This window comes from Triticum aestivum, chromosome 2D (assembly GCF_018294505.1).
Source record: "Triticum aestivum cultivar Chinese Spring chromosome 2D, IWGSC CS RefSeq v2.1, whole genome shotgun sequence".
Taxonomy (NCBI): domain Eukaryota; kingdom Viridiplantae; phylum Streptophyta; class Magnoliopsida; order Poales; family Poaceae; genus Triticum; species Triticum aestivum.
The window spans coordinates 461,211,349-461,283,437 of record NC_057799.1 but is presented as its reverse complement, the minus strand read 5'-3'; the positions used below and the strand labels follow the sequence as shown (position 1 = coordinate 461,283,437).

Here is a 72,089-nt window from a genome sequence, read left to right as displayed (position 1 = left end):
GGATCATATTCAGTCCCATCATTATCAAGATTCATATTGCAAAACAAAGATTTAATAGGGGACACATCAATAACTTTTAGATCTTCATCTTTATTTTCATAAAAATTTGAAGAACACGCTTTTATAAAGCAATCTTTCTTAGCACGCATCCTAGCGGTTCTTTCTTTGCACTCATCAATGGAAATTCTCATGGCTTTGAGAGACTCATTGATATCATGCTTAGGTGGAATAGATCTAAGTTTCAAAGAATCAACATCAAGAGAAATTCTATCAACGTTCCTGGCCAATTCATCAACTTTAAGCAATTTTTCTTCAAGCAAAGCATTGAAATTCTTTTGCGAATTCATAAATTCCTTAACACTAGTCTCAAATTCAGAGGGCATCTTATTTAAGTTTCCATAAGAATTGTTGTAGGAATTACCATAATTATTAGAGGAATTACTAGGATAAGGCCTAGGATTAAAGTTTCCTCTATACGCGTTGTTACCAAAATTATTCCTACCAACAAAATTCACATCCATAGATTCATTATTATTCTCAATCAAAGTAGACAAAGGCATATCATTAGGATCAGAAGAAAAACTCTTAGTAGCAAATAATTTCATAAGTTCATCCATCTTTCCACTCAAAACATTAATTTCTTCTATCGCATGCACTTTTTTATTAGTAGATCTTTCAGTGTGCCATTGAGAATAATTAACCATAATATTATCTAGGAGTTTAGTAGCTTCTCCTAAAGTGATTTCCATAAAATTGCCTCCCGCGGCCGAATCTAAAAGATTTCTAGAAGCAAAATGCAATCCGGCATAAAAAAATTGTATAATCATCCACAAATTCAAACCATGTGTAGGGCAATTACGTATGATTAATTTCATCCTCTCCCAAGCTTGTGTAACATGTTCATGGTCAAGTTGCTTAAAATTCATAATATCATTTCTAAGAGAGATAATCTTAGCAGGAGGAAAATACTTAAAGATAAAAGCATCTTTGCACTTATTCCAATAATCAATACTATTTTTAGTTAAAGACGAAAACCAAGCTTTAGCACGATCTCTAAGAGAAAAAGGAAATAGCTTCAATTTAACAATATCATTGTCAACATCTTTCTTCTTTTGCATATCACACAAATCAACGAAGCTATTTAGATGAGTAGCGGCATCTTCACTAGGAAGGCCGGCGAATTGATCTTTCATGACAAGATTCAACAAAGCAGCATTGATTTCACAAGATTCTGTATCGGTAAGAGGAGCAATCGGAGTGCTAAGGAAATCATTATTGTTGGTATTGGTAAAGTCACATAATTTGGTATTATCTTGAGCCATCGTGACAAACAAGCAATCCAACACACGAGCAAACAAGAGACGGGCAAAAAGAGGCAAACGGAAAAGAGAGGGCGAATAAAACGGCAAGGGTGAAGTGGGGGAGAGGAAAACGAGAGGCAAATGGCAAATAATGCAATGCGGGAGATAAGGGTTTGTGATGGGTACTTGGTATGTTGACTTTTGCGTAGACCTCCTCGGCAACGGTGCCAGAAATGGCTCGTTGTCAGGAGTCCAAATCTTGACTTGACCTTGCATAAGCCTCCCAAGCAATGGCGCCAGAAATCCTTCTTGCTACCTCTTGAGCACTGCATTGGTTTTCCCTTGAAGAGGAAAGGGTGATGTAGCAAAGTAGCGTAAGTATTTCCCTCAGTTTTTGAGAACCAAGGTATCAATCCAGTAGGAGGCTACACGCAAGTCCCTCGCACCTACACAAACAAATAAATCCTCGCAACCAACATGATAAGGGGTTGTCAATCCCTTCACGGTCACTTACGAGAGTGAGATCTGATAGATATGATAGGATAATATTTTTGGTATTTTTGTGATAAAGATGCAAAGTAAAAAAAGTAAATAAAAACGGCAAAAGAAATAGCTAAGTGTTGGAAGATTAATATGATGGAAAATAGACCCGGGGGCCATAGGTTTCACTAGTGGCTTCTCTCAAGAGCATAAGTATTTTACGGTGGGTGAACAAATTACTGTTGAGCAATTGACAGAATTGAGCATAGTTATGAGAATATCTAGGTATGATCATGTATATAGGCATCACGTCCGAGACAAGTAGACCGACTCCTGCCTGCATCTACTACTATTACTCCACACATCGACCGCTATCCAGCATGCATCTAGAGTATTAAGTTCATAAGAACAGAGTAACGCTTTAAGCAAGATGACATGATGTAGAGGGATAAATTCATGCAATATGATAAAAAACCCATCTTGTTATCCTCGATGGCAACAATACAATACGTGCCTTGCTGCCCCTACTGTCACTGGGAAAGGACACCGCAAGATTGAACCCAAAGCTAAGCACTTCTCCCATTGCAAGAAAGATCAATCTAGTAGGCCAAACCAAACTGATAATTCGAAGAGACTTGCAAAGATAACCAATCATACATAAAAGAATTCAGAAGATTCAAATATTGTTCATAGATAAACTTGATCATAAACCCACAATTCATCGGTCTCAACAAACACACCGCAAAAGAAGATTACATCGAATAGATCTCCACAAGAGAGGGGGAGAACATTGTATTGAGATCCAAAAAGAAAGAAGAAGCCATCTAGCTAATAACTATGGACCCGAAGGTCTGAGGTAAACTACTCACACTTCATCGGAGAGGCTATGGTGTTGATGTAGAAGCCCTCCGTGATGGATGCCCCCTCCGGCGGAGCTCCGGAACAGGCCCCAAGATGGGATCTCGTGGGTACAGAAGGTTGCGGCGGTGGAATTAGGTTTTTGGCTCCGTATCTGATGGTTTGGGGGTACGTAGGTATATATAGGAGGAAGGAGTACGTCGGTGGAGCAACATGGGGCCCACGAGGGTGGAGGGCGTGCCCAGGGGGTAGGCGCGCCCCCCTACCTCGTGGCTTCCTGGTGGCTTTCTTGACGTAGGGTCCAAGTCCTCTGGATCATGTTCGTTCCGAAAATCACGTTCCCGAAGGTTTCATTCCGTTTGGACTCCGTTTGATATTCTTTTTCTACGAAACTCTGAAATAGGCAAAAAAAAACAGCAATTATGGGCTGGGCCTCCGGTTAATAGGTTAGTCCCAAAAATAATATAAAAGTGAATAATAAAACCCAATAATGTCCAAAACAGAAGATAATATAGCATGGAGCAATCAAAAATTATAGATACGTTGGAGACGTATCAAATATCTTCAGGAAGTTTGGCTCAAAGAAGAACTCCATGGGTGTTATTGGGGAGTCTTCTAACAGTGATATCCGCCCTCGGAGGTTGGCGGAGGTACGGCCGTGCGAATGGTCGCACACCCCGTTCCTGCAAGAGGCTGGAATTCATGAGGAGTTCATGCAATTTATTGCCAATGCCGGTCTCACCGACTTCATCGCAGATGAGTGTGACCAACACCAAATCCTCACAAACATGTTTGTTCAAAGTTTTACTTTCCTGCCTAGGAATAATCCTCCTGAAGTGAGTTTTGATTTATATGCTGAAAACCATCAGATACCACTTACTGAGTTTTGCAACATATGCATGATCCCGTCTGATGGGAGCTTGGCTGAGCCTAGGCCGCCTGAGTTTGAGGGTTTTTTGTCGCACTTTGACAGTGGGTGATGAGAGAAGAGTGTCAGCCATCACTGCCGGTGGCTTACATTTTCCTGTTGTTCGTTACTTTGCATATTTCATTACCAAATGCTTGCTTGCTAGGGAGAAGGTGGGTGCACTTAGTTCGCCAGACCTTGCTGTTTTACGTGGTGCACTTGAGGGCGAGAAGACTTATAGCTTGGGAGCTATTGTGGCTCGTCGCCTGCACCTTAATAAATCCCGGGGCAAAATAAATGGTGGGATTTTTGCTACTCGTTTGGCGGCTCACTTCGAGGTCGAGATATGCCCTCATGATTACCCTCTGACTAAGGTTTACCTAGACCATGCAGCCATGTTACATCATCACTTTCTTGCACATGATCGTCCTAACATTTCCACTCCTTATAACCTGGTCTATAGCATTGAAACTCGTGATGTTATTCCATTGCCTACGCCTGCTTTGTTCGATTCTGCTGCCAGGCGCGGATACCGGATTATGCCTGCAGACATCATCGCCTACTAGAACGCTCACACTGCTGCAGAGGCTGCGGAGGAGCCTCAGCAGTGGGATGTGTGGATGCCAGCTCCTCAGGATCCCTACTACCCTCCAGGCTACTGATTGATTACCAACTTAGGCCAAAAGCCTAAGCTTGGGGGAGTACGTGTTTCTCAGCGACATCATATTCATGTTCACATACCATTCTATTTGTCGGTGTTCACACTTTTTCATTGTATCATCCATGCTTAGATTTATTTTCTTGCTTCCTTCTTGTGTGTTTGAAAAACTTTAGAAAAACCAAAAAAATTAGTTGTAGTAATTTACTTTCCATGCATGCTTAGTAGTAGTATTAAAAAAGAAAACCCAAAAAGATTTCCTTGTTCTTCTTTTGCTTGTTGGGATCTTTCCCATGTAAATAGTTTTTCTCGTTTTTGGCTTTTTATTTGCTTGTTGAAGAAAACCAAAAACTCCAAAAAATATTTCAGTGCGTTTCTCTGAATCTCTTTTCTTTTTTATTCGAGTCTTACCGAGGAGAAGACCACAATGAAAATGTTGAGTGGCTCTCATATGAATAATTGTTGAACTAATAAGAGCACATTTTACCTTGTCTTCTCCTGTTGAATAAAATGTTTTGCAGATTCCAGCTTAGTCCATGGCACTCTTGCACTATTATTATTTTCTTATCATTCGGTCGTGCAAGTGAAAGGCAATAATGACGATATTCGATGAGCTGGCCGTGGCAAAGAGAAACTGGTATGAAGTCGACTTGTTCTCATTGTGTAAATATGTTTAACCTAGTACCCATGATTCCCCATTATGATTAAACATGTTTGCAATGACAATTAAAGATTATAGTTTCTCATGCCATACATAAGTAGCTGGGAGTTGATAATGATTTATCTTGGATGTCAACATAGCGTTAAAATAATTGTGATGTAGTATGATGATATGGTATCCTCGTTTGAATGTTCAAGTGGCTTGACTTGGCACATGTTCATGCATGTAGTTCAATCAAAACCAACATAGCCTCTATAATATTTATGTTCATGGTGTTCATATCCTACTCATGCTAGTGTCCAATGTTACTTATGCATTATGCCTGGTTATGATCATTGTTGTTATCTAGCTGGCCGTTTCTCAATCTAATTGCTAGCCTTCGCCTATACTAAGTGGGAATTCTGCTTGTACATCAAAAACCTTGAACCCAAAGTTATTCCAGATGAGTCCACAATACCTACCTATATACGGTATTACCCTGCTGTCCTAAGTAAATTTGCATGTGCCACCTCTAAAAGCTTCTAAAAATTATCCTTTTGTGTGCCTGGATCGTTCATGGAACGACATGAGGTGGTCGATATCTTCCGTGCTAAGCATGTTATCCTCAGGTCGAGTGTTTATTCACTCGCCATCGCACGAGGAAATGGGCGATAATAGGGATGCCCAGTCCCAAACTGCAACCATGAAAGGAGTTCTTCTCTTGAATAATGAAACAAAAACTCCCAATGGAGTCAAAACCTTTACTTTCCGCTTGGGAACCGTCACTAGCGTGCTTAGCATGGAAGATGTTGATAACTGATGGTCGTAAAGTCAATAAGAAGGGTGCATGTCTCAAATATCATTTATCTCTATTTTAAAAATTGAGCTCTAGCACCTCTGCAAATCCCTGCTTCCCTCTGCGAAGGGACTTTCTATTTACTTTTATGTTGTGTCATCACCTTCTAAAAACAAGCGCCAGAAACTGAGTAGAGCACAGCTGTCATGATTTATGCATTGTGTATAGCTAATATTGGTGCATCATGACTGGATCTTTTCTACCATGAATTACAATTTTTAGTCGTTGCTTGAACTTTGGAGGTGCTTTGCATTTATGTTTTGCAGTCTCAGAAAGGGCTAGCGAGATACCATTATGTCATATTAAATCATGGTTGTTTTGACAACGTGTTGCTGTTTGAGATATCTTATTATTTCTCGCTAGCTGATTATATCATTGATATGAGTCATTATAATATTTAAATGTTATCATTGACATGGTTAGTTATAATGCTGGCTAAAAACCTATGTGTTGTTTAAGATTATTTATGCAAACAAGAGCAAAAGAGTTCGTAAAAGTTTTTCTTTCTCACTTTTAGTTTATCAACTAAATTGCTTGAGGACAAGCAAAGGCTCAAACTTGGGGGAGTTGATATGTCTCCAACGTATCTACTTTTTCTCATGCTTTTCCTCTTGTTTTGGACTCTAATCTGCATGATTTGAATGAAACTGACCCCGGACTGACGATGTTTTCAGCAGAACTACCATGGTGTTGTTTTGTGCGGAAATAAAAGTTCTCGAAATGGATCGAAACTTCGCGAGGATTTTTTATATCAATAATAAGAATTTCTGGAGCCAAGACCTGCCGGAGAGGGGCACCTGGGTGGGCACAACCCACCAGGGCGCGCCCCCTCTCCTGGCGTGCCCAGGTGGGTTGTACCCACCTGGTGGCCCCACTGACGACCCCCTGATACTATAAATTCACATTATTTCAGAAAAAATCAGGGAGAAAGAATTAGCGCGTTTCACGAGATGGAGCCGCCGCCAAGCCCTGTTCTTCCTCGGGAGGGCAGATCTGGAGTCCGTTTGGGGCTCCGGAGAGGGGCATCTTCGTTCTTCGTCATCACCAACCCATCTCCATCGCCAATTCCATTATGCTCCCCACTGGGAGTGAGTAATTCCTTTGTAGGCTCGCTGGTTAGTGAGGAGTTGGATGAGATTCATCATGTAATCGAGTTAGTTTTGTTAGGGCTTGATCCCTAGTATCCACTATGTTCTTAGATTGATGTTGCTATGACTTTGCTATGCTTAATGCTTGTCACTTTGGGCCCGGGTGCCATGAACTCAGATCTGAACCGTTTATGAATTCATCATTATATCCATGTGTTAGATCCGATCTTGCAAGTTATAGTCACCTACTACGTGTTATGATCCGGCAACCCCGGAGTGACAACAACCGGGCCCACTCCTGGTGATGACCGTAGTTTGAGGAGTTCATGTATTCACTATGTGTTAATGCTTTGTTCCGGTTCTCTATTAAAAGGAGGCCCTAATATCCCTTAGTTTCCAATATGGACCCCGCTGCGACAGGGGGTGGGACAAAAGATGTCATGCAAGTTCTTTTAATAAAGCACTTATGACTATTTACAGAATACATGCCTACATTATATCGATGAATTGGAGCTAGTGCCGTATCGCCCTAGGTTATAACTGTTACATGATGAATATCATCCAACAAGTCACCGATCCAATGCCTACGAATTTATCTTATATTGTTTCTGCTAAGTTACTACTGTTATCATCACTGTTACACTTGCTACAAATTACTGCTATCACTATTACTGTTAGCGTTGCTGCTGTCACTACTATCAAAACTATCAAACTACTTTGATACTGATCACTTTGCTGTAGATAATTAATCTCTATGTGTGGTTGAATTGACAACTCAGCTGCTAATACCTTCAAATATTCTTTGGCTCCCCTTGTGTCGAATCTATAAATTTGGGTTGAATACTCTACCCTCGAAAACTGTTGCGATCCCCTATACTTGTGGGTTATCAATATGCCACATCGAAGTCGTGAATTGATTATTTAAAGCATTACACAGCCCTTTCATACATAATGTTCAGGCCACATGCATGCATTGGTGGTCCTCTCGGACACTCTCCCTCGTGCGGTTATCAGCGACGTGCCGATTCGTTAGCCCGCAAAGGTTTTCAGTTTCCACCGATAACGAGAGGCATTTGACCAAAAGGTGGATTCATCTTGGCATGTGTGTGGTGTGGATCATGGTGGGATTCCATATCAAAGTTCGAGCACGTGCCTACACACTCCCATTGGCTTGAAGTGAGGGGGCTACACGCATCGTGGTGCAGTGTGTTCCCGGTTTGCAAAGCATGTGCCACATCAAAGTTGTGCATTGGGTATTCAAACTTCACATAACACATGGGCGCATGCACGCGGTGGTTTTGTCCTATGACATCACTCGCGCGTGCCTCTCTCTGTGGGCCCACAAGGTCGTCATCGACCAGTTGAACGTACAATGAGAGAGAGGTTAATTTGACCAACAAGGATGGTTCTTTTTTGGTTTGTGTTACGTATATGCATGGTATAGGAGTATGTACATGTCAAAGAGGGGGCAACATGAATACTCTATATATATGCGTACCATAACCTTGCTCCATGTGGGTACTTTTCGATTCCCGAGGAAGGTTCCACATCAAAGTTGTACATTATATTGGTATTCAAACATCACGTAATACCATGCAGGCGGTGGTTGCCCTATATATAGGAACTCACTCGCGTGTGGCGCTTCCATCCGTGGGCATGTGAGGTTGTCCTCCATCACTTTGACCCAATGAGAGAGAGGTTAATTTGATCATCAAGGAATGATTCTTTTTTGGTTTGCGCTGTACAATAGAAGTACATATATACCACGCGTCAAATGGGGGCGTACATATAGCACATACTGATACGTCTCCAACGTATCTATAATTTTTTATTGTCCCATGTTGTTATATTATCATTCTTGGATGCTTTACAATCATTTTATAGCAACTTCATACCATTTTTCGGTACTAACCTATTGACATAGTGCCAAGTGCCAGTTGCTATTTTTTTGCATGTTTTTTACATCACAGGAAATCAATATCAAACGGAGTCCAAACACCGCGAAACTTTTTGTGGATTCTTTATGGACCAGAAGACCACCAATAGGCTAGAGGAGCACCTGGGGGTGCCCCGAGGGGGAACAACCCACCAGGGCGCGCCTGGGGGCCCAGGCGTGCTCAGGTGGGTTGTGCCCACCTTGGTGGCCTCCCGCACCCCCTCTTTACCCAATAAATTCTCAAATATTCCAAAAACCCTCGGGGTTAACCTAGATCAGAAGTTCCGCCGCTGCAGGCCTCTGTAGCCACCGAAAACCAATCTAGACCCGTTCTGGCACCCTGCCGGAGGGGGAGATCATCACCGGTGGCCATGTTCATCATCCCGACGGCCACCATGATGAGGAGGGAGTAGTCCACCCTCGGGGCTGAGGGTTTGTACTAGTAGCTATGTGTTTAATATCTCTCTCTCTCTCTCGTGTTCTTGAGATGTCATGATCTTGATGTATCATGGGCTTTGTTAATATAGTCGGATCATATGGTCTTTTCCCCTCTCTATCTTGTGATGAATTGAGTTTCCCCTTTGAGATTTCGTTTTATCGCATTGAATACTTTTATGGATTTGAGAACACTTGATGTATGTCTTGCTATGAATACCCGTGGTGACAATGGGGTATCGTATTGATTCACTTGATATATTTTTTGGCACTCAACTAGCGGATTCCCGAGGTGACATTGGGTAATCTATGCATAGGGGTTGATGCATGTTTTCGTCCTTGTTTCTCCGGTAGAAATCTTGGGGCACTCTTTGAGGTTCTTTGTGTTGGATCGAGTATTATGAATCTGAAATTGTTTGATGTGTATTGTATAATTAACTCATGGATACTTGTTGTGACATTGGAGTATCTAGGTGACAGTAGAGTTGGTTGATGCGTATCATATGGTGTTATTTTAGTATGAACTCTTGGATAGATCGAACGGAAAGAATAACTTTGCGTTATTTTAGTACGAACTCTTCAATAGATCGAACGGAAATAATAACTTTAAGGTGGTTTCCCTACAAACAATTTCTTCTTATGTTCTCCGCTAGATAAGAACTTTGGAGTGATTCTTCATTGCACGTGAGGGATAGTTATATGATCCAATTATATTAGCACAGTTGAGAGATTGCACTAGTGAAACTACGAACCCTAGGCCTCATTTTCAAGCATTGCAATACCATTTTTGCTCTGTTTTATCAATTGCTACCTTACTGTTTTTATTTATTCAGATTATAAAAATATATTTCTACCATCCATATTACACTTTTATCACCATCTCTTCGCCGAACTAGTGCACCTATACAATTTGCCATTGTATTGGGTGTGTTGGGGACACAAGAGATTTCTTGTATTTGGTTGCAGGGTTACTTGAGAGAGACCATCTTCATCCTATACCTCCCACGTATTGATAAACCTTAGGTCATCCACTTGAGGGAAAATTGCTACTGTCCTACAAAACTCTGCGCTTGGAGGCCCAACACGAGTCTACAAGAATAAAGTTGCGTAGTAGACATCAAGCTCTTTCCTGGCGCCGTTGCCAGGGAGGTGAGTGCTTGAAGGTATATCTTTAGATGTTGCAATTGAATCTTTTAGTTTCTTGTTTTATCACTAGTTTGGTTCGTAAAAGAAAACTACAAAAAAAATGGAATTGAGGTTGCATCAAATTATTCATCTTTATAATGTCTTTCGTGAAAATGATGGAAAGGAAAATTGTGCTCAATTGTTAGATGAAGAATTCTATAAAATGTTTGACAAAAAATATTTGAATGATGAGCATGATTGCAATGTTGTTGGTGTGAACTCTTTGAATATCCATGATGCTAATGATATGCAAAGCCATAAGCTTGGGGATGCTATGTTTGATGAAGATGATATTTTCAGTCCCCCAAGATTTGATGTGCAATTTTTTTATAATGATTGCATTCCTCCTATTTATGATGATTATAATGACGAAAGTGGATTTGGAGAGGTCATGACTTTATTTAGTGATGAATCCACCATTTTGGATGAGGCTTCAATTGACTATGATAACAAAGTTGCTATTTATGATGATTATGGTGATGACATGTATGCTATAAAGAATAATGATAACAATGAAACTTGTCATCATGATTTCAATTTTCAGTCCCATGATAGTTATTTTGCCGAGTTTACTCCTACTACTATTGATGAGAAGAAATTTGCTTATGTGGGGAGTAATAAAATTTCTATGCTTGTGGATCATGAAAAGAATGCTTTATGTGATAGTTATATTGTTGAATTCATTCATGATGCCACTGAAAATTATTATGAGGGAGGAACATATGCTTGTAGGAATTGCAATAATATCAAGTTTCCTCTCTATGTGTTGAAAATCTTGAAGTTATGTTTGTTTTGCCTTCCTATGCTAGTTGATTCTTGCTCCCAAAAGTTGTTTGCTCACAAAATATCTATGCATAGGAAGTGGGTTAGACTTAAATGTGCTAGTCATATGCTTCATGATGCTCTCTTCATGTTTCACTTCCTATCTTTTATGCGAGCATCAATGAACTCATCATGCCTAGCTAAAAGGCATTAAAGAAAAGCGCTTATTGGGAGACAACCCAACACCTTTACCTATTGTTTTTGTGTGTTCACATGATTATGCTACTTTACTAATCATGTTTTATTGCTTATGTTTCAATAAAGTGCCAAGTAAAGCCTTTGGGATAGCGTGGATGATAGTTGACTTAATTCTGTCCAAAAACAGAAACTTTTGTGCTCAGTCCAGGAATTTTAAAAATTCACTAGAAAGTTATTTTGATCTGAATTTTTTACAAGTGATAGATATACAAATTATCTACTCTTTCCTAATTTTTCAGAATTTTTGGAGTAGCAGAAGTATGGTTGGAGTACAGATTACTACAGACTGTTCTGTTTTTGACATATTCTGTTTTCAATGCATAGTTTGCTTGTTTTCTAGTTTCCATGGCTTATATTGCTCAATATAGATTGTGGAAATGATATGCTATAGTAGGAATTGTGTGAGAACAATTATGAATCTTTTCTTAGACAGTACCAAAAGTGAAATGGTTTGCTCTTTATCATACTAACCTATCTCACAAAGTTCCGATAAGTTTTGTGTGATTGAAGTTTTCAAGATTTGGGTGTGATGTCGATATGAGGAGAATTAGGAGCGACAAGACCCTAAGCTTGGGGATTCCCAAGGCACCCCAAGGTAATATTCAAGAAAGATCCAAGCAACTAAGCTTGGGGATGCCCCGGAAGGCATCCCCTCTTTCGTCTCCAACATTATCGGTAACCTCACTTCGAGCTATGTTTTCATTCGTCACATGATTTGTGTTTTGCTTGGAGCATCATTTTATTTTGTTAGGATTTGTTGCGGTTATTTAGAAAAATATTTTACATCCTTCTTTTTAATAAAAATGTCAAGTATAGCCTTTGCCATGCTTATTTTAAAAGCATATATGTTGTTGTTTCAAAACAGAAAGTTTATCGCTGTTGAAAAAATTTCCTAGAAAAGTCAGAATGTGATAAAATGTTGAAACTTTTTGCATAATAAGCTCTGATAAATTTTCTGCAGTTTGGTAAATTTTCATAATCTTTCGAGTTTAAGAAGTATTGATACTCTTGCATTCTTTACAAACTGTACTATTTTGGCAGATTGCTGTTATGTTGCATTGTTTGCATATGTTTGCTTGTCTAATGATTTTATTTGAGGATAAGAGTATTAAATATGCAGAGGCATTTAGTATGCAATGTTTAATAATAATTTTAGTGATTTGCTGCAGTAGAGAATGATAAGGTTTTTGCATTGGTTTATACTAACTTATCTCACGAGTTCTTGTTGAGTTTTGTGTGGATGAAGCTTTTGAGATTTAGGAAAACCGTGATATGAGAAGAATTAAGGAGACACAAAAGCTCAAGCTTGGGGATGTCCAAGGCATTCCAGGATAATACTTCAAGAAGTCTCGAGCATCTATGCTTCGGGATGCCCCGGTAGGCATCCCACCTTTCTTCTTCAACAATTGTCGGTTAGTATCGGTTGAACCTAAGTTTTTGCTTCTTCACATGATGTGTGCTATTCTTGGAATGCCATTTTATTTATTTTTTGCTTGTTGTTTTAATAAAATTCTTAGATCTGAAAGTTTTTTAATAAGAGAGAGTCCTCAAATAGTTACCTATTTACTTAACCACTCGCTTGATCTTCACTTATATATTTTTTAGCACGGTGTGCTTTAGTATTTTTAAAAAAATTCTCTCTTGCTTCACTTAAATTAATTTGAGAGAAAGAAATATTATGCTCATGATCTTCACTTATATTTGTTTGAGCTTATCAAAGCAATACATGAAAATTAGTTCCAAAGTGATAGATATCCAAGAAGGATATAATAAAAACTTTCATGAAGATCATTGGACAAAATAAACTTGATTCGATGCAATAGTTTTGGGATATGATGATGTGATATGTGAGTCATGTTGATGATTAATTATGATTTAGTAAAAATATTGGTGTTAAGGTTTGTGATTCCCTATGCAAGCACGAAAGTCGATAATCATGCAATGAAATTACATCCTACTTGTGGTGCATTAGTTGGTGTTAATTATGCTTAATGCTCACTTATGAAATTATTCTTTTCTTGGTTGGTCGCTTATCAATCTTTTGCTAGCCTTCATTTTGCACTAAGTATGATCACTACTTGTGCATCCAAAATCATTTAAACTAGTTGTGCATTGCGTATTCAAACATCACACAAACAACTCTTTGGGCCACATGCAGATGGGGGTACGTAGTCCTATATAGGATGATCACTCACGTGCGACGTACGTTTCGCTTCTGTGTTGGGCCTGGGAGTTCGTTGTCCATCACTTTGACCCAGCCAGAGAGAGGTATGCGTTTGACGAACAAGGAGGATTAATTCTTTTAGGGCTATGTTACTAGGTGTATATATAGTATGTGTCGAGGGGGTGACCAGCTTGGTCCATCACTTTCACCGACAGCGCGAGAGAGGTTAACTAATTTGACTTAGGAGGGGATTAGTTTTTTGTTTTGTCTTGATATAGATCATGATGTGAGATTACATATATATAATAGTGCATCCGTACACATGAATCCATCCCGCTGGATCGAAGGGGGGGCGAGCACACGATACATCATGAACGACCTCTTGCTCTGTGTGGGGACCTCTGCGATTTTCAACGCATGCACCACATCGATGTTGTGCATTGGGTCGTGTATTCAACACATATGGTTGCATCACACACCTCCATAAATATGTTCGGGACACACGCATGCAATAATGGTTGTCTTTGGACACACTCTCACTCGCTTGGTAATGGGCGGCAAACCTATATATATTCGTGGGCCCACGTGGACGTCCATCATTCAACCAACGATGAGAAAGGTTACCAGGGTGGATATGTTCTTCTTCTTTGCTTCGAGTTACCATATAGTAGGTCGACCCATTCCAAGCCTAATTAAGTTTGAGCGCATGCTATGCGTCGTGAACCCTCGCTCGGTGTGGGGATTTTACGATTGTAAAGCATGGTGCCACATCAAATTTGCGCATTGGGTATTCAAACACCACACACACCACTTCCATATACATACTTGGGCCAGATGCACAGAGTGGGTTTGTCTTCATACAATACTCCCTCGCGAGGTTATCGGCGACAAGCTAGCCCATTTTGTGGGGCGTGGACGTCCATCACTTTGACCAACAACGAGGGGGGAGAGGTTGTATGACCAAGTTGGATTCTGCTTGGTCCATGTTACAGTACGTCTTGGTGAGATGCCCTCCCCCCGACGTGTGTGTGTGGGGGGGCTACTTCGCGCTACCTGCAACCTCCGTGGGGTCGGGGAAGTCCGCTTAATTTGCGAGGCACACGTGCCACATCAAAAGTTGTGAATGGTAGTTAAATATCACACAACACACCCTTTTCATGCATATAGTAGGGCCACCCGCATGTGGTTCATATGTGGTCTCACCCATCTTGTGCCACAAGCACACATTTGTGGGTCGGCACACAGTCCACCTTTGTCGGGAAGCAAAAGGGGAAGTCTGACCATACACACACACACACACACACAAATATATATATATATATATGATGGACTCCTATAGGTTTTGTGTTACGGTAGGGTGAGATTTCAGACCTAGCTATTTGGGGGCATGCATTTGTAGCTAGGATTCCCTTACCGCCGACACGAAGTTGGGTTCGTAGGGGGTGGCTGACTAGCAATATTGTGCTTTTGTGCGATAGGTGCCACATCAAAGTTGTGCATTGGGTATTCGAACATCAAACCACCCTTTTCATATAGATATTTGGTCCACATCCAAGTGTGTTCGTGTTCTGACCCTCTCCCGCATTATTATCTTTGCCAAATTTATAAACAACACACGAGTTGGATGTAGAAACCGTCTGCGGTTGGGTACGCAACAGACACGGTTCGGTCAGACTACCCATGTGCCACGCCCGTGCCCTGCAGTCCCTCACATCAGCACAGTAGATTGGGCTCCACGAGGCTTGCCTCCCGGTCTCGAAAATATCTACTGCCTCGTAATCTCGGAAATATCTACCGCCTAGAAGGTTGTTTGATAGCACACGATTAGTACGTGCGGACCGTGTGTGCTGTCTGTTACTCCCGCTCTGCTTCAGCCCCTTGATTCAAATTTTCAATAGCCCCAGCATTTTACTTCCGCCTCTGCATCCCTCGCAATCTCAAAAATATCTGCTCGCCCTTGATCCAAATTTTCAGTAGCCCCGCCTTGTTACTCCCGCCTAGTAAAATTTTCAGTTGCCGCGGTATTTCCTCAAACACCACCTTCCCCCCCTACACACACACCGCACACTCCCCAAAACCTCCACTCACACAGACACATGCCACCCCCGAAACCATTGGTAAGTCGCCGCCACCTCCGTCCTCAACCTCTGCCTGTGTGCCGGGGAGCCCGAGGAGCCAATGGCCAAAAAGAGGTTTATCGCGGCCTCTTCGCCCGACGCCGGCGAGGTGGCCACCGAGGTGTCCCCATCGTCCTCCGCGGGCTCTTTATCGATTCGCCGTTGTCGGTGCCCCGATCCGCCCACCATCGTGCCCCTACGCCGATTTGAGGACTTCCCCATCCTCCCTCGGACCCGGCAGCCGACGAGGTCCTACCTCCGGGTCCGGCAGCGGCGGTGGTGGCGTGGGTCACCGAGATTACAGATCGGGAGACCCACACCCGTCGGTGGCTCGGTAGCTTCCACACGGCCGAGCTCGCGGCCATGGAGTACGACCGCTGGCAGGTCCGCTACCACGCCGCGGCGGCTAGGCTCAATTTCGCCTTTGGCCCACGTCCGGTCGACCTCATTCCGCCGGAGCCAGGGGTGGTGAGCTCGGCTATGGCGCGGGAGGACCGCGAGGCGTGGGAGCGCCTCGAGGCCGAGGTCGAGGCCGCCGACGAGGCCTACATGCAAGACCTCCACCACCAGCACCTGGAGCTCGTGGAGACGGAGCGGGCGATCTTTGCCGGCGTGGAGGGCAGCAAGGTTATTGCGCTCTCCTCCGATGACGAGGTCAAAGGCGGTGAGGACGGCGGCGCGGAGGGTGTCGAGGTGGGTGGCGAGGACGAGGAGATCGACGTTCACGAGTGGAGGAGTGTCTTCCCCAACGACCCCGACGATGGCACCGGCCCGGACCCGTCTCGCGGCACACCGTACCTGACAAGGAAGGATTGGCTCGACCTCCACTTCGACTAAAAGTAGTTTAGCTTAGTTTAAATTTATGTTTTATGTTCGGTTATGCAAAACTATCTATGTTTATGTTTGAATGCATGCTACTTTCGGTTGAACCTGCTTTGAACTTGATCAAATTGAAGTTTACAATGTTAAGTTTAGGGGATCGACTAGAAACGACCAAAAAAATTTGGAGTATATATATATCCACTAAGGGTTTTAGTCCTTTAACTTTTAAAGGATCGGCTAGAGATGGCCTTATGCCTTGTTTATTTCAGTTCTTCACAATGTGATGCTCTATATGTGCAACTATTTGCCGTACAATTCAATTACATCAATAACAGTTTCAACAATACCACTATGAATTACGATATTTGGTTGCTGTTAAGGATATTGAAGTTAACATGCCTTTTCGTTTTTTTAACAATAACTAGTGTACTTTATACCTGCACAATACCAATTTGAATGACCATTTGCTTGTTTTTAAATGTTATGCTTGATGTAGATAACACACATTTCCACTTCTTGTTTTGCTTAACTAGCATGCTTAAGCCTGCACACTAAAGCTATGATTTGTAGATTATGTTGTCTACCATGGATATATTTGGTTGATGTTTAGCGTGTTGTGCTTAACATGCCTTTATATGTACTCATACAGGACAATATTGAGAACAGTGATGTTTTCCATCGAGGTTAGTTTCATCGCATTGCTTATATGTACTCACTGTTCAGGATATCAGTAGCTGGTACCATATAGTGTCACACCCTGTTTTTCATGCCACTACACTTAAGCTATTATTCATGCTAAAATATGGTTTGACAAAAACTTTTGAGTGATTTGGACTATGCTTGATCTAGTTTCTGTTTAATGTTTGCAAGTGCTCAATAAATCCTCCAACTCTTATACTTCATCCCCTTGCTCCAAACTTGTGCCCAATGACCATACCATGTGTATTGAACAGTATAGTATTTTCTTACAAAAATAATTTGGCCAAATAGTATTTTCAAAAATTAGTTTTCCAAAACCCCTGAATTGAGATTTGCACTGAAAGTACTTGATTTGGGGTGTGAAAAATATTCCAAAAGGTATATTTGAAACCTATTAGGTATAGGACTCCCATAAACCACAAAAATATAATTTTAAAAGTTATTTTCCTATTTTATTTAAAGGCTTTTTCTTAAGGCCAGAAATGGTCTTTAATATGTTAAAATTATTTTAAAGCTTCAAAAATATTTAAGAAAAATGAGGGAAACTCAGTGGGCATATAGTTTCCATATATAAGAGTTTCAACACATGGTCAAGTTCAAAATATTGGGCAAAACCCTCCAAAACCATTTCAAGTATTTGAAATATTTCTACAAGAAATATTTTCAAATAAATCCAGGAAAATTCTAGCAAGTCACATATGCATAATATGATGACCTTGCAAAGTTTCAGCTCAATCCAAACTATTTTGGTTCACCAAAGTGCCCCAAAACCATCTCTGTCCAAATTCAAGTTTGAACAACTTTACATTGCCAACTTATTCCAAATGCCCCCAAACTTTGTGGTCATGCTCAACAGCCCAAATGATGACCCTACACCAAGTGGTGCATTAAGGGGAATGGTTTTGCATGACTACATCTTGGTAAATGCATTTCTGTTGATTTCTAGGGTTTACAAAAGTTGCATTGGCAACTTTGCCCAAATGATCTCAAAATAGGTGGAAGGACCTAATTATATGTGCCATTTCACCATGTGGAGTCTCATGCCAAATGGAGTTCATTTTCTTACCCAAACAAGCATCAAACACCTTCTGCCACCTTACCGAAATTCCATTTTTGACCACTTCCACTAATCTCCATGACCCTATCTTTTTACCACAGCTGCCCCAGGTCACCTCCCACCTCCAGTAACTCTCCTCCTTCGTCAGCTCAATTATTTGGGGGTAAAACCCACCTCTTTCTCTCTGTGTTCACCCATGGCAACACCTCTTCTCTTTCCCATTTCTATATGCAGCACCCCACCTAGTTCCTATCCACTCTAGAGCATCCAAGGAAGCTCCAAGACACAAGAGGACATGCCCCTGGCCTTTTAAAATCGCCATGCCGGCCATATGCACGCTCTAGAGCGCGCTACAGTGCACCCTCGCACTGTAGCCGCTCTCTGCCCAAGCCAACCGACGACCTAGGGCCTCCCCCTCGTATCCCCTGAGGCAGCCTCGGCGTCCGGGACACGGCAAGCTGTCGGCCCCCTCCTGATCCTCTCTCCCCTCACTCCTCCTAGAGCTCACCCAAGCGCGGCCTGGACTGCGCCCATGGTGCACCGGTGCCCCCCCCTATATAGAGGCTTCCCCCGAGCTCTTCCTCGCCTCTGCTGGACCCCCATCACTCACGTGAACCTCTCGGACATGCCCAATCTCCCCCTTGTGCCCTCTTCCCACCTCCATGACCGGAGTGCCGCCCTCGTGCCCTCGGGCGTAGCCGAGCCATCGTTGCTTTCCCGCTCCCACTGACCCATCCCGAGGACTCCCACGACTCCAAGAAGCCTCTCCCGCACACTAGGACCTCCCCCCCATGCCTGCCTTGCCGTGCCCATCCTCGCCGTCGCCGGTCTCCGCCAAGGCCGACGCTCCGCTCAAGTCTGGCGCTCCCCGCGTCTAGCGCGACCACCTCTGGGCGCGGCGTGGAACGTGGCATCCGCCCAGACCACCGGCCTGGCCCCGGGCGCAGCGGAGCAGCCGGAATCGTCGCTGGCGCGCTCGCCGTCTGTCCCCTGCCTCTACCCGTCGGGAGGAAGAAGGAGGAGGCGGGAGGAGAGAGAGAGTTGGCGTGGGACCCGCGGGTCAGCGATGTCGGCAGCAGCCCCCGCCCGTTTAAGTGGAGACGGCATCCGCGGTTCCGGCCTCCCTCGCGCAAAGGCGTATTCACGTGAACCCGCCTTCGACGCGGCCCCCTGCGCGCATGCGGCCGAGCCGCCGGGCCGGCCCAGTGGCGCGCTGCCACTAAATCTCGCCCGATGCGCCCAACCGCCGCCCAGATCCGGCCCATTTTAGTAAATTCTTTTTCTTTTTCTTTTTCTGTAGACTTGTAAAATCCATAGAATAATCAAATTGACTCCAAACTTGATGATTCAAAATTCTAGTAATTCCTAAATTCTTGCTCTATCACATGGTGCTATTTGCAAATTTTCCAAAAACATTTCCTACACAAATGTTTATGAAATCCCACTTTTTCATTTCTGTGATAAACTTTAGAAAATCACAGAGAGCCTATTTTTTATGCAAACGAAATTATTCAAATTCCTAGATACTTCTAAGTTCATAACTTAGGTTTGGAACATTTTCCCAATACCTTCTGTGTCATATAAAATATTGGTCCATTTCTCCATGTATAGCCAAGTTTACAAATTCATAGAAAAATCATTTGAACTCCAAATCCAGTGAAACCAACTCCTATGTGCTTCTAAAATTATTCCTTGTTAAATGGGTGTCTTTTCTCATTTTTCAAAATAATATTTCTGTACACTTCTTGCAAATCCACAAATCCCTTGATCCCATCATATTGAAATGTTCAGAGATATCCATTCATCAAATCCCAATGAAAGCACTTTGGTCACTCCTCATATGACCAAGGGTATCCTAGAAAATTCCAACTCTCATTTTTAGAGCACTTTTATTTTTGCATTGTTGTGTTGCTTATTGTGCTTGTTTCCGGCGTTAGTTGACAAAGTAGACGGAGTACTTGGAGAAGAATCAGAAGACTTTGAAGACCCAGAAGACTTTGCTGAACCAGGCAAGCTGCCCTTTGACCATATCTAAGAAACCCTTTTTGTGCATGTCATATGGCACTTTTATTGCTTGCATCGAAGTCATGATAATGTGGTGACCACTTGAGGTGGTTTGCCTCCGTTACTTTTCTCGTTGATACTTGCATGATGCATGACCCTACCTTTCTATGAGGGTTATGCAAGTGGGTGTAGTTAGGATGCTAAGTAGCTGCTACGCAAATGGGATGGGTATATGCATGGTGAAGGAAACCAAGTTGTTTTCAAAGACTTTTCAAAAACCCCGTCGGGTGCCACTAATGCCCGAGGGAGATGGTGAGCTAGGTTACCACTTGATAAAGAAGTGGTGTACCGGAGCAAGTTGTGTGGGAGTGTTTTCGAAAACGGATTAGATTTAAGATTTGTCGACTGTCCCAACCTTACATGCGCAACCACTCTACCCTTATATGGGAAAGGGCATTATTGATTACCTAGGTCGATACTAGCATGGTGCCCACATTACTAGTGACGGGGGTGACATGAGGTCACTCTCGGGACGGGGTCGTGCCAGGTAGGGCGGCCATGACTGTTTTCACAGGGCACCGGACACACCGTTGGTACCCCGTGCCAGTGGTATGTGATGAATATGGGAGCAAGGCTCCGCAATTTTAAGATGTGAAATGTTGGGCACGGGGGTTACTACCAATCGAGTGGACTCTATGTTAGTGTCGTCTAGGGAAATTGGGTGCTTACCCCGGGTACTTGAGGTACCGCGGGTCGTGGATGACACGAAAGTTCCCCGGATCTTGTGGGTAAAGTGTGCAACCTCTGCAGAGTGTAAAACTATTCGAATAGTCGTGTCCACGGTCAAGGACAGTTGGGCGGTGCTGCTTAAACCACGTCCAGAGTTTTACAAACCGCGTGTATGTGTTGATGAAACTATTTGGGTTAATTCAGATGACTTGACACGATGATCAAGTTGGATTGGTGTCCAACTCTGCTTATGTTGATATCTGTAACTTGTCCATACGGATATCTGTACTCCCATGATGCATACTTTATAGGTTGATAGATCATGTCATTGCACTCAAAGCTGGCTTTCTGCAAACTACCTACTTAGTGCTATATCATTGCATTATTGTGCCTTGTTCCAATCACGGGTTGCTTGTGAGTACATTCAAAGTACTCATTGGCTTGCCACTGGTTATTTTATTGGCCATGCATGAAAGAACAGGGTATAATGAAGAATACTTCGGTGACGAACATGCGACCTAGGACGCTTCCCAGTCAGAATGCGTGTAGGGTTAAGGCAGATGGCATGGGTCCAAGATGTCAACGAGGATTTCTGCTGCGATGATATACTCAAGACTTGACCATAGTGGTCCTACTTGTGTAATACGGTATGTATGGATGTAAGACTCTTGCTATTCAGCTTCTGTGTGTTCGGTGAGCATTGATCTCTGGGATCACTGTACACGTGCATTCGGTGATCACGACTTATGAGTCGGGGTCCCCACATATAGCCTGGGGGCTGATAAGGGATTAATCGTCGAATCGGACATTTCACTGAATATATGTGTAAACCATTAATTAGTAGGTTAACTAGGGCCATATTTAATATATCTGAGGCTACATAGCAACATGCATTGTACTGAATGACTAAATATGCAATCCCAGGCTACATAGCAACAAGGAAGAGTGTTACCTTAATGTTCTGATGACGTCTAGATATACATGTAATAAAATCTTATATAATGGGATGGAGGGAGTGTTGTACTACATCATTTTGCAATTGTTTTTTAGCTTCTAATATTAACTTGGTGCTTTTAGGTACATATGTCATTGCCAAAGATCCACACTTCGACCCTGTCTACGTATGGGGCAATGAGATATTCATGAACCAGCATCAAGTGAGGAAACTGATAAAGATTGTTCTTAAAATGGGTCAAAAGATGTCAATCGAACTATTTGTTTACACTTTATGCAAGACAACACTGAACTGCAGGATGGTAAGTAAGAACCTTGTAGCCTTCTTTTTACTGCCCATAATGAGTTGTGTTAGATGACAATGTCTGAATCTTTTTCCCTTTGTAGTGGATCCTGAAGCAGTTTACTCAAGATTACCTCTCAAACTACATGATTGGCGGCCGGCCATCACAAGGGGTTGGACTAGAGTCGTGCGTGCCTTCTGCACCCAGGAGAGAACAATAGGGCCATTCCGCTTCACCTTGTTCAGCAACCAGAATGTTTGTCGCCTCTTTCTTTACCATCTGTAATAGTACAAGTATAGAACCCCGGTTCATCATTCTTTATTTGGTGCTTTTGTAATTCTTAAACATATGTACCTGTGAATCGAATAATGCATTGGTTGTTTGAACCTGATGGATATGAATAAAGCTATAGCCTACTTTCAAGTTTAAATTAAGTACAATTTTAAATAGTAGCAATTCAATTAGGGCAAAATTATGGTGTGCAGGTCATTACGGCGCACACGGTTAATAAAGCACAACATGTGCGATATACATCATAATCCGACATGGTTCACCGAGAGGAAACGTGTGTAACAATGCACACAGTTGCCGTTTGCAAAGCGTGTGTGATGTTATACACTATCACATACGGTGCGGGAAAACTAAATGTGTGTGATTTTCTACCTATCATACACGGTTTATAATCATGAACTGTTTGTGATAAGCCATGCATCATAAACATAGAGCCAGTTTGGTACGTGCCTGGAAAACTCCCGTGCCTCGAATCTGCCTGGTTTTAGGTAAAACCACAAAACTCTGACTGCGATGGCAGTGCGAGCACAAACGAGTAGCAAGGATGAAGCGTTTGGGATATTCGAGATATCGGAAATTGTTATATAGGGACAACTGTATGCATCAAGGCTCCCTATCCCCGGCAGTTTCTGGGTCGTGTGGGAAGGACCCCCCCTATTGCCCACACTCACTTGGCGATGGTTCCGAATGCCGTCACGGAAAGGGATTAAAAACCGTTTGTATAGCACCTCACTGTACCAGTGGAAGATTACATCGGATAGATCTCCAAGAACATTGAGGAGAACATGGTATTGCGGATCAAAGAGAGAGAAGAAGCCATCTAGCTACTTGCTATGGACCCGTAGGTCTGTGGTAAACTACTCACGCTTCATCGGAAGGGCAATAAAGTTGATGTATAAGCCCTCCATGATCGAATCCCCCTCAGGCAGGGTGCCGGAAAAGGTCCCAAGATGGGATCTCATGGGTACAGAAGGTTACGGCAGCGGAAAAGTATTTTGGTGGGCGCTTCTGGTCATTTGGGAATATTTCTGAATTTATAGGCCAAGAATTAGGGTTGGATGACTCCCGAGGGGACCACAAGCCAGGGGCGCCCCCCTAGGGCGCGCCCTGAGGGCTTGTGGAGTCCTCGAGACTCTTCTGACTTCCTCCTCAAGTCCTACGTGTGTATTCTGGTCCAAGAAAAATCATCATAAAGTTTTATTCTGTTTGGACTCCGTTTGTTATTCCTTTTCTGTAAAACTCAAAAACAAGGAAAAAACAGAAACTGGCACTGGGCTCTGGGTTAATAAGTTAGTCCCAAAAACAATATAAAATAGCATATTAATGCATATAAAACATCCAAAACAGATAATATAATAGCATGGAACAATAAAAAATTATAGATACGTTGGAGACGTATCAAGCATCCCCAAGCTTAATTCCTGCTCGTCCTCGAGTAGGTAAATGTTAAAACAGAATTTTTGATGTGGAATGCTACCTAACATATTTATCCATGTAATTTTCTTTATTGTGGCACGAATATTCAGATCCATAAGATTCAAAACAAACGTTTAATATTGATATAAAAACAATAATACTTCAAACATACTAACAAAATAATCGTGTCTTCTCAAAATAACATGGCCAAAGAAAGTTATCCGACAAAATCATATAGTCTGACTATGCTCCATCTTCATCACACAAAGTATTAAATCATGCACAACCCCGATGACAAGCCAAGCAGTTGTTTCATACTTTTGATGTTCTCAAACCTTTTCAACTTTCACGCAATACATGAGCGTGAGCCATGGATATAGCACTATGGGTGGAATAGAATATGGTGGTTGTGGAGAAGACAAAAAAAGAAGGAGATAGTCTCACATCAACTAGGCGTATCAATGAGCTATGGAGATGCCCATCAATAGATATCAATGTGAGTGAGTAGGGATTGCCATGCAATGGATGCACTAGATCTATAAGTTTATGAAAGCTCAAAAGGAAACTAAGTGGGTGTGAATCCAACTCACTTGCTCACGAAGACCTATGGCAATTTGAGGAAGCCCATCATTGGAATATACAAGCCAAGTTCTATAATGAGAAATTCCCACTAGTATATGAAAGTGACAACATAGGAGACTCTCTATCATGAAGATCATGGTGCTACTTTGAAGCACAAGTGTGGAAAAATGATAGTAGCATTGCCCTAATACGTCTCCATCGTATCTACTTTTCCAAACTCTTTTGCCCTTGTTTTGGACTCTACTTGTATGATTTGAATGGAACTAACCCGGACTGGCGCTGTTTTCAGCAGAATTGCCTTGGTGTTATTTTTGTGCAGAAACAAAAGTTCTCGGAATGACCTGAAAGTTCACGGAGAGTATTTTTGGAATAAATAAAAAATATTGGCGAAAGAATCAACAGAAGGGGACCCACCGGATGTCCACAAGGGTGGAGGGCACGCCCCCTGTCTTTTGGGTCCCACGAAGCTCCACCGACCTCAACTCCAACTCGATATATTCATGTTCGGGGAGAAAAAAAATTGGAGAGAAGGATTCCTCGCGTTTTATGATACGGAGCGGCCGCCACCTCCTGTTCTTCCTCGGGATGGCAGATCTCGAGTCCGTTTTGGGCTCCGGAGAGGGCAAATCATCACCATCGTCATCATCAACCATCCTCCATCACCAATTTCATGATGCTCACCGCTGTGCGTGAGTAATCCCATCGTAGGCTTGCTGGACGGTGATGCGTTGGATGAGATTTACCATGTAATCGAGTTAGTTTTGTTAGGGTTTGATCCCTAGTATACACTATGTTCTAAGATTGATGTTGCTATGACTTTGCTATGCTTAATACTTTTCACTACGGCCCGAGTGCCATGATTTCAGATCTGAACCTATTATGTTTCCATGAATATATTTGTGTTCTTGATCCTATCTTGCAAGTTATAGTCACCTACTACGTGTTATGATCCAGCAACCCCGGAGTGACAATAGTCGGGACACTTCCCGGTGATAACCGTAGTTTGTGGAGTTCATGTATTCACTAAGTGCTAATGCTTTGGTCTAGTTCTCTATTAAAAGGAGGCCTTAATATCCCTTAGTTTTCAATAGGACCCCGCTGCCACGGGAGGGTAGGACAAAAGATGTCATGCAAGTTCTTTTCCATAAGCACGTATGACTATACTCGGAATACATGCCTACATTATATTGATGAATTGGAGCTAGTTCTGTGTCACCCTATGTTATAACTGTTGCATGATGAATGCCATCCGACATAATTATCCATCATTAATCCATTTCCTACGAGATCGTTTCATATTGATCTTTGCTAAGTTACTTTTCTGTTGCCACTGTTACGATTGCTACAAAACTGCTACTATTAGTTTTGCTACCTATTACCGTTACTTCCATACTACTTTGCTACTAAATACTTTGCTGTAGATATTAAGTCTTTCAGGTGTGGTTGAATTGACAACTTAGCTGCTAATACTTGAGAATATTCTTTGGTTCCCCTTGTGTCGTATCAATAAATTTGGGTTGAATACTCTACCCTCGAAAACTGTTGTGATCCCATATACTTGTGGGTTATCAAGACCTTTTTCTGGCGCCGTTGCCGGGGAGCATAGCTCTATTCTCTGAGTCACTTGGGATTTATATCTGTTGATCACTATGAGGAATTTGAAAGATCAAAGAACCATGATTTTTCCCTCAATTTCGAGGGGAGGTAAGGAACTGCCATCTAGCTCTGCACTTGATTCACCTTCTATTTTAAGTAAGCTTGTGACACCTACACCTGCTATTGATTCCAATATGTCGCATGTTATTGATGATGCCACTTTTGCTATGCATGATGCTTATGATGATACTACTTCTTTGCTTGATAATACTTTGCCACTAGGTGAATTTCTTGATGAAAAACTTGCTAGGGTTAGAGAGAATGAAATTACTGAAACTGTTGATATTATTGAAACTGAAGATTATGATTCTCCCCCTAGATATGAATTGCCTGTTGTACCTAAGGGTTATATTATGGATGAAGAAACTACTAGAGACTTTTTTGCCTACAATGATAGAGATGATCTTAAGAAACTATTAGCTAAGCTAAAAGAGAAGTCTTTGAATGCTAGAATGCAATATGATCCTAAGTTTGTTACTTCACCTATCTTTGTTACTGATAAGGATTATGAATTCTCTGTCGATCCTGAGTTAATTACTTTGGTTGAATCTGATCCTTTCTATGGTTGTGAATCTGAAACTGTTGTGGCACATCTTACTAAATTGAATGATATAGCCACCCTATTTGCTCATGAGCAAAAATTTTGCTATGACTATATTCTTAAGTTGTTTCCTTTCTCGTTAAAGGGTGATGCTAAGTTATGGTTTAATTCTCTTGCTCCTGGTTGTGTGTGTAGTCCCCAGGATATGATTTACTACTTCTCTGAAAAATATTTCCCTGCTCATAAGAAACAAGCTGCTTTGAAGGAAATATTTCACTTTGTGCAAATCGAAGAAGAGAGTCTCCCACAAGCTTGGGGAGGCTTCTCCAATTACTTAATGCTTTGCCTGATCATCCTCTCAAGAAAAATGAAATACTTGATATCTTTTATAATGGACTAACCGATGCTTCTAGGGACCACCTAGATAGTTGTGCTGGTTGTGTTCTCAGGAAAAGAACTGTTGAGCAAGCTGAATTGCTATTGAATAATATATTCAGTAATGATAATGATTGGACACTTCCTGAACCAACTCCTAAGCCAACTCCGAAGAAAAGTGGTATTCTATTTCTCAGTCCTGAAGATATGCATGCGGCAAAGAAATCTATGAAAGAAAAGGTATTAAAGCTGAAGATGTTAAGAATTTACCGCCCATTGAAGAAATACATGGTATTGATAACCCGACACAGGTAGTAGAGGTAAACTCTCTCTATAGATTTGATGAAGGTGATATTGCTCATAATAAGTCTGCTAGTCAATGCTTGGATGAGTTTGATAATTTTATTGTTAAACAAGAAAACTTCAATCCTTATGTTAGTAGACAATTGAAACGTAATGCTTACATGCTTGACCACTCGGGTGATTATATGAGTAGAACTTCTAATGATCTTAAGCTTATTAGTAAACATGCTTCCATGGTTACAACTCAAGTAGAACAAGTACTTAAGGCACATGATGATTTGCTCAATGAGTTGAATAGTAAGAATAATGATAATGTTGTTAGGGTTATGCCTAGAGGTGGTAAAATGACCCAGGAACCTTTATATCCTGAGGGTCATCCTAAGAGAGTTGAGCAATATTCTCAGAGAACAAATACCGATGCACCTAGTCCCTCTAATAAAAGGAAGAAGAAAACTGATAGGACTTTGCATGCTTCTAGTGAACCTACTATAGACACACCTGAGAATCCCAATGATATTTCTATTTCCGATGCTGAGACACAATCTGGTGATGAACATGAACCTAGTGTAATGTTAATGATGATGCTCAACCTAGTAATGATAATGATGTAGAGATTGAACCTGCGGTTGATCTTGATAACCCACAATCAAAGAATCAATGTTATGATAAGAGATACTTCATTGCTAGGAAGCATGGTAAAGAAAGAGAACCATGGGTTCAGAAACCCATGCCCTTTCCTCGTAAGCCATCCAAGGAAAAGGATGATGAGGATTTTGAGCGCTTTGCTGAAATGATTAGACCTATCTTTTTGCGTACGTGTTTGACTGATATGCTTCAAATGCCTCCTTATGCTAAGTATATGAAAGACATTGTTACAAATAAAAGAAAGATACCGGAAGCTGAAATTTCCACCATGCTTGCTAATTATACTTTTAAGTGTGGAATACCAAAGAAAATAGGAGATCCAGGAGTACCAACTATACCATGCTCCATTAAAAGAAACTATGTTAAAACTGCTTTATATGATCTTGGAGCCGGTGATAGCGTTATGCCTTTCTCTTTATATCGTAGACTTGAATTGAATAAGCTGACACCTACTGAAATTTCTTTGCCAATGGCTGATAAATCAACTGCTATACCCATCGGTATTTGTGAGAATGTGCATGTTGTAGTTGCAAACGTTACTATCTTAACAAACTTTGTTATTATTGATATTCCCGAGGACGACAGTACGTCGATCATCCTTGGTAGACCCTTTTTGAATACTGCAGGGGCTGTTATTGTTTGCAACATAGGCAATGTCACTTTTCATGTTAATGGTAATGAGCATATGGTACACTTTCCGAAGAAACAACCTCAAGTTCATAGTATCAATTCTATTGGAAAATTTTCAACTATTACTATTGGAGGTTTTGAATTCCCTCTTTCTACTGTCAAAAAGAAATATGATATTCTTATTGTTGGGGACATGTAAATCCCCTTTGAGGTAATCTAGTGTTATTCGAAAATTCTTCGGTTTCATGTCATTCGGAAGAAGTTTGTTAATAAGACTTGATCAACCATGTTAATGGATTCCTTTTGATGAGCATGAAATGGATGAATTTAGAAGGCACAACTTTTTGTACCCACTTTTTACTTTTTGTTATTTAGATTAAATAAAGCAAAACTAGTATTTTCTGTCTGTTTTCTGAATTATCCGTGAAATAAAAAACGTCCCAAAAATAAAAGTTCTCAAAATGCCCTGAAATTTTAGTATGATTTTTTATAGAATATTTAGAATTTCTGGCACTGAACATTCACCAGGAGGATGCACCAGTGGGCCACAAGGGTGGAGGGCGCGCCCTACCCCCTGGGCACGCCCCACTGCCTTGTGGATCCCATGTGGGTCACATCCACTAATTTCAGCACCCATCCACTTCGTCTTCCTCCAGAAAAAATCATCCCGTAGCTCAAACCCATGTTCTTGCTCATTTTGCTGCCATTTTTTATCTCCTTTCTCAAAGCTCCATTCGCAGAACTGCTTTGGGGGATTGTTCTTCGGTATGTGACTCCCCCAATGGTCCAATTAGTTTTTGTTCTAGTGCTTTATTTATTGCAATTTTTGCTGGTGTGGTGACCTTGTTCTTGAGCTTGCATGTCAAATTTATATGGTCCAAAAGTGTTTTTGATGCATGATATAGCCTCTAGACACGTGTAGGAGTAGTTGCTATCAATTGTGTTGAGTTTGGTTCACTTTTAGTTCGAGTCACTAAAAATTTCAGAAATTTTTCAGAGGAAGAAAAATGTCTAGGAAAATGTACCAAGGTGGTTCTTCGAGGAAGCAAGCACCGAGGCTCGCGATACATGAGCCGGACCTTGAACCACCAAGGGAAGCTCATGTAGTTGAAACAAAATCAACATAGCCTCCACGATATTTATGTTCATGGTGATTTATATCCTACTCATGCTTGCACTCAATATTGGTTAATCTTAATGCATGTTTATGATTGTTGTCGCTCTCTAGTTGGTCGCTCCCCAGTCTTTTTCTAGCCTTCACTTGTACTAAGCGGGAATACTGCTTGTGCATCCACTTCCATAAACCCAAAGTTGTTCCATATGAGTCCACCATACCTACCTATATGCGGTATTTACCTGCCGTTCCAAGTAAATTTGCATGTGCCAAACTCTAAACTTTCAAATGATAATCTGTTTTGTATGCCTGGATCGCTCATGTGGCGACTGGGGGTTGTCAGTATCTTCCATGCTAGGTGGGCTATTCTCACGATGAGTGGACTCCGTTCATCATTCACGAGAAAATGGCTGGTAACCGGGATGCCCAGTTCCATGCTCAAATCAAATCAAAATATAATTGCAAATAAAACTCCCCCAGGATTGTTGTCAGATGGACGATACCCGTTGTTTTGGAGCAGCCGTGGAATGTGCTTGTTAGTGGTGGGGGAGTATAAATTTTACCATTCTGTTTGGGAACCGCCTATAATGTATCTAGTATGGAAGATACCGAGATCTCTTGGTTGTTATGTTGACAATGAAAGCGTACTGCTCAAAATATTATTCATCTCTATTTAAAAAACTCGAGCTTTGGCACCTATGCAAATCCCTGCTTCCCTCTGCGAAGGGCTTCAATATTTACTTTTATTGCTGAGTCATCATCCTCTTATAAAAGGCACCAGTTAGAGAGCGCCACTGTAATTTCTATGCGTTGTTATTAATTGATATTGAGTATGACTGTGACTGGATCTCTTTTACCATGAATTACAATGTCTAGTTAGTCCTTGATCTTCAGATTGTTTTGAAAAAAGTGTTGTCATCCGAGATTTCTTATTACTGCTCGCTAGTTGATTATGCCATTGATATGAGTAAATGTGAGACCTAAATGTTATTGTGAATATGGTTAGTTCATAATCTTTGCTGAAAACTTGAATGCTGACTTTACGTATTTGCAACAACAAGATCAAACAGAGTTTGTAAAAGTTTTTCTTTATCACTTTCAGTTTGTCAACTGAATTGCTTGAGGACAAGCAGTGGGTTAAGCTTGGGGGAGTTGATACGTCTCCATCGTTTCTACTTTTCCAAACTCTTTTGCCCTTGTTTTGGACTCTAATTTGCATGATTTGAATGGAACTAACCCGGACCAACGTTGTTTTCAGCAGAATTGCCTTGCACTACTAGGGAAAAGCTTATACATAGAATCTTAGCAGCAGCACGCTACACAAAGAGGCACTACTGCTAATTATAAGTAGCGCGGGAGCAAAAGAGACGCTACTGCTACCCAGTTAGCAGTAGCGCGGCTCGGTGGAACCATGCAGATACTAAAATCGACCGACAGTTCCCGCCACCCTAGGTTTAGCAGTAGCGCACTCGAGCTAACCGCGCTACTGATAAAGTAATAGTAGTAGCACTCTTTTTTTGCAGGTCGCTACTGCTAATTTTGAAACTGGCCACATGGTGGGCCCCGCTTAGCAGTAGCGCGTGTGCCAGAAGCACGCTGCTGCTATTACTTTAGCAGTAGCGCAGTTTACCACCCGCGCTACTGCTAAGCCGCAACATATACCACCCTTTTCCCTCCCCCTCCCCCTCCCCCTCCCCCTCTCCCCCTCCCCCATCCTCTCTTCCTCACTTTCCCCACCTCCCACCTCCTCTCTCCTTCACTTTGCTTCTTCTTCACTACTTCTCCCCCGATTACTCTCCTTCTTCTCCATACCTTTCTCTCTCTTTATTACTCCTCGCTAACTACACCACCTCCATTAATGCATCTCCTTTCTCTTTTTCCTTCCCCCTCCACTAGTTGAAGTTTCTCCTCCCAAATTAGCTAGCTAGGTAGATTTAGCATTTAGTGAAGTGAACTATGTACCCCCTAACTAGATCTAGCTTTGTCAAGAAGAACTTTGTCCACTTTTGATCTCCCTACTACATCATCATCTCCACCGTGTGCTCGATCTCGAGATAGGTGATAAAAAAATTCATGCTTTTGCAAGAATGGAAATATGTGTATGTGTCTGCGATATGATAATCGGGCGATATGATGGAAATTGTGTGTGTGGCATGAGTTGACGCCGAATTGTGCTTGTGAGTTGCCTATGTTTTGCCAAAATGTCGATTTATTTCTGTTTCGGCGAATTCTGGGCAAACTCTAGATCTATATGTCCTATTTTTAGGGAAGGTCATGCTGAATTTTTGTATGACTTTGATGCATGCACGCATTTTTATAATCAATTTGTTTATTATTACCGTGCAGGCGTTCATGATGGTCATTGGAACGATGGTGGACAGGTGGTTGCGGTCGGCGGTGCAGGACATGAAATAAAATAACCTGACAGAGGTTTTATGTCCATGTTGAAGATGCAAAGGAATAGTTTGGCTCGACCCCTATGATGATGCTCGTGTCGAAGCGCACCTGCTCATGACTGGTTTCATGGATGGCTATACTCGGTGGATAATTGAAGATGAGGATGATGATGTTGAGGACGCCAACGGGGCACGCAATGACGACACGGGGCAAGACGAAGAGATGATCGATAATGCCAGCAGGGAAGAGGCCAGACATGGCGGCGGAGAAGGGGCCGGACATGGCGGAGGAGAAGGGGCCGGACATGGTGGCAGAGAAGGGGCCGGACATGGCGGAGGAGAGAACGTGGACTTCACGCCGCAGAGTTCGTCGGTACTAAGTTCAATCGTGCGGGACCCTCATGTTCAAGCACTGCTTCGCAAGGAGACGAGTACTGAGGGAGCTGCTTCTAGAGAGGAGGCTAAGCTGCAGCAACTGGTGGTAGACTCGAACACTCCATTGTATGATGGTTGCAATCCTGAGGTGACCCGCTTGAGTTTCACGCTCCAATTCCTGAAGACGAAGGCTAAAAACAAATGGACCGACACTAGCCTCGATGAGCATCTCAAGTACCTAAAGGATGTTCTTCCCACGAGGAATCTATGTCCTACTAGTGTGGATGAGGCCAAGAAGATCGTGTGCCCTCTTGATCTGCGGCACGTTAGATACCATGCATGCATCAACGATTGCATAATTTATCGGAAGGAGCATGTGGAAAAAACAAGTTGTCTGGTGTGCAATGCTTCTCGATACAAGAAGGTCGGGAAGAAATGTCCCCAGAAAGTTGTATGGTACTTACCGATCACTCCCCGTCTCCAGCGGTATTTCATAGATCCCAAGGAAGCAAAGCTCATGCGCTGGAACACGGAGAGGAAGAAGCCCGACGATGAAGATGATCCGAAGCTGAGACACGTCAAGGATGGAAGCCAGTGGAGAGCGTTGAACGGCTTCTATCGGTATTTCGAATGTGATGCAAGGAACATTGTGCTCGGCGCGTGTGCCGATGGCATGAATCCGTTTGGCAACCAGAACACCAACCATAGCACATGGCCCGTGTTTGTATGGATGTACAACCTCCCCCCTGGTTGTGCATGAAGTCAAAGTACATTCACATGAGCATGCTGATTCAAGGGCCGAAACAACCAGGAAATAATATTAATATGTATCTGGGGCTACTTCAAGAGTTAGACACGTTATGGAAAACACCAGCCAAGACATGGGATGCCAGCAAAGGCGAGTATTTTTACATGAGAGCCGTGTTGATCATGACGGTGCATGACTATCTCGGTTACGGATATGTCGCAGGCTAGGTGTGCCATGGATATTGCGGATGCACGCGGTGCATGGATGATACGACGTCTTAGCAGCTAACGTCAAGGAAAGATGGCGGGTCTGGGAAAATCGTGTACATGGGGCATCGAAGATGGCTCGATCAGGACGACTCATTGAGAAACCGTGGAGATCTATTCAATGGTCACTCTAAGCATCGAGGACCTCCACGTAAGCGGAGCGGTGCCGAAATCGATGAGCTGTTGAAAAACTGGGAACAGTGTCTCGCGCCGGGAAAGACGATGAAAAAGGCGCCGGAGCTGCTGCTGAAGGTATGGAAGACGAGGTCTGTGTTCTGGGACTTGGAGTACTGGCACAAACTCAACACACCTCATTGCCTTGATCAAATGCATATCTGTAAGAATGTCCTTGAGAGCTTGCTCGCAACACTGATGAACATGCCGGATAAGACCAAGGATGGGCCGAAGGCAAGAAAAGACTTGCAAGATTTGAATATCAGGGAAGATCTGCACATGCTGCCCCATAAAAAGTTAGACGAGACAGAGATGGAGATAGAGGCACAGGAGAAGAGGGGCAAGAAAGTAAAGGAAGAGGATTATTGCCCCCCTTCTTGCTTCACCTTATGTCAGGCTGAGATCGATCAATTCTTTAAGTGCCTTACCGGAGTCAAAGTTAGTCCCGGTTACTGTGGCAAGATAAGCAGATATCTAGACACGAACAAGAAAAGGTTCAGCGGGATGAAGTCCCATGACTGTCATGTGATGATGACGCAGATACTACTTGTTGCCCTTAGAGGGATAATGGACAAGCACGTCCGTGAAACGCTTATTGGTCTCTGGAACTTTTTCGATGTCATCTCTCGAAAGTCGATCAGTGTGAAACAACTCCGAAGGCTACAGGAAGAGATCGTTGTGATACTGAATGAGCTTGAGATGTACTTCCTGCCCGCGTTCTTTGATGTCATGGTGCATCTGTGTGTCCATATTGTGGACGACATAATAGACCTGGGGCCATCATTCCTGCACAACATGATGCCGTTTGAGAGGATGAATGGAATCATCAAAGGATTCGTTCATAACATCTACCGTCCGTATGGAAGCATCGTCCTGGGCTATCTGACACAAGAGTGCATCTCTTTCTGTGAGAATTTTCTATATGGCGCAGACCAGCCGCCTGGTGTTGGTGTTGGTTTGCCCATTAACAAGCACGATGGGAGGCTCGAAGGAGAAGGTCACTCCAATGGTTGTAGGGAACTGCACGTGGCATACTCAGATCGACGCAATGACTTTTGACAGAGCAAACTTGGTAGTGCTACAACACCTAGTCGAGGTAGATCCTTTCGTGGCACTGCACAAAGAAATTATCGCAAAGAAGTATCTTGACCGGGGGGTATGCAGGACGGACATCGAAGTTACTAGAGAGCACAACTCCACTTTCCTGCATTAGTTCAAAGAGCATATTATTGCTAATCCCCGGAAGAGGGCTCTAATTAAGGACGGATTGCTCATATACGCCTTAGCACATGGCCCCTCGCATACGATATCAACGGATACACGTTCTACACAGAGGCCAAAGATATGGACAGTGATGATCAGAACTCAGGGATGACGATGGAATGCATGACCGGCAGCGACAACAGCGCAACTGAGAGATTTTACGGAAGGGTCAAGGAGATAAGGGAGCTTGACTACTCTGCACTGCACCACGCGACGATGTTCCGTGTCAGACGGGCTAAGAATGTCGAAAGAGAAAACCGGTATTTCACTACCATGACTATACCCGACGCCAAGAGCTCTACCGTGAACGCTATCGCAAAAAACGAGCCATGGGTACATGCTAATTAAGCACATGACACAATGCTTCTTCAAAACTGACCCGTGCAATCCCAACCGTGTTGTCGTGAGGAGAGGCCAAAGGAACATCATTGGAATGGATGGAGTCGCCAACGAGGAAGACTACGACCAGTACGGCAACCCAATGAGGGAAGATGACGATGACGATGAAGTATACTTCGAAAGAAGAATCAATACTACATTGCCTAAGAAAGATCGTACTCCATGGAAAAGGAAAAGTCACAATGAGGGGCTCAATTATTCTTCAACGAACAAGAAGGGAAAGAAGCTCACTCCAAAACGAAAACGTCAACGCTGAGGAACCGTATGTTATCGGTTAAATGATGTAATATATATGTTCCTATTTCGTGTACACACTTAGCCATTATGCATGGGTCAAATGATGTAATATATGTGTTCCTATTTTGTATACATACTTAACCGTCAAATGATGCAATATATATCGCCTTAGTTATATACATTGTATCACCTTCCCTTCATTCATTGCTCTTGGAAAAAAGGAAAAGAAAAGTGAGAGAAAATAAAGGAAAAGAAAATAGAAGAAACACACAGGAAAACTGCTATAGGTACTGGTTATAGCAGTAGCGCTTTTCTGAAAAAGAGCTAAAGCTAGTCAAGGTAGCAGTAGCGCTTTCCGTATAAAACTGCTATAGCTACCTGTAATAGCAGTAGCACTGTTTGGATAAAAGCGCTATAGCTAACTTAGCTATAGCGCGTTTGTCCTAAACGCGCTACTGCTATGTCGACTTAACCCCCAAAATCCTCACTCTCTCTGCTTCTTCCCACCTCTACTTTTCCCCCAAATCCCCACTCTCTCTTCCCCTGTGTCGTTGCCGCCGGAGCCCTGCCCTCGCCGGGCCCCTACGCTCGCCCCCGACACCGGCGCTCGGCCCCGTCCCGGCGCTCGCCCCCGACCCCGGCCCCGACCCCGACGCGCCATGCCTCCCTCCTCTGCTTACTCCCCTCCCAACCTCGTCCGTCGCCGGGCCTACCTCCTCACCCCTGCACCCTCTGTAAGCCCCCTACCGCTCCTCCTCTCTCTTCTAGCTAGGGTTCTTCGATTAATTTACTTAGGTTTTAGTTAGGGCAGTAGGTTAATTAATTAGGTTATCTATTTAGTTATGAATTTAGCTAGGTTTTTATGAACCATAGGTTTCAAAATCGGACAGAAATTTAGGGTTAAGCAATTGTAGTTAAAAGAAAAGGCAGAATTGATTATATAGGTTTCTTGCATTTTTTTAGTTTAAGTAATTGTTGCTATTTAAATTTTATAGTGCTAGTTAGTTAATTAGAATTAGTATTTAAAAAACAGAATTAGTTTAAGCAATTGTCCAAATCAACATCCCTTGTTAAAGCAAATTTAGGTAGGCTGAATTTACTTTCAAATATTGTGAAGAAAAATGACTTCTTGCATTTTTTATCAAGTTCTATATTTTTATTCCTTTTATATGCAAATTTGAAGTGGACATGTGATATGTGGACATGTGATGTTTTGGACATGTCATATTTGGAATTTGGACATGTGATGTTTTGGACATGTCATATTTGGAAAATGATGATTTTGTGCAGGGTAAATGATCCGAGTGGCCTATGTTAGCCGGAATGTTGATTCATTTCCGTTCCGGTGAATTTCAGGTGCTCGATATGTCCATTTTTTTAGAAAAGGTCATGCTGAAATTTTCCGTGATTTTTGGCATGACTTGTGCTAGATAGTAGGCATATCGAGTGCCGGGAGTTGCTGGGAAACGGCATTCCGGCAAACATAGATCTTTTTTTGTGTCATTTCTCATTTTTTTCATAGTTTTAGAATTAAACGAGGAGACTTAATCATAGGAAACATGTCAAACAAAGAAGAAACCGGGCCTTCTGACCAAGATGCAGACGAGATGGATTATGAGGGTGAACAAGAGTACCTCGACTTTTTGTCTGCTAAGCACAGTCAAGGTTTGCAGGTCAGCCTCGATGATGGTACTGATGCCGACATTGACACCGACGGCGTCGGCACCGATGGCGGTGCCGAGACCGGCGGGGAAGATACCGGCGGGGAAGGTACCGGCGCCGATGCCGCTACGAAAAGAAGAAGCAGAAGAAGCAGAGGATACGGAAACCTAACAAACTCGGCATTGGACGACTGGTGATCACAAAGATGGCACCTGGCAAGTTTGAGCCATTAGAGCCGGAAGAACCTCGCAAGTGCTATGGGAACCAAGTAGGCTGCATCCTACGAGAATGCACAAGCATCAACGACGATGACTTAAGGAGTAAAGAACATTTGAGACAGTTGCTCTTGACGAAGTTGCACAAGAGATTCAAGTTCCCCGACCGGGATGATAACATAGAACAAGCGTGGGATGATCCGAAGATGAAAAAGATTAACAATCACGCCATGGGCATGTTCAGCAATGATTTGGCCTCCTGGAAAGGGAGGGTGAAATGAGCTATTGAGGCTGAGGAACCCCTGTCCAAGATTCTGGAGGAAAATCCGACACTTACGGAAGAGGAGTTCGAAAAGTTCAAGGACACTTGTGCTACCGAGGCAGCCAAGGCTAAGGCTGCGAAATTCAAGAGCCTTCAGCAAAGGAACACGGGAAAGCATCGCCTCAGAAGCCGTGGCTACCTTGGTAAAAGGCTCATATGGGATAAGGAGGATGCGGAACGTGAAGCCGCGGGTCTCCTAGACCCCTACGCGAAGTTCACCAACCCCTTGGAGCGTGACTTCATCAGGGCCCGCTACAAGTGGGACAAGGAAAAGAAGGTTTTTTACATGGACCAGATCACGAGGAGATTGATTAGACTAGTGGTAATTATTCTTTTACCACCTTACATTTAGCTCCAGATCAAGTCGACTACACATTCATAAACGGTTCACGTTCCTTCTGCAGGAGAAGCAACACCATCTTGCAGCCGAAAGCCCTACTTCTCCAATAAGGCCCAAGTGGGACACCCCTCTCAATCGGGCATTGAACAAACTTAAGGGACTCCCTTTGGGCCAGCGGCCGCAATATGGACGTATGCACGGCGCCGGAGACGGCACCACGTGGAAGGTGTTTTACAACGAGGGCCCGGAGGCTAAGAAGCAGAAAAAGAAGTTTAGTCAGGCGGACATTGATGAGAAGGTGAAGCTTGCGTTTGAGAAAAAAGCAGCTGAGGACGCGGAAAAAAATAGCCGAGGAGAAAAATGAGTTGCTACAGCAGGCAGTCAATGCAGCTGTAACTGCCTGCAGCAATGATTTCGCTACTAACTTGGTCCTGGCTATCATCAACTGAACGAAGGAAAATCCAGACAAGACGGTACATGATTTCCCGTTGCGCAGTTTCGTCGCGAGCAACTCCGTGAACAACACCACCGCACCATCACCTGCTCACGCAACCGGACTTGCTCTCGCACCCGCACCCGCACCCGCTCATAGCAGCCCGTCCTCAGTCTCTAGCGCGCTAGGCGGGCCTTCGTCTTTGGCTGAGCTCGACGCCCTCACGGTAATTACATGTCGCACGAACATATATATCTAGAACATTCCATTTCCGTTGCCTTTCGGATGTTTTACGCCGCAGACATGTGTTTGCAGGCCGACGAAACCCCGTGCACCGTACTCTACTTGATCAAAGGCCAGAGTGATAATGAAGCCCTTGGAACTCACGTTCCACAACCAGCCGATGCCCACTGGGCACTTCAGGGTTACCTTGCCGAATGTGACATCAGGGCACGAGGATTTGCCTCCTCTAGTATGCCTAGGGGGAGAGGACGATGAGACCCCGTCGCGGATTGGAAGCTGCAAGGGTTGGGTGCTGCTATGGCCGAAGAATCTTCTTCGTCTGGAGCCGGCCGAGAGCACACCAATAACCACACATCAACAAGCATGTATGGAGACCACCACCCCGCCTACGCAATTACCAGCTCCTGTAGTGCCGGGTGAGAGCGGCGGACGACGTGATGAAGGGGGTCCAATAGTACTGGCTGATGTAATCGGTCTCGTAGAACAGAGAATGGATGATGAGACAGAGGAGACGGAGGACCCAATGGGTTTCCTCAATACAGGCGCCTATGACAGTGACTTAGATATGATGAGTCAACCATATGACGAATCGGGCTATCAGCATGCTGATGAGGATATGGATGATCTGCCCGGGCAGGAACGTCCTAGCAGGGATTGCAAGAAATCTCTCTTCATGAAATCCTCACAGGACATGCCTGAAGATGCCGCCTCAACACAGGCTCAACTAGCCGGGGGTCATACAATGCTTAACCCGGCAACACTTGGGCAGGGGTTAAGGAAGGGTCTGGAAGGTGTGCCCAAAAAAAGAGAGGAAGAGACCAGGGAAGATAGCTGCCTCCAAACAAGCCAGAGCACATAGCAGCCAGACGGTGGATTTTGAAGAGCGTGTACCCGTCAAAGATGCGGCCATGTTCCATGTCATGGGCGAGCCGATGCTACCGCCGAAACCGCTGGAGGCACTATTAGGGGATCTCAGGAGACTGCACGACCATGTGCTTTCGACTGAGAAAAGCCTACTAGCCTTGAAGGATCCAGGATATCCCACATACGCGGCTCGTGTGCCTGAGGGGACGTGCTACGTCGACAAACGGCCCACGGAGGTGTTCTTCTTGCAGTTTGACCATATCTTCGAGATGTTTTTGACAAGGCGGCTCGATTTTACAATCATCCGCCTTTTTGCGCTACATATGAGCTCCGTCCTGAAGAGAGAAGAAGTCTCGCAAATCTGTGTGGCGGATCCATACTACATGCACGAGTCCTTCTTGAGTCTTGGCGACTTTGAGCATGAAACTGCTAGGGAGTACCTCCAAAACTTCATGGTACAGAATAAGGACCAGGAAATTGTCCTCCTGCCTTATCATCCAAAGTAAGTCAGTTCCGGACAACCCTTTCGTACATTTCAATCATTCCTTCTCGCTCATATGGAGAATAATTTGAGGTGTCTTTTTCCCCGCAGCAACGGGCGCGCCGTCCTTATCGTTCTTTACCCGCGAGTCTCCCACGCCGTGTATTTCGACCCTACCAGAGACTACGAGAAGAAGGACTACACCCACATAATGAATATTCTAGATGATGCTCTCCAAGGCTTCAGCATTAGGGGTCGCCACCTGTAGATCAGGAAACAAAGGAACAAGAAGTTGGGTGTCTCGCATAAAACTAACTTCTGTTGCATCCATGTCCCAAAACCAAGCAAGAAAGATGGATTTTACTTCCTCCATCTCATGATTGAGTTCAGCACGGATCACGAAAAGCTTCGCATGACAACCAGAAACGATGATCATATCCGCAAGTGGGTAGAATCTCATGGAGAAGCGGATTATAAACTTAGAGATGACTTCTTTCGCATCCAAAGGGACATTGCGATGATCATCATGAAAGAAGTCGTCGATGAGAAGGGGATGTTCCACCACGGCCCTATATCGCGAGCTGACGTCCGAACTCGCATAGGCATGCAACATCATGACCTCACGCCGTTCAAGAAGCTAGGGTCCATCCTTGATGATATGGAAGGATGGAACTTCTAGTGATTTACGATGCCGATGATGAGGATATGTGTCGGTTGAACTTGTATACTTTCTGTAGCGATGAAACTTTGTGATGTCCACGGTCCCTGCCGAACTTGTGTAACGCTACTTTGTTAGTTTGGGTACGATGACCTGCGTACCTCTAGTTAATTAGTTTGCATACTATATGTTGCATCTAGTTGCTAACCCTTTCTTTTTCGTGTTGCTCTAGTATATTTTGTTGCATATGATCGTACATTCTCTTGATGAAGATGCATCTCTAACAGGTACCTAGATTCTTGATGGCAAAGAAGGAGTGCTGCCTTCACATATAAGAAGTAATGCCTTCACATATAAGAAGTAGAGGTGGTAAATTTATTGAAGGTTAGCAAACGTTGTATTGGTCACTTGAACAATTCATGAAAGAATATTGAAGTAAGAGAGATTTCACATATAAATATACTATCTTGGACATATTCTATGATTGTGAGCCCCATTAATTATTTTCAAACCTGAGCAAATTAGTTGAAGTTGGACAAGACAACATAATGAGTTATGCTTGGGTATATTTGTATAGAAGTTATATTGTTATGGATCCTCTAACATGTGGTGCTTGCTATTTAGAATCCTTTGCTAGCCAAAATATCTGTACTAAGCGGGAATACTGCTTGTGCATCCAAATTCCTTGAACCAAGTTTCTTCCATGAGTGTCCACCATATCTACCTATATGCGGTATTTACCTGTCGTTCCAAGTAAATTTGCATGTCCCAAACTCTAAACTTTCAAATGATAATCTGTTTTGTATGCCTGGATCGCTCATGTGGCGACTGGGGCTGTCAGTATCTTCCATGCTAGGTGGGTTATTCTCACGATGAGTGGACTCCGCTCATCATTCACGAGAAAATGGCTGGTAACTGGGATGCCCAGTCCCATGATCAAAAGATCGAAATCAATCAAAAATAATTGCAAACAAAACTCCCCCCAGGATTGATGTTAGTTGGAGGCACCCGTTGTTTCGGGCAAGCCATGGATTGATGATTGTTGGTGGAGGGGAGTAAAAATCTTTACCTTTCTGTTTGGGAACCGCCTATATGTATGTAGTATGGAAGATATTGGGAACTCTTGGTCGTTATGTTGACAATGAAAGCATACCTCTCAAAATTATTTTCATCTCTGTTTTTGCTCCGAGCTCTGGCACCTCTGCAAATCCCCGCTTCCCTCTACGAAGGGCCTATCTTTTACTTTTATGCAAGAGTCAGTAGTATTCCTTCTCATTCCAACCTACTCTTTAGTTGGCAAGCATCATGTGATGGAAAGATCTAAGCATATATGGCCATTCAAATATATTTGAGCATGAATTATTATTTTTGACATTACCCTTGAGGTAAAAGGTTGGGAGGCGAAATATTAAGCCCCTATCTTTCTCTGTGTTTGATAAATACTATTTGTTCTAAAAATATGCTTTGAGTGGTAGCAATCATGGAAGACTAAATGATAGTTGTGTGAAGTTTGCTGAATCAAAGCTCTGACATAGACTCTTCCTAAAAATAAGATGAATTGCAATTGTTTGATGACTGAGAACATAGTTTCTTAGTTTTCAAGAAAGTTTATGATCTATACTTTAACATGTGAATAGCTTGTTACTTGTTCATGAAAAGTTCTATGAGTTGAACTACTGTTATGACATATAATGATGCTAGAAAAGGTGATTGAAATTATCATTGATCAAACTTATGCACCTGCTAGCATTCACATTTCATAAATTCTTTCTTTTATCATTTACCTACTCGAGGACGAGCAGGAATTAAGCTTGGGGATGCTGATACGTCTCCAACGTATCTATAATTTATGAAGTATTCATGCTATTATATTATCCATCTTGGATGTTTATGGGCTTTATTATGCACTTTTATATTACTTTTGGGACTAACCTATTGACCCAGAGCCCAGTGCCAGTTTCTGTTTTTTCCCTTGTTTCAGTGTTTCGAAGAAAAGGAATATCAAACTGAGTCCAAACGGAATGAAACCATCGGGAAAGTTATTTTTGGAAAGAAAGCAATCCGGGAGACTTGGAGTGCACGTCAGGGGATCAACGAGGAAGGCACGAGGCAGGGGGCGCGCCCACCCCCCTGGGGGCGGCCTCCACCCTCGTGGGCCCCTCGTGGCTCCCCTGACGTATTTCTTCCTCCTATATATACCAATAGACCCAAAAACCATCGGGGAACAGAATAGATCGGGAGTTCCGCCGCCGCAAGCCTCTGTAGCCACCAAAAACCAATCGGGACCCTGTTCCGGCACCCTGCCGGAGGGGGGAACCCTCACCGGTGGCCATCTTCATCATCCCGGCGCTCTCCATGATGAGGAGGGAGTAGTTCACCCTCGGGGCTGAGGGTATGTAGCAGTAGCTATGTGTTTGATCTTTCTCTCTCTCGTGTTCTTGATTTGGCACGATCTTGATGTATTGCGAGCTTTGCTATTGTAGTTGGATCTTATGATGTTTCTCCCCCTCTACTCTCTTGTAATGGATTGAGTTTTCCCTTTGAAGTTATCTTATCAGATTTAGTCTTTAATGATTTGAGAACACTTGATGTATGTCTTGCGTGGGATAACCGTGGTGACAATGGGTTATTCTATTGATCCACTTGATGTATGTTTTGGTGATCAACTTGCGGGTTCCGCCCATGAACCTATGCATAGGGGTTGGCACACGTTTTCGTCTTGACTCTCCGGTAGAAACTTTGGGGCACTCTTTGAGGTTCTATGTGTTGATTGAATAGATGAATCTGAGGTTGTGTGATGCATATCATATAATCATACCCACAGATACTTGAGGTGACATTGGAGTATCTAGGTGACATCAGGGTTTTGGTTGATGTGTGTCTTAAGGTGTTATTTTACTACGAACTCTAGGGCTGTTTGTGACACTTATAGGAATAGCCCAATGGATTGATCGGAAAGAATAACTTTGAGGTGGTTTCGTACCCTACCATAATCTCTTCGTTTGTTCTCCGCTATTAGTGACTTTGGAGTGACTCTTTGTTGCATGTTGAGGGATAGTTATGTGATCCAATTATGTTATTATTGTTGAGAGAACTTGCACTAGTGAAAGTATGAACCCTAGGCCTTGTTTCCTAGCATTGCAATACCGTTTACGCTCACTTTTATCGCTTGCTACCTTGCTGTTTTTATATTTTCAGATTACAAAAACCTATATCTACCATCCATATTGCACTTGTATCACCATCTCTTCGCCGAACTAGTGCACCTATACAATTTACCATTGTATTGGGTGTGTTGGGGACACAAGAGACTCTTTGTTATTTGGTTGCAGGGTTGTTTGAGAGAGACCATCTTCATCCTACGCCTCCCACGGATTGATAAACCTTAGGTCATCCACTTGAGGGAAATTTGCTATTGTCCTACAAACCTCTGCACTTGGAGGCCCAACAACGTCTACAAGAAGAAGGTTTCGTAGTAGACATCAAGCTCTTTTCTGGCGCCGTTACCGGGGAGGCTAGGTAAGCGGCACTCACACCCCGTCAACTAAGCAGTTTCTGGCGCCATTGCCGGGGAGGTGAGTGCTTGAAGGTATATCTTTAGATCTTGCAATCGAATCTTTTTGTTTCTTGTTTTAGCACTAGTTTAGTTTATAAAAGAAAACTACCAAAAAATGGAATTGAGTTTGTCTCATACGCTTCATCTTTTTAATATCTTTCGTGAGAATGATGGAAAGGAAAATTGTGCCAAAGTGTTACAAGAAGAATGCATTAAAATGTTTGGCACTAAATCTTTGAATGATGAGCATGATTGAAATGTTGTTAGTATGAACTCTTTGAATATCCATGGTACTAATGATGATTGCACTAGTCATGATGAAAATGTCTCCTATAAACATATCAATTTTTGTGGAGTGCATTGGGTTTGCAAGTACACACCAAATAGGGAAGATAGATATTGCAAGAGGCATAAGCATTTAGAAACTAAATTGTTGCAAGAAAGGCTAGATGTTTGTGCTGAAAATTTAAATTTTCTTGGCCATACTTGTGAACTTTGCAATGAACGGGGTCATTTAACTATCCGATGCAAATTGTTTCATGATCTAATCGTGTCCAAAATTTGTGATGACTTGATTTCCCTTGCACATTATAATGAACTTAGTTTGCTTATGGGTTACGAAGAAATGAAACGTATAACTAACTATCTTCCACTATTTGCCCGTGACAAACTTCTTGGTTTTGATCTAGAGGAAATTTATATGTGTTGTGCGGTGAATTGCATTGAAAATCCTTATATTGCCAATTACATAAAGAAAATAAAACAAATAGAAGATGAAGAGAATACTAATGAAAGGGAAGAGACTTCCCAATATCCTCCTATTATTTCTTATGATGAATCAGGTAACGAGGAAGAGCCTTCTATTCAACCAATTTCATTAATAAGGAGCTTCAGAAAGAGTATTGAACCCACACATGATGTGGTGAAGAAGAAGAAAAGGAAAAGGAAGAGAGGTAAAAAGATATCTCTCCCAAATAATGTTGCTCCTATTATTGTTGTGCCTCATGAAAATGAATCAAAAATAATTGTGGAAGATGATGCACTTGATGATGATCTCGTTATGCCTATTGCTTGTTGTGATGATTATGATTGAGAAGATAATGATACTTCTTATGATCTTGAAAATCTTTTTGGCACTTGCTTGGAAGAATATGATAATTGCTATACTATTGGTGTTATCCATACTATTAATGATGAGAGTGATTATGCTTATGATATGAAAAGGCCCAAGCTTGGGGATGCTATGTTTAATGAAGATGATGTTTTTGAGAATATATTTGCTGCAATTAATGTTTGTACCAAGCTTGGGGAGGCTACGTTTAATGAAGATGATATTTTTAGTCTCCCAAGTTTTGATATGCAAATTTATAATGATAATAGCATGCCTCCTACTTATGATGATTATATTGATGAAAGTGGGTTTGGAAGAGTGTCAACTTTAGGAGGTAGTGATCCCACTATTTTGGAGGATGTTGAATCTTATAATATTTATGAAAGTGGATTTGGAGAGGTCATGACTTTATTTAGTGATGATTACACTATCTTGGAAGAGGTTTCAATCGATTATGATGAGAACAAAGTTGCTACTTATGATGATTATTGTGATGAAACCTATGCTATAAAAAGTAGTGATGATTATATTTATAAAACTTGTCATGATTATGATTACCCTTTTTCTGAACATTACTCATTTAATGTGGAAACAATTTATAGTATTCGAGTCTCTTATGATACTCCCACTATTCCGAATGAGAATTTTTTTGCTTATGTGGAGAGTAATAAAAATTCTAAGCTTGTAGATCATGAAAAGAATGTTTTAGGTGCTGGTTATATTGTTGAATTCATTCATGATGCTATTGAAAATTATTATGAGGGAGGAATATATGCTTGTAGGAATTGCAATAATATCAAGTTTCCTCTCTATGTGCTTAAAGTTTTGAAGTTATGCTTGTTTTGCCTTCCTATGCTAGTGGATTATTGTTCCCATAAGTTGTTTGCTCACAAAATCCCTATGCATAGGAAGTGTGTTAGACTTAAATATGCTAGTCATATTCTTCATGATGTTCAATTCTTATGTCTTATGTGAGCATCATTGAAATCATCATGCCTCGCTAGGGGCGTTAAACGTTAGCGCTTGTTGGGAGGCAACCCAATTTTATTTTAGTTTCTTGCTTTTTGGTTCTGTTTAGGAATAAATAATCCATCTAGATTCTGTTTAGATGTGGTATTATGTTTTAATTAGTGTTTGTGCCAAGTAGAACCTTTGGGAAGACTTGGGTGAAGTCTTTATGATCATGCTGTAAAAAACAGAAACTTTAGTGTTCACGAGATTAGCTAAAACTTTTTACTGGAGAGTGATATTTAGTTGATTCTTTTTGCAGATGATTACTAGACAAATTCCTCAGGTCCACCAATTTATTTTAGAATTTTTGGAGTTCCAGAAGTGTGCGTTAGTTACAGATTACTACAGACTGTTCTGTTTTTGACAGATTCTGTTTTTCGTGTGTTGTTTGCTTATTTTGATGACTCTATGGCTAGTAAAATAGTTTATAAACCATAGAGAAGTTGGAATACAGTAGGTTTAACACCAATATAAATAAAGAATGAGTTCATTACAGTACCTTGAAGTAGTGTTTTGTTTTCTTTCGCTAACGGAGCTTACGAGTTTTCTGTTAAGTTTTGTGTTGTGAAGTTTTCAAGTTTTGGGTAAAGATTCGATGGACTATGGAATAAGGAGTGGCAAGAGCCTAAGCTTGGGGATTCCCAAGTCACCCCAAGGTAATAATCAAGGATAACCAAGATCCTAAGCTTGGGGATGCCCCGGAAGGCATCCCCTCTTTCGTCTTCGTTCATCGGTAACTTTACTTGGAGCTATATTTTTATTCACCACATAATATGTGTTTTGCTTGGAGCGTCAATTGATTTTGTTAGGATTTGCTTGCTGTTATTTATAATAATGTTTTGCATCTCTATTTTCAATAAAAATGTCAAGGATAGCCTTTACCATGCTTATTTTGCAAGTATACATGTTGCTGTTTCAAAACAGAAAGTTTACCGTTGTTGCAAAAATTCCCTAGAAAAGTCAGAATGTGATAAAATGTTGAAAAATTTTGCATAATAAGATCTGATAAATTTACTACAGTGGGAATTTTATTTAATAATGTTTGGAGTTAGGGAAGTATGATGAATCTTGCATTCTTTACAGACTGTACTGTTTTGGCAGATTGCTGTTATGTTTGCATTGTTTGCATATGTTTGCTTGTTTAATGATTCTATTTGAGGATAGGAGTATTAAATATGTAGAGGCATTTAGTATGCAATGTTGAATAATAATTTTAGTGATTTGCTACAGTAGAAAATGATAAGGTTTTTGCATTGGTTTATACTAACTTATCTCACGAGTTCTTGTTGAGTTTGGTGTGGATGAAGCTTTCGAGATTTAGGAAACCGTGAAATGAGAGGAATTAAGGATACACAAAAGCTCAAGCTTGGGGATGCCCAAGGCACCCCAAGATAACATTTCAAGAAGTCTCAAGCATCTAAGCTCGGGGATGCCCCAGTAGGCATCCCACCTTTCTTCTTTAACAATTATCGGTTAGTATCGGTTGAGCCTAAGTTTTTGCTTCTTCACATGATGAGTGCTATCCTTGAAATGTCGTTTTATTTTGTTTTGCTTGCTGTTTGAATAAAATACCAAGATCTGAAATTCTTAAATGAGAGAGAGTCTTCACATAGCTACATAATTATTTAACTACTCATTGATCTTCACTTCTAACTTTTTGGAGTAGTTTGTCATTTACTCGTGTGCTTCACTTATATCCTATGAGTAAATGGTTGAATGATTTGAATGTCATAAATCTGAAATTATATATGTTTCATATGCCTTTCCCATGGGGAGTAATGCCTTCACATATAAGAAGTAGAGGTGGTAAATTTATTGAAGGTTAGCAAACGTTGTATTGGTCACTTGAACAATTCATGAAAGAATATTGAAGTAAGAGAGATTTCACATATAAATATACTATCTTGGACATCTTCTATGATTGTGAGCTCCATTAATTATTTTCAAACCTGAGCAAATTAGTTGAAGTTGGACAAGGAAGACAACATAATGAGTTATGCTTGGGTATATTTGTATAGAAGTTATATTGTTATGGATCCTCTAACATGTGGTGCTTGCTATTTAGAATCCTTTGCTAGCCAAAATATCTATACTAAGCGGGAATACTACTTGTGCATCCAAATTCCTTGAACCAAGTTTCTTCCATGAGTGTCCACCATATCTACCTATATGCGGTATTTACCTGCCGTTCCAAGTAAATTTGCATGTGCCAAACTCTAAACCTTCAAATAATAATCTGTTTTGTATGCCCGAATTGCTCATGTAGCGACTAGGGGCTGTCAGTATCTTCCATGCTAGGTGGGTTATTCTCACGATGAGTGGACTCCGCTCATCATTCACGAGAAAATGGCTGGTAACTGGGATGCCCAGTCCCATGATCAAAAGATCGAAATCAAATAAAAAATAATTGCAAACAAAACTCCCCCAGGATTGATGTTAGTTGGAGGCACCCGTTGTTTCGGGCAAGCCATGGATTGATGATTGTTGGTGGAGGGGAGTAAAAATCTTTACCTTTCTGTTTGGGAACCGCCTATAATGTATGTAGTATGGAAGATATTGGGAACTCTTGGTCGTTATGTTGACAATGAAAGCATACCTCTCAAAATTATTTTCATCTCTATTTTTGCTCCGAGCTCTGGCACCTCTGCAAATCCCTGCTTCCCTCTGCGAAGGGCCTATCTTTTACTTTTATGCAAGAGTCAGTAGTATTCCTTCTCATTCCAACCCACTCTTTAGTTGGCAAGCATCATGGATGGAAAGATCTAAGCATATATGGCCATTCAAATATATTTGAGCATGAATTATTATTGTTGACATTACCCTTGAGGTAAAAGGTTGGGAGGCGAAATATTAAGCCCCTATCTTTCTCTGTGTTCGATAAATACTATTTGTTCTAAAAATATGCTTTGAGTGGTAGCAATCATGGAAGACTAAATGATAGTTGAGTATGTGAAGTTTGCTGAATCAAAGCTCTGACATAGACTCTTCCTAAAAATAAGATGAATTGCAATTGTTTGATGACTGAGAACATAGTTTGTTAGTTTTCAAGAAAGTTTATGATCTATACTTTAACATGTGAATAGCTTGTTACTTGTTCATGAAAAGTTCTATGAGTTGAACTACTGTTATGACATATAATGATGCTAGAAAAGGTGACTGAAATTATCATTGATCAAACTTATGCACCTGCTAGCATTCACACTTCATAAATTCTTTCTTTTATCATTTACCTACTCGAGGACGAGCAGGAATTAAGCTTGGGGATGCTGATACGTCTCCAACGTATCTATAATTTATGAAGTATTCATGCTATTATATTATCCGTCTTGGATGTTTACGGGCTTTATTATGCACTTTTATATTACTTTTGGGACTAACCTATTGACCCAGAGCCCAGTGCCAGTTTCTGTTTTTCCCCTTATTTCAGTGTTTCGAAGAAAAGGAATATCAAACGGAGTCCAAACGGAATGAAACCTTCGGGAAAGTTATTTTTGGAAATAAAGCAATCCGGGAGACTTGTAGTGCACGTCAGGGGATCAACGAGGAAGGCACGAGGCAGGGGGGCGCCCTCCACCCTCGTGGGCCCCTTGTGGCTCCCCTGACGTATTTCTTCCTCCTATATATACCAATATACCCTAAAACCATCGGGGAACAGAATAGATCGGGAGTTCCGCCGCCGCAAGCCTCTGTAGCCACCAAAAACCAATCGGGACCCTGTTCCGGCACCCTGCCGGAGGGGGGAACCCTCACCGGTGGCCATCTTCATCATCCCGACGCTCTCCATGACGAGGAGGGAGTAGTTCACCCTCGGGGCTGAGGGTATGTACCAGTAGCTATGTGTTTGATCTCTCTCTCTCTCTCGTGTTCTTGATTTGGCACGATCTTGATGTATCGCGAGCTTTGCTATTGTAGTTGGATCTTATGATGTTTCTCCCCCTCTACTCTCTTGTAATGGATTGAGTTTTCCCTTTGAAGTTATCTTATCGGATTGAGTCTTTAATGATTTGAGAACACTTGATGTATGTCTTGCGTGGGATAACCGTGGTGACAATGGGTTATTCTATTGATCCACTTGATGTATGTTTTGGTGATCAACTTCCGGGTTCCGCCCATGAACCTATGCATAGGGGTTGGCACACGTTTTCGTCTTGACTCTCCGGTAGAAACTTTGGGGCACTCTTTGAGGTTCTATGTGTTGATTGAATAGATGAATCTGAGATTGTGTGATGCATATCGTATAATCATACCCACGGATACTTGAGGTGACATTGGAGTATCTAGGTGACATTAGGGTTTTGGTTCATGTGTGTCTTAAGGTGTTATTTTACTACGAACTCTAGGGCTGTTTGTGACACTTATAGGAATAGCCCAATGGATTGATCGGAAAGAATAACTTTGAGGTGGTTTCGTACCCTACCATAATCTCTTCGTTTGTTCTCCGCTATTAGTAACTTTGGAGTGACTCTTTGTTGCATGTTGAGGGATAGTTATATGATCCAATTATGTTATTATTGTTGAGAGAACTTGCACTAGTGAAAGTATGAACCCTAGGCCTTGTTTCCTAGCATTGCAATACCGTTTACGCTCACTTTTATCGCTTGCTACCTTGCTGTTTTTATATTTTCAGATTACAAAAACCTATATCTACCATCCATATTGCACTTGTATCACCATCTCTTCGCCGAACTAGTGCACCTATACAATTTACCATTGTACTGGGTGTGTTGGGGACACAAGAGACTCTTTGTTATTTGGTTGCAGGGTTGTTTGAGAGAGACCATCTTCATCCTACGCCTCCCACGGATTGATAAACCTTAGGTCATCCACTTGAGGGAAATTTGCTACTGTCCTACAAACCTCTGCACTTGGAGGCCCAACAACTTCTACAAGAAGAAGGTTGCGTAGTAGACATCACTAGGCTTTTCCCTAGTAGTGTTGGTGTTATTTTTGTGCAGATATAAAAGTTCTCGAAATGACCTGGAACTTCACGGAGAGTATTTTTGGAATCAATAAAAAATATTGGCGAAAGAATCAACAGAAGGGGACCCACCGGCTATCCACAAGGGTGGAGGGCGCGCCCCCTATCTTGTGGGTCACTCGAAGCTCCACCGACCTCAACTCCAACTCCATATATTCACGTTCGAGGAGAGAGAAAATCAAATTGAAGGATTCATCGCGTTTTACGATACGGAGCCACCTCCGCCTCCTGTTCTTCCTTGGGAGGGCAGATCTGGAGTCCGTTTTGGGCTTCGAAGAGGGGAAATCGTCGCCATCGTCATCATCAACCATCCTCCGTCACCAATTTCATGATGCTCACCGCCATGCGTGAGTAATCCCATCGTAGGCTTGCTGGACGGTGATGGGTTGGATGAGATTTACCATGTAATCGAGTTAGTTAGTTTAGGGTTTGATCCCTAGTATCCACTATGTTCTAAGATTGATGTTGCTATGACTTTGCTATGCTTAATGCTTGTCACTAGGGCCCGAGGGCCATGATTTCAGATCTGAACCTATTATGTTTCCATGAATATATTTGTGTTCTTGATCCTATCTTGCAAGTTATAGTCACCTACTATGTGTTATGATCCAGCAACCCCGGAGTGACAATAGTCGGGACACTTCCCGGTGATGACTGTAGTTTGAGGAGTTCATGTATTCACTAAGTGCTAATGCTTTGGTTTGGTTCTCTATTAAAAGGAGGCCTTAATATCCCTTAGTTTCCAATAGGACCCCGCTGCCACGGGAGGGTAGGACAAAATATGTCATGCAAATTCTTTTTCATAAGCACGTATGACTATATTCGGAATACATGCCTACGTTATATTGATGAATTCGAGCTAGTTCTGTGTCACCCTATGTTATAACTGTTGCATGATGAATGCCATCCGACATAATTATCCATCATTGATCCATTGTCTACGAGCTCGTTTCATATTGATCTTTGCTAAGTTACTTTTCCATCACCACGGTTACGATTGCTACAAAACTGCTACTATTACTTTTGCTACCGTTACTTGCATACTACTTTGCTGCAGATATTAAGTCTTTCAGGTGTGGTTGAATTGACAACTCAGCTGCTAATACTTGAGAATATTCTTTGGCTTTCCTTGTGTCGAATCAATAAATTTGGGTTGAATACTCTACCCTCGAAAACTGTTGCGATCCCCTATACTTGTGGGTTATCATGCCCCTTCTCTCTTTTCTCTCATTTTTTTGGTGGGCTTCTTTGGCCTCTTTTATTTTTTGTAAAGTCCGGAGACTCATCCCAACTTGTGAGGGCGTCATAGCTTCCTTCATCCTTTCCTCACATGGGACAATGCTCTAATAATGATGATCACCACACTTTTATTTACTTACAACTCAAGAGTTACAACTCGATACTTAGAACAAAATATGACTCTATATGAGTGCCTCCGGCGGTGTACTAGGATGTGTAATGATCTAGCGTAGAAAATGACATCAAAAAAATGAACAAACCATGAAAACATCATGCTAGCTATCTTACGATCATGCAAAGCAATATGACAATGATGGTGTGTGTCATAATAAACGGAACGGTGGAAGTTGCATGGCAATATATCTCGAAATGACTATGGAAATGCCATATAGGTAGGTATGGTGGCTGTTTTGAGGAAGGGTAAATGGTGGGTTTAATGCACCGGCAAAAATTGCGCGGTACTAAATGGTGGGATCTCACGGGTACAGAAAGTTACGGCTGCGGAAAAGTATTTTGGTGGACGCTTCTGGTCGTTTGGGAATATTTCTGAATTTATATGCCAAGAATTAGGGTTGGAGGACTCCCGGGGGGCCCACAAGCCAGTCCCCCCTAGGGCGCACCCTGAGGGCTTGTGGAGTCCTCGGGACTCTTCTGACTTCCTCCTCAAGTCCTACGTGTGTCTTCTGGTCCAAGAAAAATCATCGTAAAGTTGTATTCCGTTTGGACTCCATTTGATATTTCTTTTCTATAGAACTCAAAAACAAGGGGAAAACAGAAACTGGCACTGGGCTCTGGGTTAATAAGTTAGTCTTAAAAATAATATAAAATAGCATATTAATGCATATAAAACATCCAAAACAGATAATATAATAGCATGGAACAATCAAAAATTATAGATACGTTGAAGATGTATCATGGCCCACAACAATGACGTCTGGATGTTTTCTTCTGCCAAGGCTGTTTGGATCAATTGTTGCCTTCTTAGGGAGAGCAAGAGGTTGATCCTTGGCGACGGGATCACCGACGTGATGCCGACGGCTGTGCACCTGCACGGCTTCCTCCTTCAAGGATTCGTTGGGCAGACTGTCTTCTTGCCATTCAAGCCGAAGGTAGTAGTCGTGCGGGAGACGAGGTGCGCATGCATGTAAATGGCATGATGGTTCTTTCCGAAAGCTGCACGGGGGCACAGAGTAAACCTACATGTGGAAAGCACGCAGACTACTACCAGGTGGGGGGGCACGGCCCCCTCAGACTTGTACATAGCTATGTCATTGTTATTTAGGAATGATGCACACACTTCTTTTCATATCTCACGAGCCGCCGCTGCATGCAGGGGCCACCCTGATGCTGTCCTCTATACAACTTACTATCATGCTTGCGTCTTTGGTATTCTATTGCCCTTGGGCATCATGTTGTAGATCCGAGTTCAGCGTCACCGCTACTTTCCTTATGTCAACTCTCCCGGCTCTTCTGGCCTTATTAATCTCGGAGGTTAAAAACTATTCTAAGGCTCGGTGCGCTGTGTTAGTATCTTTCTCGCACCTCGTGGCTCGTACTAACAATTTTTCCTGCCAGCTCGTAGCACCCACAACAATGAGCATTTGGATGTTTTCTTTCGCCATGGTTGTTTGGATCAATTCTTGCCTGCTTAGGGACAGCAAGAGGGTGATCCTCGGCGACGGGATCACCAACGCGATGCCGGCAGCTGTGCACCTGCACGGCTTCGTCCTGCAGCGCTTTCTAGGGCAGGTGCTCTTCTTGCTATTCAAGCCGAAGGAAGACTTAGTGGAGATCTTTACAAATAAATGAGACAACAGCAGTGCTAGAGTTTGTAGTAGTCTGCTAGATGGCAAATGCTAAAAAAGCGGAAATATTCATAGGCAAGATTATGATTACAACAAAGTATGGTAATTAGCAAATTATTAACCCCCTTTTGATTGTTGCCCTAGTTCTCCACCGTCTCCTCGTCGTCCTCACCGACCTCCGATTCGTCCTCTTCATTGCGCGTGTCCTTGTAGTGGTCGATGAGGGCCTGATTCTAGGCCAACATCTTTTGAGTCAGATCCTTTTTCTCGGCATAGATTTTGCGGAATTCCTCATCATACGTGGCCAGCACGTCATCGGGGAGCTCTGTGATGATCTTGCAGGGATGGGCCATCAATGGTGGATGAGTGCCGGTGGCAACCTCGTCTTGACCACCTTCTTCCTCTTCTCCCTGGCCCCTGTTGGGCGGGCGTCCTCTGCCGTGGGCCTCCTGCCCGACCGGCGACGCGACGCTGCTACCACCACTGCCAACTCCTTCTTCCTCTTTAGGACTTCACCCCCCTCCGACACGCTCACCGACTTCATCTCCAGGAAGTGGATTTTATTTTCACCCCCATTGCCCGCGATCGAGTCCACCATAACCCAACTCATTTCCAGGTGTGGGCTTGAGCCTTGAAATAAGGCTTCGCTCAGCGTTTCTGCACTTTTGCCACTTTCGTGTGTCGTTGCGCGTGGGCGTGTGATGTGCTCGTGCATTGACTGGATCGGCGTGTCCCTGGCAACAAACGATACCATAGGAACGAACAATAGATAGCTATTCTTAAGAGGGGGGCAGGGCAGGGAAGATAGCTACTTTAAAAAATATTCACGAACTAAAAAATTACTCCTACATGCATTTAAAAAATATTCTTGAATTTCTCAAATATGAGTGCATTTAAAATGATTTCAAATAATAAGAATATGTTCAAATCCTAAAAAATATTCATGATTTTTAAAATAGGACTTTTCGTTTTTGCCACTCTAAAATTCAAACATCTCAGATTTGTCACTCTTAACTTTTGATAACATATTACAAATGCCATTCTGAGTGGCAAAAGCAAAAAATTTAGAGGGCAAATTAATTTTTTGTGCCACTCTGACATGGCTAGAGTAGGAAAAAAGAAATGTCAAGGGTTAGAGTGGCAAAACAAAAAAAGGCCATAAGGTAGATTGCAAAAAAATATAAAAACATTCTTTTAAAAATGTTCAGGGATATAAAGATGCTAAACAATCTAAAAATGTTATGAATTTTAAAAAAATGTGTTATCCGAAAAATATTCACACTTAAAAGTCTTTAAGTAGTTTTTTAACATGAAATTTGAAAATGTAGAAAGATAAAAAAAGAAAAGAATCAAAAAGCAGAAAAGGAATAAAACAAAAGAAAGGAAAGGAAAAAAATAAAAACCAGAAGACAAGAAAAAACCCATAAAACCAACAAAATCGGTTAAGGAAATTGTAAGAGAAGAAGAAACTAAAGTAAAAAAGTCGGTAGCAGCAACACTTACGCTAATTGGATCGTGCCCAAATGCCACCGCCATGCACGACAAGCCGAACTTCACTCATAACGAGCGACGAATACAGTTTCTTTTTGCTTCCTCTTTCCCCTTCCTTCAGAAAGAACGAAGCCAAACCGTCAGCTGTAGTCGCCTCGTTTGCCCACTGCCTTCTGTCACTCTCTTCCCGTGACAACCTTTGGTTGTTGGTGGGAGGGAAGTCACTGGATCCCATGTGTGGTTTGTTTAGCAATAGTTTAGGACTAGCTTGCTTATGTTTTTAGCTGGCCATGGTGTCTACCTCGGTGGTGGCTATGGCGGCAGTGAACAAATTTCCTTAGGATTCTTCGTAGATGTGTTGCTCTTTGTCGTCAGCAGTGGATCTGGTAGGTCTGGTGGTCAAGCCTGGTTGGTGCAGCGGTGATAGCAACTTGGTGGAGGCCCTATGTGCTTCAATCCCGTCCCCGAGATGGTGTTTGTTCTGGCACTTTGGTGGGGATTGGAGGCGTCGTTTCGGATGCAGCGGGGTGTTATCTCCTTCGAGAAAGGCGGTGGGGACCTGATCTGAAAGGCAACTGGTTCAACACGAGAAAGGAGGGTGTAGGATGACGGCTTCGAGTCTTCTCTCCTACATTGTTGGATGATGTTGCAGAGCCGTGTATACAAGAGCGTGGGGATGATTCTGGCCGACGAGCCACAAGGTCTCGAGCTACACGACAGCCTACTTCATCGGCTCATGATGCAACTTTGTCTACTATGGCGCTACTTCTTTCATGTGCAAGTTGGTGTCTCCCCTCTGTCTGGCCAAGCTTTAGCGACGATGGCATACGGCGGCGAGAGATGGTTGTTTTTCTTTTAGGGTCCCAAGAGTTTCTTTGTATTTTTTTCGTGGGGTTACTCTTGCAAAGTGTTGTACCGTCTATGTTTTGGATGCCTCTTGGTCATGGCTACATGTGGGTATGTATTTTTTTGAAAACCCCTATATATGAATTAATTAAACAAAAGGTTATTACAATCATTCATTACAACATATGGCACACAGGGCGGGACAGAGTTAACGAGCAACGCGTCGGACCTATTATTAAAACCAAACTTAGGAATCTCATGAGCCACCTCATTGGCACGCCGATTTATTTTCAAAAAACTCAAATTTGGAACGTCTTGGCAATACTCGGAGCCGTTTTCTTCAGGTCAACGAGAGGGGATCTGTCAAGCTTCTCATTAATAAAATTTGCCGAGTTAGTAATGGATTCCTTACCCTTTCCGAAAATTAAATTATTTCTAGATGCCAAGCTCGCCAGAAAAGGAATAAGATTTGCTCCAGCAGCTGCAAGCTCAACGAATAGGTTTACCTAAAAAAATAGCGACGAATAGATTTTCCCATTTCCTCTATGACATTTGTGACAATTCCTATTCGGCGCTTGTTGTGCCAGTTATAATAGTAATCGTACAGGACGCCTGTGTCTCCTGCGCTTCAGTTTTAGGCTGCTCCCAATGAACCGGTGCTTATATGGGGTGCTAAGCATATTAAATAGCTTAGCAACCAAACTCCCCAATGCATAGGTGCTTAGCTTCTTGTAGCTAAGCTCCCTTCATTTAATGATTTAGCTACTAAACTCTCTCATGCATTGGTGAGTTTGCTTTATTTAAATGTTTTGGCTAGGTTTACGCGCTTGGCGTTGGTTCTTCCTGGGGTCACCAAACCCATCTCTCTCCTCTTAATTGCCTTGCCACATCAGATTTTTCGTCTACATGGCATGCTTAGCACCCGTACAAGGTGGAGCATTGGGAGGGGCCTTAAGTGGACCCGCCCATATTAGCATCTCTTCTCGCATCGGTTTAGGTTCCCACCGGTTTCTTTTGGGTTGGGTTCTTTTTGGTTTGTTCTATACTAATTGTTTTTCCAGTTTTTTTGTTCTTTTTTCCCCTTTTTTGTTTATCTTTTCTATTCCAAATTCTTTATTTTTTCAAATTTGTGTTTTTTAACTTGTGAACTTTTTTCTCAAATTCATGAATATTTCTTTTCAAATCCATGACCTTTTTCCAAATTTGTGACTTTTTAATAAAATTTGTGAACCTCTTTATCAATTTGTAAATGTTTTTGATTTTTTTTAAAAAAATTGGCTAACATTTTTCGTGTTTGTGAATTTTTTGAATTCGTGTTTTTTTATTTTGCGATTTTTTCACTTTTATGATTTTTTTTATAAATGCCAACTAGTCAACGGTCAACCATTAATCGATCGAAAGAAGTGCGAGGGAGGGGGCAAACGACCGAGCTTTCCACGTAGACTGAAGCCAATACTTTTTACCGGGCCAAGGCCCACACGAGGGAGCTTGTGCGCCATTGCGCCAACTAGCGCCGAATAAGCGCTCTCAACCCTTGCTATGAGTCTCTCTATTTATCATGTTCGAAGTAAAGTCCACATAATGTGCAAAGCGTTCCTTAGCCGACATTGTCCGGCGTTACGTGGAGGGATCTTCTCAACGTTTACATTTGCTTATTTTTCTTCTTCGGTTTCTAGTTGGTTTTCCTCAACAAAAAAAACTGGTTCCTGTAATTTGTTTAAAGGACTTTATGTTGTGATTCATCTCTCCCTTGTTAATAGCAGTAGCTAGATTGCAATATGTACCTTGTTCTTCAATACAATGATCATATCAGATGCCCTACGTGATTGTGATTCATCAGATGTAATCGTTATGGTGTGTTTGTTGCAGTGTAATGAATTGTCACTTTATGATCAGATTTGCATATGTCTTAATTCATTGATTCATATGAGTTCTTTTATGCGACATATATGCTCTTTGATATATCAGTATTGCACTAGCCGTGTTTAGATGAATGATCTTCTAGAGGAAGTTGCGTATTTTAGTTGAGTTTTGCAATTACTCTACAACAGAGATATAATGTGAAAAAAGGTTGTATTGTGTTGTTGCCACCAAGAGGAAGTTATGTAGTTGTCCTTTAAACACAGGGTGAAGACAATATATTATCTTTACCATGTCACTATACTTAGTGCAATACTCTATTTTACTTAATATTCTGAGATGCATACTAGATAGCGTTTTTGCGGTGGGGGTATAAAGTATAGGTGTTGTTGGATTAATGGTGTATAGATGTCCGGGCGTGATGCCTATATCCAGTTATGCCATGTATAATTACAGTCATAAAAACTGTAATTTAATCAATACACAATTGTAATTTGTTCACCATGTCATGTTATCTTGTATGGAGAGATGTCATTAGTGAAACTATGGGTCTCAGTCCATTCATCTTTTTTGCTTTCAACCCGGTCAACTTTCTCTTAATCCTGTTTAGAATCTGGATTTTCTTTTCTTTTGTTTCAATCAATACTTTCAAACACAAGTTACATTGATCTTTGTAACTAGAAAGGCTAGTAAGACTGACAATCTTACAAGTTTCGTTGGGGGCGATGCAAAGCTCTGCATTTGTCGCCGCTTTCACGCTTCCCTCACGGATGGTGTAGATGTTCTCTTGTGCTTGCACTCCTCCTCATCATGTGTGAAGCTCCTCTCAAACCTATACATGCGCGATGAAGAGTCAAGTAGTATACCATTGTCGAAGGTGACAAGACACGTGTAAAAGAGAAGATTCACCTTTATATGTTTGAAGTAGATGTTGCACGTGTCTCTTGACAAAGGAACTCTTACAGGTGATGTCTACGGGAGGCTCCGTATCACAAGGTGTGGATTTTCTGCGGCGAACCTTGCCATAGCCGCCTCATCGTTATCATCGGCGGAGGCTGCTGCATGACGAGCTGGTCCTTCTTCTCCTCCTTGCGCGACAGAATCCGTATTTGGGAGCGAGGAACTCCACCACCTCCTACCTCGTGACGTCCAAAAAGTTTAGCTCGGATTTCGACTCCAGGTACCTCCAAGCCTCAGTGTCATAAGCGCGCGCCGCGAGCTCTAGTGCCTCGAATATCCCGATCCGGTGCCAACATCCCAATGCACAAGATCTCCGTGGCATAGCGGCCGGACGACCGGAGCTGAATGCCGGGGAAACCCATGCCGCTCCTCAGCTTGGCGTTGCCGCGTGACATCCTCAAATCGGCGGTGGCAGTGGAGCGACGACGGACTAATTCGGTGGTTCAGCGGCCTGCCAGACGCAGAGACTATGGATCTGCGATGGGGCAGTGAAGTGGCTACCGAATGGGGTGGAGCGGTGGCTGATAGGGCGGAAGGGGGCGTTGACGATGGTGCCCATATTCGGCAGCAGCGATGATGTAGGGGAAGCCGCGGCAGGATGAAGTTTGACGTGCGCGGGCTTCGCGCGACCACGATATTTGTTTTGCGGCAACCGACTACTGCCATATATTTACAGCATGCGAGGCCAAAATAGATGCCGTAAAAATTTACAGCACGGTTTAGAGATAGGGCAGCTCCTAGAGCATCGTTTTTGATACGAATGCCTAAAACCGGTTGTTCAGGCGAAAGTCATCTTCATGCTGATATGGTCTGTTGAGATGCTCTAGTGCCCGATGTCACGTGTTTTCTCACCGCAACAAAAAGCAACATCAAACGTGTTCGTTTTGTCCCGTCGCACCAAAAAACTGACACATGCGGCTGCTGACTCGCACGCGATAGCAGTACTTCTGGACGACGAGTGTACCAGCGAGAGGCGATAAATAGCAAAACTGCGGTCGTAAAGCCGCGGGGCCCACGTGCACCCCCGCACAACGAACATCCCTCTTCGGGGTCACAAAACCGGGGTGCCGTGCGCCCGCCCGCCACGGTGGTGCCCCACCCCCTTTGCCCTTATCCCTTCCGCTTCCTGGTGGCCCCCGTCCCCTCGCTCACCACCCACCATCATCCGTTTCCTCCGTGTCACCGGCTGTGGGTCCAGAAGGTCCGCGGCCCCCGCGTGTCAGTGACGCAACCTTCCGTAGCCCCGCGTACCGTTCCAGCGCCCCGCGACACGTGGAGCTCGCACGCTGCTCCCCGGCGCTCGCTATAAGCCATTTTTCCTCCATCCCCACCTTTCCTCCTCCCTCCCCACTCGTGGCCGGACCTGACCTGACCTCGCGTCGTCACTGTCGCTCGCGAGACTTCGCCGGATTGGAATCAGATACGGCACGACGGCGACGATTTCAGCCGCCGGCTCCGTCGAGCTCCGCTAATCCGTGGCTCAGCCCAGCATCAGGTGGCTCCGGTGGCCTGATTCGACGCCCGATCAGGTAATTTCACCTCCTATGCAATAATAACTAACTTTAGGCGCGAGTGCGATTCTCTCGGCTGCTGCTGATTTCGTCCAGCCTCCGACGTGCTCTCCTCCGTCTCTGCTCTGATCCTCTCTTCTTCGGCTATCCCAATCCAGAGATTTGGGCATTTTTGCAGTTCGCTCTGCCTGCCGTCCGCGATTTGCAGAGCTTGGTGCGGACGGAACCTTCGATACTGTTGCATATTTGCAGGGTTCTGTGTTCTGTTCGGCATAATCATCCGCAGGGGCTGGTTGCTCTGTTCGTGGGGCTCAATTGCGTGTAGGATTGGTTGGCGGTGTGTGGTGATTGGACGCCCAGGCTCAGTTGCGTGAGAGATGAACACTTCACTCGAAACCGACCACTTGCATTAGAATCGATTGCGTGGGGGTTTGGTTTTGTCTGACTGCGTCTGCATACAATCTTCATCTTCTGATAGTAATTTCCTTACTGCGGTGCAAGTCAAGTTTATTGATTATATTAGCAATCTTCTGATAGTAACTTCCTTACTGCAGTGCAACTCAAGCTTATTGATTATATTGACAATCTTCTGATAGTAATTTCCTTACTGCGGTGCAAGTCAAGTTTGTTGATTATATTGGCAATCTTCTGATAGTAACTTCCTTACTGCAGTGCAACTCAAGCTTATTGATTATATTGACAATCTTCTGATAGTAATTTCCTTGCTGCAGTGCAAGTCAAGCTTACTGATTATATTAATTTATTGATGATGCAGGATGGCGTTGAAGAAGGCCAAGTCGTAGTCACGCCTGGAATGGATGCTAGGGAATCGAGCCGTGGCCAGGAAGAACACGCACCTCTGAGTCTATCCATGGTCCGTGACACTGTACGTCGATCCATAGACTTGAGGCAGTGATCAGGTTTTGTTCAGTGCAAGAACTCGCCATGGGCAGTGCCTGCTCAAGGAACAGAGGCCAGGTGGTCCATGAGGATCAACTGTACAGCGTCAAGTTCTCCAAGAGCGGCAGCTTCAAGTGGCTGCTCCACACGCTGTCACGCAGCAGCTCTGATGTGCTCCGGAAGGCGCAGGGACCGGGCCCAGGTCGCCGCCCGTCGCTGGTTGAACTTTGCGTGGCCAGAGTCCGTGAGGTAATCCTGTGACCTCATATCTTCAGAGTTTGGCCATGCGATGCCTCTTCTTGGCTGAGTTGATGTGGGTGATTGCAGGACATAAGTAGGTATTCAGATTTCTCCATGCTGCCTAGGGATCTTAGCCAGCAGATATTCAACGAATTGGTGCGGTGTAGCTACATCAATGAGGAGTTGCTGGGAGCTTTTCGCGACTGTGCTTTGCAGGTGAAATTTTGGTGCCTGTTTGGTAAACTGTTTCGAATGAAATAGACAGTGATGTTTTGTCTTAAATACAATTTTTAAGGCGAAACAATGGGAAAATTCCCCACTGAATTTTTTATTAATATGGGTTATGTACAAAAGAATGATGAATAAAATAATAGTACAAGTCTAGCTTATCCCTGTTAACTATGAACAATTACTTGATGTAAAATTAAAGTTCCCGTACCATCAATCAGGCCTTTATATGTAAATGTATTTTATTTTTCTCGACAAACTCTTATGTGTATTATCAGGGAGTGAAGAAAGGCATCTTATCAGACATTCATTGTTGGTTTTTCAAGGTTCACTCAGTAATTTAGAATGCAATTCTTTGTCAAGCTTGTCTTGAGCTTGTTCCTAGAAAGTAAAAATTACTTTGGTAAATTTATCCGGTAAGAATGAAAAAGTCCCTATTCCTTAGGGAAGCCCATTTAATAGACCATTTGAGATCACTTGGGTAGCTAGCTACCTTATTCCTAGTCAGATGGCACTTCTTGCTTAAGGTAAATTGCAAGCCAAGCCACCAGTTTGCTTGGTGAGCTAGACCAGAAAAGAAAAACTTGAAGGCTTCTATCGCGCTCTGGGACGAGTTAGCCTTATATGTCAACCAATTAATCTTCCACACTATTCGGTATCAGGATATTTGTCTGGATGAGTACCCTGGAGTGAAGGATGCTTGGATGGAAGTAATCGCTTCTCAAGGGCAGTCCTTGCTATCTGTTGACATCTCTTGCTCTGATGTGACTGATAGTGGATTGAATCTTCTCAAAGATTGCTCAAATATGCAAAGTCTGGCATGCAATTACTGTGATCGAATTTCTGAACATGGACTTAAAACAGTGTCAGGTAAGTGATGACAATAGTCCAGTAGCTGTGCGAGTCTGGGGGGTGAATGTTCATTTTTATGATGTATGATGTGTGTCTTCATTTTGCAGGCCTCTCAAACTTGACATCGCTCAGCCTTAAGAAATGTGCTGCTGTTACAGCTGAAGGAGCAAAAGCCTTTGCCAAGTTAGTTAACTTGGTAAATTTGGACCTTGAGCGATGCCCAAAAATTCATGGTGGCCTTGTTCATTTAAAAGGTGGCCTTTTGTTTCCTGAACCAATTGTTTGTAAAGCATGCCCAATCACCTAATTTATTCCAACTTATACATTTCCATTTCCTGACATGTGATACATACATTTGTTTGTAGTCACTATAAGAACTGGCATGCGGCCGCTCAATAGCAAGTAACTCCGAAAAACTACTTGCCTCTGTTGCAATAACATAACATTCTTTTACAGGCTTGAGAAAACTGGAAACACTGAATATGAGATATTGTAACGGCATCACTGATTCAGATATGAAGTATTTATCAGGTTATAACTCTTCTATGGCTAGTCTAAACCAATCTATGTTTTCATACATATTGATCTACAATGCAATGCCCTTCTCCTTGTGTAGATTTTACGAGCTTGAGAGAGTTGCAACTGTCTTGCTGCAAAATAAGCGATTGTGGTGTTTCTTATCTGAGAGGTAACCCCCAAACACATGCTCTTGAATTGTTTTTTTTTTGTTGACTAACTCTTCGTTTTTATTTACATAGTAACCTGAGGGTTTATAAATTTAGCCGTGTTTAAGTTGTTGGTTTGATATCTTAGGTCTATCCAAACTATCCCACCTAAATCTGGAGGGCTGTGCAGTGACTGCTGCTTGTTTGGAAGCTATATCAGGTTTTACATCCTTTCCTTATACAGCACCCTGCTGTTGATGCTACTTCCGTGAAAGTTTCTTTGGCTTAGTCTTGCACGTTGAAGGGTGCTGACAATTGTGTATAGTTTGATCTATTATGTATGTTGCAGCAGGAGGACGATTGGGCCTTAGAACTCTGTAGAAGTATGTGTGTCATGAACTTATTCACAAGTTACTGCAGCAGTCTTATATTTTTATTCTATCTCTAGAATTCATGCCCCAGAGAGATGCCCTTTTGGTAGAAAGATAACATGATATCTTTATAAGTTTGCTTCAGAAGTTTAAAGAGAATGAGTCAAAGTAACATATTAGTTAGCCAGATAGTTCTTCTGTGCATTTATGGGGACACCGTGCTGTTCTATGTAAAAATGATGAGAGATGTTTTTACCTCTTCTGTTTCCGAGAGTCAGTGTATGGAGTTTAACTCCATTATTTTGAAAGGAAGCTTGTGTTGTTGACCGGAGGAGTTAAATGTTCCTTTTACAAGGACATTGTTAGTTACGAGGCCTGAACTTACTATTTCACTGTTGCATGGTTACTCTGTTGTAATACTCATTTATGTTGTAGCATTCGGTTAGCATTTCATGCATAATTATGCAAATAGTTGCAAGCTCACTATCTGGGTGCCAAACTTCATTAATAGTCATGCTATTTCAGGATTGGCTTCATTGGTTTTGTTAAATCTCAATAGGTGTGGCATATGTGATGAAGGCTGTGAGAAATTGGAAGGTAAATACGGCACCAATTGCTGTCCATATGGTGAACACAACTCTTTTTACTTTCTGAGATCATTTGTGTGTGATGGCATGCGTTATGGGATACATGTTTCCTTGTTTGAGATGTAGGTGTCTAGCTCAGTAGTTACATTGATGGATCCGCAATGCATCTCTGTTTCCTTCACCCACATTTTTTTCAAGCATGCATATTTTTACCCTTTTGTGACCTGAATCTGTCCAAGTGTGTTCCTTTGTCCTGCACAGCTACACCCTTTTATAGCTCACTGTCTGGTAGCTCATGGTCTGGTGCTGCCTTGCAGGTCTTGTCAAATTGAAGGTTCTTAATTTAGGGTTCAACCACATTACAGATGCCTGCTTGGTTCATCTACGAGGTGAGTATTAATCACTGTTTAACTTTGTATTAATTTGTTATATAGCAACATTTGAACATGCTAATATCGAAATCCTTGAGACACCCATCTACGCAAGCAACAAGTGTTTCACATCTTTAATGGTTACTTGGTTGATTTGGTCATCCTATATTAAAATGTTTTGAGACACTCCTCTCTTATTTTATCAGTTTTGTACTAAAATTAACAAAGTCATTGTTGTGCATGATTTCATAAAACCAGATTTTTTTTTTGTTTCTCAAACACGCACGTGAATGCACGTCATTTTGTAGTAGAAGAAAGTACCGAGAAGGCGCGGATCTTACAAACCAACTAGAAAACCCAAACGAAAATGAAAGAAACAAGAAACTAAGAACAGCCCCGAAGGAATTTATGCAAATGAAGCAACAGCATAAAACATGATTATTATCCTTCAAGAAAGATGGCTGGTATTTTATCTTTTTGCCTATGCACAAAGATGCTTGTAAGATGAAAGCAGAGGCATGTTTAAGAACATGCAGAGGATCTTGCACTTCTTGCGTGCATGTTATTCATTTTCTAGATCAAAATGGAGTGTCAATTGGGAGCACTTGTCTCTTGTATTAAATCTTGTATAAAAATATATTTAAAAAAATATAACCATGGAGACGGGCATTTGAATCGTGGATCCGGTATGCTAAACAACACAATGTGGGGACAATTTGTATATGATGTTCTTTGCTCCTTCCAGAATTGATCAATTTGGAGTGTTTGAACTTGGACTCATGCAAGATTGGTGATGAGGGGCTATTGCACCTGAAAGGTGAGTTCCTTCAGCATGTCTTAATTTCTCTTTTCTTTTTTTTACAACTGTAGTAGCATGTCTCACTTCATCTCCTATTACATCTTGTTTTATAAAATGTTGAATAGAACAATCATCGAGTTAACCAGCTCGTGCAGTTTACTGTTGTGGAATGGCATACGATTTTTATTTACCAGACTTTTCTGCAGTTAGCAGTATAGCATTGATGGGGCATTCTTGTTTGCGTGCAGAAATTTGTATTGAGCGTTTGTGGTTAGCCTAGTTTAGCGCTTTCTGTCTAGAAAAATCAAATTTTGGCTCTCCTTTTTTTTTGAATAATAGCTGTCCTGTTGTAAAGCACTAATTGATACATTTGGCTGTTCTGTAGGCCTTTTGCAGTTGAGAAGTTTGGAACTTTCGGACACTGCAGTTGGAAGCAATGGACTTCGTCATCTCTCTGGTTTGTTTACGCTTTGCCAAATTCTGTTTCACGAACTGTTGATTCTCCGTCTCCCCCCTCTTTAATTTGCCTTCGTTTTAGTAGTCCAGTTGAAAAGTTAGTTTGTCACATTATTCTTGCTGCTAATTTGTGAGAAAATTGAACTTGCTTCTGCTGTAACCAATGTAAGCTAGGTGATCACCATAACACTGGAATACATGTAATTATGTCTTGTCGGCTTCTGGTCTAATGATTGGTTACTAGATGTAGATTACTTCTAGTAATGTGTTTATAGAAATATTGTTTTCATCTTGGTGGCCAATGCATTATCTTAGATTATATTGTCATTTTCTGGGCTGCCTACCTGTATTGTGGTCAGGTGGCTTGTGTCAAGGCATAAACCACTGGTTCACACAATTCTAGAAATACCACTCAAAGTTTCATGATAGAGGGGCCAATGGTGATAATGTACAGTGGTATGTTTGGCAATTTTCCATATCTGAAACTGATCAGTTATGTCAGGAAATGACTCCATGTTTAATGGTACATTGCATGCACACATTTCATTGACAGTGACCCCTGACTTTTATCTTGCTACATAAACAATGCCTAGCTTAATGTGCTCTCAACAATTGATAGTTGAGACATAATATTCATCTTAATCACAATGCTGAAGTGTTATTATGAGGTTTATGTGTCTGAACTCTTACGGTCGATATTATTTTATTTTTCACTATAGTTATGCAACGGTTCTTTTGCAGGTCTTCGGAATTTGCATAGCATGAATCTCTCTTTTACAGTGATTACGGACATTGGTCTGAAGAAAATTGCTGGCATGAATTCACTGAGGTCACTGAATCTTGATAATCGCCAAATCACAGACAATGGCTTGGCAGCTCTTACAAGTATGTCTCTCATACGCCCAGGTCTTGTGATGATGTATAGCTCAGCCAAATTTTGTCGTTTGTTGCGTTAGTTATTGGGTTTCTAGTTTTAAACCAAGTGTCTACATCTTTAAGCAGTTTCATTGGTAATATAAGGGTTACAGTTGTGTTAATAACTGGATCATGAAGAGTGTCTCTTCGGGGCACTTCCATAACCTTGCCCCTGAGATTCCGTATTTCCACTGTTTACCTATCTAGATGCTAAATTTCTGTCGTTTAGAGAACTTGTGAACTGTAATATGGGCAAGATAGCCCTTTATGACAGCGGTTCGCCCGGTGTTGCAATAATTTGTAGTCTTTCGGATGTGTTTGGACATAACATCAAGTTGGCTAAAGTCTACTTATTTGGTCAATGCAGCTCTCACCGGATTAACGCACCTTGATCTCTTTGGAGCTCGTATAACTGATGCTGGGACAAACTGCCTCAGATGTAAGGGTGCATGATTAAATCAAAAGATCAATTCAATCATACGACACCTAACATGGTTGTCACTATTTCAGGTTTCAAGGGTCTGCGGTCTCTGGAGCTCTGCGGTGGGCTAATCACCGACGCCGGAGTGAAGAACATCAAGGACCTCAAAGACCTGACGTTGCTTAACCTATCCCAAAACGGCAACCTCACAGACAAGACCTTGGAGATAATCTCGGGTACGTGCATCTTTCACATTTCTTTCTTTCATCTCCCCAGAACTTCCGATATGATCATCACAGTTACATATCCTTGTCGCAGGCCTGACCGCTTTGGTCTCGCTGAACCTGTCGAGCTCCCGGGTGTCCAACGCCGGTCTCCACCATCTGAGGCCGCTGCAGAACCTGCGCTCGCTGTCGCTCGACTCGTGCAAGGTGACGGCCTGCGAGATCAAGAAGCTTCAGCTGGCCGCCCTCCCCAACCTGGTAAGCGTGCGGCCGGAGTAGTCCGGTAATCGGCACCTCCGTCCATCTGTAGATAGCCACTACGAGTAGAGCAGCAGAACGTGCCTGCGCGTCTGTACATACATAGTCTTGTGAGTTACGGGAGGGATTGTTGATCTGATGATAGACTGAACTGTTTATGTCGTCTACGGTGTGCCCATTAAAGCTGATGCGAAGAAACAACTGTAAATGCGTCGTGCTTCCTCCGCATTTGGGATGGTATGTAAAATGTAATGGCTCCTGTACATAACAGTTGGTGTTTGCGAAGTTTTGTTGCATGGTGCCACGATCCTGGTTACGATTCTCAGCGTGGATCGTTTCCCTTGGCGTGTGATATGGTGGTGTGATGAGGGGCACCGCTGTGGTACTAAACAACTCACAAACAGCAGCAGCCAACTCTTTCAAAGTGGCAAACTCTCAAATATATTTCATGGTATTAAACAACTCACAAGTAGCGACAACTAAATCATAAGATGAAATCACAAGGATCCTGTATGGATATATATATTTCATGGTACCAAACAACCAACAAGAAGCAACAACTAAATCATAAGATGAAATCATAAGGATCCTATATTAACGACATGCCCTTCAATCCATACACGAGAGCTAAGAACAGGCCTTTCAGTTCAACTAAACTAATGCGCATAGCACAACACATCAACTTCATCAGATGCTCCCTTCGCATGGAACAGCTGAAGAGAACTTAGACTAGAAGCACCTATGAGTTAGATGTGAACACAACTAAAAATGAAGGATTTATACTAGAAGCACCTACAATTTAGATGGGAACACAACTAAAAATGAAGTATAAATTTGTAAGTCTCAACCTGTGTATCACGAGCAAACTTGTGGAGCCTCGTGTTGTAATTAAATCTTGAACTGCTTGCATAACTTTTGACTCAAGACCTTAAATCACTCACCGTTCGTTGTGCACAAAAGATGACTTGAAATGTCATCTTATACAGCCCGAAATTTCTCCACACATGACAGCGTGTGGCCGACAAAAAATCCAGCGGGCAGAGTGTGGGTTGTGGACGAGATTCCGTAGCTGGGATTCATCGTCGTGCCTGGTCGTCTAAATTCAGTCGTCCCCCTAGCAGTGCTCTAGACCCTTGTAGAATTAATTCAGTTTATATGGAAGGTTGCAGCTTGAAATCTGATGTGTCATTTCTCCCGAAATAGGCATCGGAACCTTTCCAATATAGATAATGGTTTCACATGTGTCTTTCTTTGTCTTCTCCACCGGTTTAACTTATGTATGAGGCTTGACCTCACACGTTGATGCATTGGTCATGGACTAGTCCAGATCATCCTACCTTCCTCAAGCAAAACAATCCTTGGTTTTGAGGTATTTTGTATTGACTTCTTCACATGAGGGAATTGCTCAACCTTGATTGCTTGTTCCACCGTAGGCTCGAGTACATGGTTTACTCCTTGATGTGTAAAGGAATACTTTAGAACTTTCCCGGTGAGTAGCACTGTGATGGAACTACTACAGCCTTCCCAAAAGAAGATGACAGGATCACATTGACATCACATCGCATACCACCTTGTCCACATAACTTCCCGCTGAAAATGCCACCCTCACACAATGTGTAATCTTTACCTTACTAACGCCATTCAATCATTTCACATAACTAGTCAATGTGTACGTGCAATGCACGCAAATTTGAAAGTATATTAAGTGCATGCGGATATTAAGTAAGATATTATTTGCGTGTTATTAGTGATTAGCACTACATTTGGCATGAAATTAACTGCACGCTAAACGTGTTGAACACTCGACATTGAAGCAGTCTAGGTCGTCGGATTGACATGATTTGATGGTCGAGATTAATTGGATCTGCCCCTTTGGGTCTTTTTATATTGGTATAGATATGGCTGGGGTTACCTCCATGTTGATATCCAAGAGCAAGCACAAGATAACTACTAATGATGTTGTTGTAGTTGCCAACATCAATGAGATTATCGCCATCTCCTTCATATGAACTCAGAGGTGCCCCGGTCTCAAAAGTATAATACTTTGCATCTTTCTTCTCAGATTCACATTTATCACTTGAGTCATCGGACATGTGTCCATCCTTTGTGAGCAACACCTTCTTTAAATTAGAACAACCCTTCATGAAATGACCTCTACCCTTGCATGTGAAGTAGCTTCTTCTGCGGTTGTCTTTGCGTGAGGACAAATCTGCAACAATACTTCCATCAGCTTCCCGGTGATTTGAACTTATCCAAGTGCTTGATGTGTAGGTGTGGCTGCAGGCTTGGCGACGCTTCAGCTATTGACTAGAACAAACAACTTGATGCACAAGTTCTTGCAAGTCTTAATATGGAACCATCTCTATTCTTTCTTGCAAATCTTCATTGGCCATGAAAGAAACTTAAGATTGTGGCCTCCTGTTGCTCATTCACCCATGTACTAATCATTAGAATCTCCGTTTCTTTATAGTACTCATCAACACTACAATTCCTTGTGTGAATCATTGCATTCGATTGTACAAGGTTCTTGTGAAGTGTTCGGGAATAAAGCATCTCCGAATCAGATTCTTCAATTGCGCCCATGCATCTGGATGACCTCCAACACGACATAGTTGGTTCCACCAAATCATATCGTACCTTCTTCTGCTCTGTGTAGTGGTGGCTATCAAAGATCTGACCCACACGGATCTCCCACTCCAAATAGTCATCGGGCTCAGTTTCCCATTGAATGATGGTATGATAAATTTTGAACTTACCAATCTCATCATCTTCATAGTCATGATGAGAATGCCCATGACCTCTTCCTCCCATGTAGAAGCCTTCTTGGGTTTCACCTCGGCGATCGTGATGAGCACGTCGTTGTCGCAACTCGCAGTATTCTTGAGCATCATCGTAGTGGTCACTCCAGCACTCTCCGTGGTGATCCATTGTATGGGGGAATTGTCGTTGTCAACCCCATGCATCAAGTCCATCTCGTGGTGGAGATGGTGGCTCCCAAACAACATCTTGTTGGTCGTGGTGAGCATGTTGTTGTGGTGTAGCGTTGTAGCTATGGGCATCATCGGAGGAGTATACATGCATGTGCTCTCCATTTCCCTCCTCCGGGCGGCGTTGGCGCTGCAGTTCAGGGAGTTGTCGATGTCGATCCCATGTAGAAGCCTATTTCAACAAAGTTTCTTTCTGAGGAAGTTGATTCTCTGGATGAGGTTGGCATCCATGGTCGTGGTGCGCTTCTCCACCTAAAAGTGCATTGTTGCACTAAATAGTTTTTGACATCGATGACAACTTCATTTGTGTTTCTAACCACATGCTCTAGTGTAAACAGCACCATTTAAAATGGAAGTGGAGCATGGATGGTTATTTCCCCTCTTGACGAAAAAAGGAAAAGAGGAGTACCAAGGAAAAGCGGAGTGCCATATTGTTTTATTTTTTCTTGAGTCCTTAGGGCAGCCGCATTATTAAGAGGGGGTGCATCACGAAAACATCTGGGAATCTACTTCACCTCACCCATGATCTGAAAACTCACAGCCAAATGCTTCTGTTCAGGCCGGAACTTCCGGGACGGCCGAAACTTCCGAGGACCAGAACTTCCGGGACGGATCTGGGAAGCT

The 72,089-nt window shown here is 42.5% G+C and overlaps 1 protein-coding gene across 3 annotated transcripts; it reads left to right on the top strand.

Annotated features, from left to right (window-relative positions):
* Positions 1-60,989: 60,989 nt before the first annotated feature.
* LOC123053821 (putative adenylate cyclase regulatory protein) lies at positions 60,990-68,772 on the top strand. Of its 3 annotated transcripts, none has more exons than XM_044477392.1 (17): positions 61,012-61,209; positions 61,350-61,405; positions 61,967-62,340; positions 62,419-62,547; positions 63,222-63,429; positions 63,519-63,665; positions 63,868-63,942; positions 64,028-64,099; positions 64,225-64,296; positions 64,973-65,044; positions 65,352-65,423; positions 66,151-66,222; positions 66,590-66,661; positions 67,402-67,545; positions 67,943-68,014; positions 68,086-68,232; positions 68,315-68,772. In XM_044477392.1, the coding sequence occupies exons 3-17, from the start codon at positions 62,137-62,139 to the stop codon at positions 68,497-68,499; spliced, it is 1,743 nt and encodes a 580-aa protein (XP_044333327.1). In that variant the 5' UTR covers positions 61,012-61,209; positions 61,350-61,405; positions 61,967-62,136; the 3' UTR covers positions 68,500-68,772. The 3 variants fall into 3 exon arrangements, with proteins under 3 accessions (XP_044333326.1, XP_044333327.1, XP_044333325.1); XM_044477390.1 differs by having other exon boundaries at positions 61,013-61,209; positions 61,350-61,556; XM_044477391.1 differs by lacking the exon at positions 61,350-61,405 and having other exon boundaries at positions 60,990-61,209.
* The last annotated feature ends 3,317 nt before the right edge of the window (positions 68,773-72,089 follow it).

Bases quoted from the DNA above. Each gene is read 5' to 3' on its own strand.
- LOC123053821 (XM_044477391.1), top strand. From the start codon at position 62,137: ATGGGCAGTGCCTGCTCAAGGAACAGAGGCCAGGTGGTCCATGAGGAT. The intron at 62,548-63,221 runs GTGAAATTTTGG...ATTCGGTATCAG, and splicing joins TTCGCGACTGTGCTTTGCAG to GATATTTGTCTGGATGAGTA. The intron at 65,045-65,351 runs GTAAATACGGCA...GCTGCCTTGCAG, and splicing joins AGGCTGTGAGAAATTGGAAG to GTCTTGTCAAATTGAAGGTT.